This window comes from Sorex fumeus, unplaced genomic scaffold (genome assembly GCF_029834395.1).
Source record: "Sorex fumeus unplaced genomic scaffold, SorFum_2.1 ptg000072l, whole genome shotgun sequence".
In the NCBI taxonomy this organism is placed as follows: Eukaryota; Metazoa; Chordata; class Mammalia; order Eulipotyphla; family Soricidae; genus Sorex; species Sorex fumeus.
The window spans coordinates 5,951,817-6,023,905 of NW_026606129.1; positions in this window are offsets into that span (position 1 = coordinate 5,951,817).

Here is a 72,089-nt window from a genome sequence, read left to right on the forward strand (position 1 = left end):
CAGGAATTACACCTAGTGGTGCAGGAGACCATACGGGGTGTGAGGGATCAAATCTGGGTCAGCTGTGCACAAGGCAAGAGCCTTACCCACTGCTCTTCTCACCCCCATCCCAGTTTCTAGATCTTTTAAGTAACTTTTAAAACATTTTGATTATCAAAACTATTCAAAGTTCTGGAACCTTGTTTTTGTTGTGCTTTCGGCTCTTTGGGCCACAACTGTCAGTGCTTAGGGCTTACTCATGGTTTGTTGCTCAGAAATTGTTTCTGACGTTCTTAGGGGACTATATGTGATGGCAGATATAAAATACAGGCTGGTTATCTACAAGACCACTTGCTATCCCGTCTCACTAGCTCCTCAAGTTTTCTGGAACCTTGAAGGTTCTATAGAATCTTTCTCTTTCTGATACTCACTGTCTTACACAAAATATTGGTTGATTCACTAATTAAGAAGGTTTCCCAAATTATGGTTAGAGAATTGTGGGAAGAGTGTAGCACAGATTGCTCAATCCCAGAAGTTTTAACATATTAATAGATTTCATCAAATAAAACAAGCCTTGTTTTGTCATCTTTATGGAACATATAAGCATATACTTTAAATTCCTAGATAGCATCTGTCTTGTCTTTTACATTTTTTACTCCAATAAAAATATTGCCTTAGGTCCTAATCACCCTAAATATTTCACCAGTACCTCTGGATGGGGGGTAGTCTCTGATTTGCTTTCCAAGGTACTGTCTTTCTGTTGTTTTGTTTGGTTGTATCTGTAGTTCTTAGATATTGACACCAAATTTGCAGTTGGAATGTTTGCTATGAAAATGGAAATGCCGACTAACATTTGTCTGTTCAGTCTGTTCACCTGTAGCTGTTCTATCTTTATATTTATAGTGGAAAATAAAAAATAAAACCCTCCTTAATAGGTGGTCATGATGGCAGATCTGTGCTTGTCTCCTCTGCTTAAATTCAGATAACATTTGTCCAACTGGACTTCAGATGAAGAAGACACACTTCAAGAAAACAATTCCTCTCTGATTTCCTTTGACTTAGTCAATTATACTCTTATCTTTCACAACATTCATATCTATTTATATGTTTGTTTGCTTGTTTACTTGGGGGCCACATCCAGTGGTGCTCAGGGCTTAGTCCTGGCTCTGCCCTTAGGGATCATTCCTTGTGGTGTCAGAGATTGAATCTGGTTCAGCCACACACCAGGCAAGCACCTTAACTGCTCCGATTTCTCCAGCCCCACCAAATTCACATTCGTATTTACTTGACAGGATATTAGTTACTTATATAAACCTACAGATTTTCTCTTGAAAACACTCACCCCAACAGTAGCATTTGTCTACCTTGCAAAGGACCACAAAGTTAAATCTAAGTTCTGGGACGATGAGTATCTGGGTCAATTGGGAATGACATAAGAGTTAAGGAGAGAGAGGCTGAACATCATAGCACCAATGTATCATGCGTGTTCCAATTCTTTTAGAATCCCTTCATTCCTGGGAAGTAGGGTTCTGGTTTCCGTTTGTTGGAATAAGATTAACAAAAGCTGTTCTACATTCTTCTTAAGATAGATATGTTTACTATAGTATCTTAGCTACTTCTAAGTTAATTTTCTAAACCATCTGTTGTCTCTAAAAATAAAGTTCCAAAAATATACATGCAAGGTATTTAATTTTCTTTTCTATTACTTTGTTTCAGAGAAATGGACAATAGCTTTGCGAAATTATTTTGATTGTTTTCTTTTCTTCTCTCTCTCTGTCTCTCTCTCTCCCAGTTTTGTTCTGTTTGGGGGGGCTATACCTGGTGGTCCTTAGAGCTGACTTATGGTAATCAGTCAAATCAGATAATTGTAAACAAGAAACACCCTTCTAAAACTTTCTGGCCCCATTTTTATGATGGTTTTGAAATGATGAATTCATGAGGAAATGATTCTTTAGAGTATTTCACCCAGCTCAGGTTTTATTTTGAAATCTATTTCTTAAAAAAATATATATAAACTCTTCTGCTAACCCCATTGGACTGGTCTGACAATCAAGTGAGAAAGAAAAAAATCCTTGGGGAATATATAAACAAAAGATGTTCTATTTATTTTTCCATCATGGACAGGATGAAAGAAAAAATACCTGGAGATCCGTTTATTGAAGGAACTATTTGTTGGATGAGTAGGAAGCCAGTTGTTAATTGCACCTTGTGGATTTTTCCATGGGCACTTGCTATATTTTCTCATAGAGATTTGCACTGTGTGATAATGTAAGAGTGTGCTTGTGGTTTTCTTTTGACCTGCCTCTGTAATAAACATAATTGAAAGAGGTTAAAAAGGAAGGTATGAGGATAGATTCACATACTCTTTACAGACACAAAAGAAACCTCCAAGTGACCCACCCAACCCCCACCCATCACTCTGGGGTCCACAATATCCTGTGCCTCAAAATATAGACATCTTTCTCCAAAATCCATTTTATCCCAATATTGTGGACATATTTATGTTTTTCCTATACTCTTCTAACAGCTAACCAAAAAGACCAGTAACAATGGGGTGGGATAACATTGCTTTGTCCTTTCTGCCTTATCACAGGGGGCTTAGGTTTATTGGGTTACTCCCATCACAGTGCTCCCATTCCTCTGTGTTTATCTATAAACTTTTTCTTTGTGCTATGTTTCCCCAACCGGTCAATCACCTTTATCTCCTAATCAGACTCTGTTAACTTTTAAACATTGCTCTTCTCTTGTAAAAAACTATGCACGCAGAAGGTTGTGTGTTCGCGGGCTCTCTGGACGGCTCTATCTCACCGCCCGCGTTCGGTGCCCTATAGCTGCTGTGTGTAGCCTGCATCGGGACGGCTGTTGGCCAAGGGCAGATGAAGGAAGAGACGAGGGCCAGGCCGGTTGATCTTAGTGGCAGTTTATTACAAGGAAGTTTATCCCATAGAAGAACTTATGTTGTGGAGGGCCTAGGTTCTCTCAAGCACATGTTCCCCTTGCTAGTCTCTGGGTAGTCCATCTTTCAGCCCTGCTCTCTCCTTCTCCAGCTCCCTTCTAGTCTGGCTGACACTCCACCCAGTCAGGTAGCCAAATCAACATAAGAAAGCCCTTCCTGAATGCTCAAGGGCAAGATACCTCTTAAGGTGTTTTTCTCTTTTCCTCAGTCCAATAAACTATCAACTATTTCTGAGGTTATGCAGGAAGGACAGAACAGTGTTATCCTACATTCTCTTCTCCTTAATTCCTTTGAATAGTTAATTCAGAGCCGGGTCCTTTATGTATGAACACAGGAAGACAGTTAATACTATGCTTTTGTAACTTGGGAGTTAAGTGACTCCGAATGCTATCCACTCCTGGGCATTTGTTCTCTCGACTTAAGCCTCAGTTGCCCTTACTTCCTAGCACTCCAAAAGCAGGATCCCAACAAGGGACTGGATGGACTCAGGGCAAGCTGTGAAATACCCTGTTATTGAAATGAGCCGGGACAAAGTGCCATAATACTTAACTATAAGTTAAGAGCATGGTCATGGACAAGCTCTGTCATGATCCAAAAAGGAACAGATGGATTAGGACCCTGCTAGGAGTAGGAAAGATTAATCTGGCCTGAACACTGCAGTCTGAGATCTATAGCGAGATGCCCCCAGGAGAGCCCCCCTGCAAGCTTAATGTATCTCTTACTGTGTCCATACAAAATAACTAATATTAAGAAGTAGAATTAAGATGTTAATTAAGGTGTTAATTAAGGTATTGGACTAAGGAAAGGAGAAAAAACCCTAGGTGGTACTTCCACCCTTGAGCCTGATGGGTGATCAAGAAGGACTTTTGATATGTTGGTTGTGCTACCCCCAAAGCTGGGGAGTTGGTGAGAGAGGAGAGAGAGAGACCAGGCTTTGAGATGGAGCATGGAGAGATGAGTGGGTGAGACAGAAGGAGACAGGAATGAGGGGCAGTGTGAGACTAGAATGGGGGCTCAGTGAGACTGGAACAGGCACGTAGGGAGAATGAAATAAACGGCAACTAATCACTAACAGCCTGGCCCTCATTTCCTCCTCCATCCACCCATGGTATCAGCAGTTCCGGGTGGACAAGTGACATGAGACCACAGAATGCAGGTGGAGAGAGAGAGAGAGAGAGAGAGAGAAAGAGAGAGAGAGAGAGAGAGAGCTGTGGGGGTCTCCTTAGCTGCCTGGCGATTACACAGGTAGCTTTATTCTAATTTTCCAAAGTTTCTGAGGAAGGAAAAAAAGATTCAGTGTCAGTACTAAACCTCATTAGCATCTTTCCAAGATTTCTTTTTTCTTTCTTTCTTTCTTTCTTTCTTTCTTTCTTTCTTTCTTTCTTTCTTGTTTCTCTTTTTCTTTCTTTCTGTTTTTCTTTCTTTCTCTTTTTCTTTCTGTTAGTAATTGTCAGACCATCTTGTGTAGTCTTTTCAAGGCTACTTAGATAAATGAGGCATAAGTTCCCAAATACAGAAGGTGGTGTTTAGAATTTAGAATTACCACCTAAATACTTGGCATGTGCCATTCTCTCTTTCTGTTCTTTCTTTATTGAGATCTACAAGGCTGTTTACATCAGCCAATGTATTTCTAATGTGCTTTGCCCTTAGATAGCACCAACATGCAGTTTCTGTCCATTAACTAGATATTATAAAGCCTATTGTGCAGTTAAAGAGAAATGGATTCTTTTAATACAAAGCAATAACCAGCACTCAGTGTTTTGAGCTAAAGGATGCTAAAAAGAATGCCGTCAAATATTTGCTTTCAGAATGGTTGTGGTTCATGGAATTTTAAACTGAGGTCTGTAGGTAGACAAAAGGGATTCTGTGAACTCCCTCAAATTGCAAACAAAATTATATGTAAATGTATTTAAGTCTTTCTATGATAAGAAGGAAAGATGACCTCATGTGCAAAATATGAATATTGGAAAAAAATTAAAGGACAGAACTGGGGAAGTAGACTTAAAGTTAAACATGTGAAAGAAGTTAGCAACATGAACCCAAGGCAATTAAAAATATCAAGATATGGTAAAGGTAAAGGCCCTCCCGTTGATCATCGATTTGCTTGAGCGGGCCCAGTAACATCTCCATTGGGGACTTTGTTGTTACTGTGTCTGGCATATCGAATACATCAAGGGGAGCTTGCCAGGCTCTGCTGTGTGGGTGAGATACTCTCGGTAGCTTGCCGGGCTCTTTGAGAGGGGCGGAGGAATCTAACTTGGGTCGGCCATGTTGGCTGTGTGCAAGGCAAATGCCCTACCGCTGTGCTATCGCTCCAGCCCATCAAGATATGATGGAGCGATAATACATAGATAAGAAGCATGAGGTACTCTGGTTGGAACCTTGGCAGCCCATATGGCCCATTGAGCACTACCAGGAGTGATCTCTGAGCACAGAGCCAGGAGTAAATTCTGAGCACTGCTGAATGTGGCCCTCAATCAAAAACTAAACAACTGAAACATATCAAGAGTGTTATTTGGTTGTGGAAAATCAAAAAGGACTCCAGGAGGAGAATGACGAATGTTTTATTCAAAACATCATCTTGGCTAAGACTGACAAATGGGTGGGATTTGGGATGGTTTTAGGCACTAACAGTGGCATTAAGATTTGTGCTGAAGTCAAGAAAAGTCATGGAACAGTGAAGAGCTAGAATCAGTCCCCTAAGAGTCAAATCCTGGCCTCTCTACTTGGAGATGTCTTTAAATAATTTACAGACTTTGCTGCCTCAGTAAAGTATGGAAAACACTTTGCTCAAAGACGTCTGTGGTATCAGTGAGTTATTATAGCTAAAGGTGTCAGTACGTTGTAAGTATACTCAAGATAGTGGGTGTTTATTTTTGTTAAAAAAAAGGACTAATGAGAAAGAATGCTAGCACCGATAATAAAAGGTGAAGGGAGAGTTCACCTCTAGACGGCCAGAAAAAAATACATATATCTATAGAGAAATATAATGAGAGAATAAGGTTTTGTGGCTGCATGGGGTTGAATTTAGTTTCCTATCACTAACTAGTGCTATGCAAGCATTTAGCAGAATCTCAGAGATGATGTAAACACAGGTAGGAAAAAAAGTAAATAAAAATGTAGATTTTCATTACTTACTTATTTTTCTTGATTCAGTTTGGAGATCGAGAGATTTAAGTCCTCTAATGATCACGTGACCATAAAAATAAATAGAAACTTGCTGTTCACAATTCGTCTCGTCTGTATTTTTCAATACATTAAACTTCCCTACTGAGAAAGGAGAGAGTTCATATTACTGTACGTTTCTTCTTACCTCTACTCTCTTATTCACATCATTAGTGTTTTAGTTTTGATTTTTTTATAAATAGTATTTTATTATATTTAAATGTATTTCAACTGAGTTAGAATTAGAATTCGTGTGTGTGTGCGCATGTGTGTGTGTGTGTGTGTGTGTGTGTGTGTGTGTGTGTGTCTGTGTGTTCAAATAATGTTTCTAGAGTCCTTTCCTGGCTATTCTTGGTCAACTGGCCTAGTGATTCAGTTCTTAGACGCTGTGGTGCACATGGACGCCACGGCTGCCCAATCGTGTCCCCAGGGCAATCCAGGGTCATACTTGGCAATCCAGGCCCCAGGGTTGGAGCCAAACTGTGTTGGGAGGATACTCCCTATGTCTTATGCTCTAAGCTCTTATTCACTCTCAGTCTTGTTCTTGAATAGGCTGTTTTAAACATGTTCTCTCAAGTTCCCAACTTGAGAATCCAAGAAATTAGAACTTTTGTCAATTTTTCTCCTGTAATTCTAATGACTAATTCTAATTGCTAATTATAATTCTAATGGCTAATTCTAATCTATTTCTAATCCGCTTTGTTCCAAGTGGATTCTAAAATACAGAAGTAAATTTGCAATGCTAATTATCACCATTTTGTAAAAAAAAATAGAACATCAAGTATGACAGTACCTGTGAAACCAAGTGATGGTACAGTGGAGTGGGCATTTGCCTTGCACAGGACGTACCCATCCCTGGCATCCCATATGGTCCACTAAGCATTGCCAGGAGTAATTCCTTACTGCAGAGAGAGGAGTAACGCTTGAACATTGTGGATCCCCCCAAACAAAGAAAAAAAAACAAACAAGAAAACAACAACAGAAAGAAACTGAAATGCAGCCTGGACCAGATAATCCTAATAAAGGGCTACTTTCATCACTGTATTTTCTAACAGAGGAGTTTAGTTTGTTTTGTGCTGGGACCAAGACTCTACTGGGGTTTCTAATTTCATTTGACTTTTTGTTTTGTGCTTTGCCTTTAACAATGGCCTCCAGTGAGCTCCCCTTAATTTTGCTGGCAAAGAAATAATGACCTAATCAAACATGGCAGCCTCACGAACATCTATCTTTTCCTCCTGTGGTCCCCTTCTGGCCTTCCGTTTTTCTACATTTGAATTTATTTTAGACTCTGGTTTGCTGTTACTGTTTCACACATAACATGCTCCAGCACTGCCATCACACCCTTCACCAGAGTGACCACTTCTCTCCACCACTGTCCCAGTGTTCTCCTGCCCCTAACAACCCTCCTTCACCCTCCTCCTTACAACCATGGGAAGCTTCCTAATGGAAACCAGTTCTCTCTGTTTCTGATTCCTTTGAGCATCTATGATTCTCCTACCATGAGTCTTTATATCTGTATGTCCCATATATGAGAGAAATTATTCTGTCTGTTCCTTTCTTCCTGCTAAGTTCACTCAGCATGGTACTTTCCAGATCCACTCAGGGAGCTGCAAATTGCATGATTTCATCTATTCTTACAGCTGATTAGTATTGCGTTGTATATATGCACCATAGCTTCTTTATGCAGCCATGTGTTAAGAGAAAAGTTCATCACATTTAGGTTTTCTTTTAACATTTGGACTGGTCATTTCTTCAGTTGGCTCTAAAGATAATGACCTGGAAGTATAAATATAGTCTTTGTGAATGGGTATTTTTAATCCCTTGCTCTTCATAGAATTCTTCCCACTATAGACTTAACTATTATTTTTAAAAAGTTAAGCTTTCTAAATATTGAATTTCTGTAGATATATTTATCTTGTCCTCACAATTGATTGCCAATATGCCTGAGAATAAAATTTATGTTTAATAATATTTCTTAATATCATTCAAGCAGGTACCTGCCCCATGCCAGGGCCCCAACCGGGCCTGCACAGCTAAATAGATCCCCTGAGAACTGCCAATTTTCACTCTTGGCCTGCGTGGGACAGGAAATGAGGCACACCATGTGGAAACAAAGCTGAACTGCTCCGGGCACTCTCTCCTCATTGAAACAGGCACCTGCCTAACACCAGGGCCCCTTTCCAGAGTCGCATCCATGTTAGTGGCCACGAGTTATTCTCCCACTGCATATCCCATAGGATCCATAAGTTACCCTAGATGGAACCTTCACTAGTTTAGCTTAACCACCAGAAACACATTAGTCAATAATCCATTAAGCCCATCTCAATTCATTCTGCATCTCAAGCAGAATAGTAAAAGTGAACGTGAAGGTCTAAACTACACTGGTCATGATGGTAAAGCAACGCAAAAGCCCACCAAGCTTTCTTATTGAAGAGGCTAGCCCAGAAGACACCAACAGTATTGGAGTGCTACACAACCTCTCTGACAAGTAATTTAGAAGGGAGCTACTGAGGATGCTTAGGGACCTTAAAGAAACAATGGAAAGTAATGCCAATAAAAGACAAGAGGATTTGAATGTAGAAATGAGGAAAATGCAAACGGAAATGACAGACCTGAAAAACTTGGTAGGCGAATTGAAAAACTCAGTGGAAGGCCTCAGCAGCAGAGTAACAGCTGCTGAGGACAGAATCAGTGAGCTCGAAGATGAAGTCCAGAGACTCTCCAGAAAAGAGAAGAAAATGGAAAAGAGACTCACAATTCGGGAGCAGATGGCAAGAGAAGATCGTGATGAAGCCAAGAGGGGTAACATAAGAATTATTGGAGTCCCAGAGGGACAGGAAAAAAACCCTGATGAAGAAACTGTCAATACATCATGGCGACAAAGTTTCCAGAGCTGAAGAAAACATCTGACCACATTCAGGAGGCCTGAAGGGTACGAGCTAGAAGAAATCTGAATAAAAATACCCCAAAACACATCCTGATCAAAATGACCAAAACTTTAGAGAGAGACAAAATTCTGAAAGCATGAAGATCAAAGAAAGAAATTTCCTATAAAGGAGCATCCTTAAGATTCACAGCTGATTTGTCTGATGATATCCTTATGGCCCGAAAACAGGGGCGGGATATAGTGAAAAAAAACTCAATGAAATAAATGCCTCACCAAAAATACTTTACCCAGCAAGACTCTGATTCATAACAGAAGGAACAACACACAGTTGCACAGACAAACAACAGCTCAGGAACATCATACACTCAAAACCATGGTTACAAGAACAACTAAATGGGCTACTTGAAAACAAAACAGCCCCTCAAATACACCAAATTTCAACAGAAAAATGGAACAAAACCCCATAACAATAATCTCTCTCAACATCAATGGGCTTAATGCACCAATTAAAAGACACAAGATGGCAGGATGGATTAGAAAATTGAACCCAACATTCTGCTGCCTGCAAGAAACGCATCTCAATAATCAAAGCAAACACAGACTCAGAGTCAAAGCCTGGAAAAAATCCTACAGGCAAATAGCTGCCATAAAAAATCTGGGGTAGCCATCCTAGTATCAGACCATATTGATTACAGACTGAAGAAGGTCACAAGAGACAGTGAAGTCCATCTCTTATTGATCAAGGGATCTGTACAACAGGAAGAACTTACAATAATAAATGTATATACACCTAATGAGGGACCAGCAAAGTACTTAAAACAACTACTCATAGACTTGGAGAAAGACATTGATAGCAACGCAATACTAGTAGGAGACTTCATTACCGCTTTATCACCTCTTGATAGATCAACCAGACTCAAGCTTAGCAAGCACATACTTCATCTGAGGGAAACAATGGAAGAAAGGGACTTAGTAGATATATACAGGACACTTTATCCTCAAAAAGGTGAATACACATTCTTCTCAAGCGTGCATGGAACATTCTCCAAGATAGACCACATGCTGAGCCACAAGACATAACTGCATAAAATTAAGAAGACAGTGATTGTATCAACAGTCTTCTCAGACCATAATGCGCTGAAATTAGAAGTAAATCACACACAAAAACAGAAAACTAAATTAGACACCTGGAAATTAAACAGTGCACTAATGGACAACGAGTGGCTTAGAAAGGAAATCAAGAGGAAATCAAAAGATTTCTAGAAATGATGAAAATGTAGACACGAGTTACCAAAACTTATGGTACACAGCAAAAGCTGTGTTAAGAGGAAAGTTTATGGCTTTACAAGCAATCCTCAGGAAGGAGGTGTGAGCCCACATAAGTAACCTAACCTCACAGCTAAAGAGCTTGGAGAAGGGTCAATAAAAGGTTCCTAATCTGAACAGGAGGAAGGAAATAATAAAACTCAGAGCAGAGATTAATGAGATGGAAACCCAAAAAACAATCCGAAAGAACAATGAAACCAAGAGCTGGTTCTTCGAGAAAATAAACAAGAGCAATAAGCCTCTAGCAAAACTCATAAACAAAGGAAGAGAGATAACCCTAGTAAACCAAATCAGAAATGAAAAGGGGATCATTACAACAGAAGCCACAGAAATTCAAAGGATCCTGGGGAGTAATTTGATAAGCTTTATGCCACAGAAAATGAAAACCTCGAGGAAATGGATAAATTCCTAGATTCCTATAGTCTCACAAGGCTTAACAAGAAGACCGGGAATACCTGAACAGACCTATCACCATTAAGGAAATTGAAACGGTAATTAAAAGTCTCCCCAAGAACAAAAGTCCTGGCTCAGATGAATTCACTAGTGAATTCTTCCAAATCTTTAAAGAGGACTTACTGCCAATCCTCTTCAAGCTTTTCCATGAAATTGATATATCAAAAACACTCCTGAACAGTTTCTATGAAGCAAATATCACCCTGATACCAAAAGCAGACAGAGATACCACAAAGAAAGAGAATTACAGGCCGATATCCCTGATGAACACAGATGCAAAGATTCTCAAAAAACTATTAGCAAATAGAATCCAATGACTCATCAAAAAGATCATACACCATAACCAAGTAGGATTCATTCCAGGGATGCAAGGTTGGTTTAACATTTGGAAATTAATCAACATATGAACAAAAGAAAAGATAAAAACCATAGAATCATATCAATAGATGCAGAGAAAGCATTTGACAAGATCCTGCACCCCTTTACGATGAAAACCCTTGCCAAAATGTGTCTATAGGGAACTTTCCACAATATAGTTAAATCCATCTACCACAAGCCTACAGCAAGAATCATCCTCAATGGGGAAAGACAAAGAGCCTTCGCTCTAAGATCAGGGATGAGACAAGAATGCCTGCCGCGTCCGGCGCTGCAGAGCCGAGCCAGGGGAGGGCCGTCAGGGTGAAATCAGCACTCGAGTCACACAGGGTTCCGTCATTCAGGAGATGGCATGAATGCGCGTGTTTATTCAGAGCACAGGTACAGACTTAAGTATGTTTCCACAACCCACCCGAAAGAAAGGAAAGGGGATGGGACGTGGGAAAGTGGATGGGACGATGAATAGAGCCATGCACCGTTGGTCAGTCACAGTGGGCAGAGCCATGCACCGTTGGTCAGCCACCTGGTGACCCTTTCGACCTAACGCTACCGGTCGGAGCGGCCTGCTTTGTTACAGTTTTGACATATTCATAGAGACTGTGCTGTTCCTCGTACATCATTTACAAATCATTTACGAGGGTGCATTTTTCCCAAACTGAAACCTCCTGTACTGGGAAGTTGCCCAGCTTTGAGCAGGACAAAGGGGGAATGAAAAATCAAGCATTCTTTTACTTGGTCAGTAGGCAACATCTCACCCCTTTTTCCAATTATGGCACGCCAGGACCCCTGTCTTAGGTCGTCCGTCGCCCCGCCGTGGTACCCGTCATTGGGGAGAATGCTTTAGCCCCTGTCTTAGGTGTGCGCGGCGGTGACAGAAGTTGCCCGTCATTGGGTATCCTGGGCAAGGGCATACTTCCTTAACCGTGAGGAGGCACAGGGGAGGATTGATGACATTTCTACCAGACCAGGCAGGACCCAGTGTGGCTTGACCAGAATGGAGCGTGGCTCAGAAAAGAGGGGCAGGGGTAGGGTAGAGGGGTGATGGGGATCTCTTCGTTCAGTGATGGGGGGGGGGGTTCTGTACAGGTCCGGTCCGCACTCCTTCTCCTCCTGCGTTTTCCGGTACCGGCCACGGGATCAGGTCACTGCAACAGATAAAGGAAGAGGCTTCCCAGGCCCATTAGAAATACCTTTCTGAATAGGGCTGCTCTTTGCTAGTTTCTCTCAGCTGCATAAAGTGAATTTGGGTGATTTGCCGATCAACCCTGCCAATCTGGTCTCTGACAAATGAGACAAGTCGACTCAGGATGCAGGGCCCGAATGTAAGCATCAGTAATAGTATGATCAGAGGGCCTGCTATAGTAGATATCAGGGTGGTGAACCAGGGGGATTGATTAAACCAAGACTCGAACCACCCTTCCTGAGCCTCTCTCTCCTTTTTACGCCGTTCCAGGCCTTCTCTCAGCTTAGCCATGGAATCTCGGACTACTCCCGTGTGGTCGGCGTAAAAGCAGCACTCTTCTCCCAGCGCTGCACACAGCCCTCCGTTTTTAAGGAAGAGCAAGTCGAGCCCCCTCCTATTTTGCAAGACTACTTCCGACAGGGAGGTCAAGGACTTTTCAAGATGGCTAATAGATTTTTCTATTCTGTCCAGGTCCTCATCAATAGCTGCTCTTAGAGAAGATAGGCCAGAATACTGGGTTACCAGAGCAGCGATGCCAGTGCCGGCACCTGCCAAGCCTATGCCAAACAGAGTGGCGATGGTTAGTGTGGATATGGGTTCCCTGCGGTTCCTATGCAGGACATCAGGGGAATTGGACCAATAGTCAAGGAGTACCTCAGCAGGGTGGTATATAATTTTTGGGACAATAATAACCATAAGACAAAATTCTTGGGAGGCATTAAATACTGAGCCTGCCAAGTGGGGAGTTAATCCTGAACGTGAACAGACCCACCAAGCTCCCATTGTTGGTGAGATCCAGGCGGAGTTACTCCACCCTGGGGACTCCACATTCTGTGCACACAACTCTTTCTTGTTTTGAGGGACTGTACCTACACATGTCCCTTGACCGCTAATTTGGGTCATGGTCAATCCCTGGGGGCGGGCCTTCCACTCTCCAGGAGCTCTGTAATTAACATTGTAGGAGGCGTTAATACTCATAGCCTCATAAAACGGTGGTGTGGGGCTATAGCACAGCCAACAGGCTTCAGTCAGGTTTGGGGCAGTAGCATTCAGAGTCTGATATGTGGCATCGATAAGACTCCTGAGGGGGTTAATGATTGGGCCAAAACTGGGTTTTGGGATGGATAGGTCGGCTGTAACAGGAGGTGGTGTCGCCTTAGGGCCAGCCATGGTAGTGATGGTGGGCTTAAGAGGGGGTTTTGGAGCCTCAAGTGCCTGGTTAGGGCCTAGCGGAACCTGCTGCTTACAGAGGCTCTGACCCCAGGCCTTTCAAGACAGTCCTGAAAAGGGGTAGGCGTCTTCCAGGGAAAAATATAAGTCAGGGAAGCACTGATTAAGGGGTGCTGCGTTGCAGCTTGTGGTACCCCAAACCTCATAGTCCTCTCCACTCCTTATGACCCAGGTCTGCTTGAATGGTTGGTGTCGATTGGCATGAGTTTCGGTTGGGTCCTTCATTAATAATATAGCGAGGGTCCAGGTGACAAGCGTCGTTGTGGTCATTTTGTTCCTGTGGAAAAAAGAGAAGTTTGTCTCAGGGCTAAGTACCCTGGAGGTGAGTTTCATTATTTTTCCCAGCTGTGGGGGACAAATGATTGGGGGGCTCATGTATTGGCCTGACCAGGCGTTCCGGTACCCAAATGGGTTTTTCTGCATTAGTTGGATATACACAGACTGCGCCTCTGACTCTGGCAAGTATCGCTGCCGGTGGTTGCCAGGTTCCTGAGGACAGATCCTTCCATTTCACCATTGCTTTAAGGGGAGCCGGAGTAGCAAAGTGACGTTGGGCTGCACTGCGGCCTGAATCATCGAGGAGCAAAAAATTTAAAATGAATAAGGTTGTGGATAGGAGCGCTTGTGGCCCTTGACAGCCTTGGTAGATCTCACCCTCTTTTGTTTTAGAAATGTAAGTTTTGAGATGTCGGTGCGCTCGCTCTATGATAGCCTGTCCTTGGGGGTTATAGGGAATGCCTGTTGTATGTGCAATATCCCAGGTTTCACAAAAGGAATGAAAGGCACGGCTTGTATAGGCCGGTCCATTGTCAGTTTTAATTTGCCTGGGATTTCCCATATATGAGAAAGCGGCAGTAAGGTGATCTATAACATGTTTCGTTTTTTCCCCGGCATGTAGTGAGGCAAAAATCATGCCCGAGTGTGTGTCTATCGAGACATGGAGATAATGCCGGTTACCCAATGAGTTAGTGTGGGTCACATCCATTTGCCAAATATCATTTGCTCTCAATCCTCTAGGATTGACTCCTAGGGACGGGGAATGTATATAAGGAGCGCAAGCGGGACAGACAGTGGTTATGGAGAGAGCCTCAGCTTTGGAACAACCCGTATGAAAACGAAGAGACTGGGCATTAAGGTGGAATTTTTTATGTAGCTGCATGGCCTTATCATATTCTAGGGATGTCATTATTAAGCGGGTTGCTTTATCTGCTCGTTCATTGCCTTCTGCAAGGGGTCCCGGGAGGCCAGAGTGTCCTCTAATATGACCCACAAAGAGGGGGTCCTTTCTGGCCCAAATCAACAGTTGCAATGTTTGTAATTGAGATAAAATTTTCGAGCCCTCACCTATGTGGGGTGCTGTTTCTAATTGGGGGAAGATATTGGCAACATACACACTATCAGTGTAAATATTGAGGGGCTCATTAGGGAATGTCTGCAAGGCCAATAATACAGCCGATACTTCTGCAAATTGCGCCGAGGTTTCTGCAAGCTGTATGGCGTGAACAACCTGCCCATCAACCACTACGGCTCGACCGCTTTTAGAGCCATCAGTAAAGAGGGTCCGTGCGCCCGGAAGGGGGGTGGTCTTAACAATTCGAGGGAAGATAATAGGGCAAATCCTGAAGCTTTGCAGGAGTTTATGTTTGGGATATACCTGTGTAATTTGGCCTTTAAAGGAGCAGACAAAAAGGCACCAGGAATCATCATATTGCATCAGATTATTAATCATGTCTTTGGAATAGGGAACAACCAATATGTCCATATCCTTAGCAAAGAGTGCACACCCTATGGTTCTGGCCTTCCAGAGTAATTGAGAAACTAAGGTGGGATAGGGAATCACCGTTCGGGTGGGGGAAGCAGAGAGGTGGACCCAATATAATGGACCAATCTGCCAGAAAACTCCAGTTGGGGCAAACTCTGAAGCAAGCACTATAAATTGTAGTGGTAGATTATAATCAATATGGTGTATTTGCATTTCTTCTAAGGCATCCTCTGCTTTTCTAAGAGCCAATTGTGCCTCAGGGGTCAAATGATGAGGTAAGGAGGGGTCAGAATCCCCTTTCAATAGTTCGAAAAGAGGTTTGAGCTCTCCCGTGGGCAGGGAGAAGGATGGTCGGAGCCATTGGAGTTCTCCCAAAAACTGTTGCCACTGGTGTAGAGTCTTTAAATGAGAGGTGGCAAACTGTATTTTTTGAGGCGCTATTCCCACCTTGTTTATGGTGTATCCTAAATATCTGTATGGGTGAGAGAGCTGTACCTTGTCTGGGGAGATTACAAGGCCTGCTGATTCCAGGGCGACCCGGACATGATCATAGAGTTGAAGTAACAGGTCTTTGGTGGGGCAGGCGGCTAAGATGTCATCCATATAATGAATCAAAAGTGCATTGGGGAAACGAGCCCGGACTGGTGCTAAAACCGCTGCAACATATATCTGACACATAGTGGGACTATTAGTCATGCCCTGGGGAAGGACTACCCATTGGTAGCGCTGATAGGGCTCCTGAAAATTGGGGGAAGGTAGAGAGAAGGCAAATCTTTGACAATCTTTAAGATCTATCACTAACAATTGCCAGGACTTTGGTATAGCGGAGGGATGGGGGAGCCCTGGCTGCAGGGCCCCCATTGGATGCATGGTGGCATTGACTGCTCTGAGATCTTGCAATAATCTCCACCCGCCTGTCCTTTTCCTTATAACAAAGATTGGGGTATTCCAGGGAGATGTGGATGGGGTAATGTGCCCCTTTTCTAATTGCTCAGATACTAGGACATGTGCGGCCTGTAATTTTTCTTTAGGGAGGGGCCACTGCTCCACCCAGACTGGAACATCTGATTTCCAGATAATGGGGTGGGGGGAGGCCGCTCAACAGTGGCCCCGATTAAAAAGGGCTTATGTTCCGGCCCAGGGGTTGCGGCCCCTTCCAGTTCTTCCACGGGCATCAGAGTTATGGGGTCCCCTTGTCCCAGGGCTGGGTAATCACTAGTAATATGGGCTATAGTCCGGAAAGAAACCGGGAGGGGGAGGGGGGTCTGGAGGTGGCCAGGCGGTGTGACTAGAACTGCGCCCATGGCTGAGAATATATCTCGCCCCCAAAGATTGGTGGGGAGGTCTGGGACCAGAGAGGAGCTGCTTTTCTTCTGTGTCTAGATCAGGGGCAAGAGGAGTCTGGCTTCCACATTCAGAAATCACAGGGGCTTCAGCAGATTCATGTCCTGCTATATCATTGCCAGCGTCCCCCTGCAGAGAGCGCCCCGTTACTTCCTCCTGGATTTCCCCGAAGGTTTTTTGGAGGTCACACAGCTGTTCCTGCACCCGGACACCGGTGGTTGACAGCGCATCTTTAACCAATCTCCAGAGGGAGAATGTAGCGACGGGAACCCTATCCGACCCCTTATCTCTGAGTGCTCTCTGTAGATCTATCTTAACCTGTTCCCAGTCACAGATTTTGAATTCTCCCCCTGTCAGGAACCAAGGGCTAACTTCCCCTATTACTGTAATGAACTCGAGCGCGGTCCTAAACTTAATAGCAGTTCCCTGCTGTTTCAGTAACTCAGTCAACTCGGTGGCCAGCCGAGTTTTTGAGTCAGAATTTCCCATGGTACCATGCACTGTTTCCCCCGCTTATATGCGGTATCTCCCCCTGCTATGCGCAGGCTCTCCCCCTGCTATGCGCAGGCTCTCCCCCTGCTATGCGCAGGTGAGCCCTGTCCGGTTCTCCCTCGTACCTGATCTCGGTGGGACCTCCACTTGCCGCGTCCGGCGCTGCAGAGCCGAGCCAGGGGAGGGCCGTCAGGGTGAAATCAGCACTCAGTCACACAGGGTTCCGTCATTCAGGAGATGGCATGAATGCGCGTGTTTATTCAGAGCACAGGTACAGACTTAAGTATGTTTCCACAACCCACCCGAAAGAAAGGAAAGGGGATGGGACGTGGGAAAGTGGATGGGACGATGAATAGAGCCATGCACCGTTGGTCAGTCACAGTGGGCAGAGCCATGCACCGTTGGTCAGCCACCTGGTGACCCTTTCGACCTAACGCTACCGGTCGGAGCGGCCTGCTTTGTTACAGTTTTGACATATCCATAGAGACTGTGCTGTTCCTCGTACATCATTTACAAATCATTTACGAGGGTGCATTTTTCCCAAACTGAAACCTCCTGTACTGGGAAGTTGCCCAGCTTTGAGCAGGACAAAGGGGGAATGAAAAATCAAGCATTCTTTTACTTGGTCAGTAGGCAACAAATGCCCACTCCTCTCCACTGCCATTCAATATAGTACTGGAAGTACTTGCAATAGCAGTCAGGAAAGAAAAAGATATTAAGGGCATTCAGGTAGGAACGGAAGAAATCAAGCTATCACTATTCACAGATGATATGATACTATACTTAAAGAACCCTATAACCTCTACCAAAAAATTCCTAGAAACAATAGACTTGTATAGTAAAGTTACAGGCTATAAAGTCAATACCCAAAAGTACATGGCTTTTCTATATGCAAACAGTGAGAGAGAAGAAAGTGACATGAAAAAAACAATCCTGTACACAATTGTGCCCCAGAAAATTAAGTACCTAGGAATCAGCTTAACTAAGGGAGTAAAGGACCTGTACAAAGAAAACTACAAAACGCTACTTCAGGAAATAAAAGAGGACACGAGAAAATGGTAAGAAATGCCCTGCTCCTATATCGGGAGAATTAACATTGTCAAAATGGCAATACTTCCCAAAGCATTGTACAAATTTAATGCGATCCCCTTAAGGATACCCATGACATTCTTCAAAGAAATGGAGCAAACACTCCTGAAATCCATATGAAACAATAAGCCCCCACGAATAGCTAAAGAAATTCTCAGGGAAAAGAAAATGGGAGGAATCAACCTCCCTAACTTCAAACTCTACTACAAAGTAGTAATAATTAAAACAGCATGGTACTGGAACAAAGGCAGAGCTGCAGACCAATGGAACAGGATTGAATATAATGACATCTCCCCTCAAACATATGATCATCTAATCTTTGATAAAGGAGCAAGAAATGTGGATTGGAGTAAGGAAAGTCTCTTTAACAAATTGTGCTGGAAAACTTATGGGCTACATGCAAAAATATGGGCTCAGATCTCTTCCTAACACCATAATCTTACAAAAGTAAAATCAAAATGGATTAAAGACTTCAATATCAGACCGGAATCCATAAGGTACATTGAAGACAAAGTTGGCAAAACCCTACATAACATTGAAGCTAATGGTATCTTCAAAGATGGCATGCCACTGGAAAAGCAAGTGAAAACAGAGCTAGACAAATGGGACTATCTTAAACTAAGAAGCTTCTGCACCTCAAAAGAAACAGTGACCAAAATACAAAGACAGTCTACAGAATGGGAAAGGATATTTGCCCAATACACATCCGACAAGGGGTTGATATCACTTAATCACTTAATCACTTAACTTCCCGTTAGTCGTCGATTTGCTCGAGCGGGCGCCAGTAACGTCTCCATTTGTCCTTGTCGCGTGCTAGTGTAGCCCAATGGTATCTGTTCGCTCCGGGAACATGAAGGGCCTCAAACCGATCGTTCATCATCTTGACGAAGAAGTCTGACCATCTGGTAGGTGGGCCGCCACGCGGTCTCTTGACATCCCGTGGAATCCAATCAGTAACAGCTCTAGTCCAACGGTCGTCTTTAAATCTCATTACGTGGCCAGCTCATCTGATTTTTGACACCTTGGCAAATGAGACAGCGTCCCTGATCCTTGATCGTCGACGGATTTCAGAACTCCGGATTCGTTCTCTCATTTGAGTGAAACGTGATATTCCAAGCATAGCTCTTTCTATTCTTCTTTGGGAGACCTGAAAAGCGTTCCCATCATGTTTGCGTAGGGCCCAGGTCTCTGAAGCATATGTTAATGCAGGAAGAACAGTGGAATCAAAGAGATGTGCCCGGAGCCAGAGGTTCTTCGTCCTCTTAGCTATTTCTTCGACATTCTTGAAGGCGTTCCAAGGCGCTCTCTTCCTCCTGCGCAGTTCAGGTACCAGGTCATTTCTCATGTTGACCTCTCGACCTAGATACACATAGCTGTTGCATTCGGAGATGGTCGTTCCATTGGGAGCGAATGGGGAATCAGGAACAAGGCTGTTTCTCATAAAAATTGTCTTCGTAAGATTCAGCTGTAGTCCTACCTTTCCACACTCACGGTCAAAGTCGGCCAGCATTTGTGCCGCTTGGCTGATGTTTGGTGTTATTAAAACAATGTCATCAGCAAAGCGGAGGTGGTGGAGTTGCCGACCATCTATCTTCACTCCCATTCCTTCCCATTCCAGTCGTCGCATGATGTTCTCGAGGGTGGAACTGAAGAGTTTCGGTGAAATAATATCACCCTGCCGCACCCCTCTCTTGACATCAACGATCACTTCTTTGTAGAATGGTGAGATCCTGGTAGTGAATCTGCAATACAGCTCACGGAGGATCCTGATGTATTGGGCTTGAATGCCCTGATTGGCTAGGGCTTCAATGACCGCTTCCGTCTCAACAGAATCAAAGGCCTTCTTTAAATCAATGAACGTTAAGCAGAGCGGCATCTTGAACTCCCGAGAAACCTCAATGAGCTTGGTTATCGTGTGGATATGGTCGATGGTGCTGAATCCTTTGCGGAACCCGGCTTGCTCGCATGGTTGTCCTTCATCTAGTGTTCTGCCAATCCTATTCAGGATGACTCGAGTGAACAACTTGTAGATGACAGACAATAGGCAGATCGGGCAATAGTTGCCAATGTCATGGATGTCTCCCTTCTTGAACAGTAGTACGGTCCTGCTGGTTTTCCATTGGGACGGAACCTTGCATTCAGACAGGTAGCGAGTGAAGAGCCGAGCCAGTGTATTGATGAGTACTGACGGCAGGTTCTTCAGGTGTTCAGGTCTGACCTTGTCTGGGCCGGGTGCTGTTTGTTTCTTTACCGACGAAATGGCGTGTCGAATTTCGGAAGGGAGAACGTTGGGAACGACATACCCATCCTGTGGAATTTGGTATGTCGGCAAGTGGACATGGCTATTGAAGAGATTTGAGTAGAAGTCATGGATAATCTTCTCCATTGCCGTTCTGGAGGATGTGATGGAACCATCAGGACGTCGGAGGGCAGTCATCTTGGTCTTATAGTTGGCGAAGGACAGGCGGGTGTTACGAATACTTTTCCCAGCTTCTGCCGCATCTACCAGTACTTCTGCTCTTCTCTCTTTGAGGTCTTCCTTGATCGCATCTCTGCACTGCTTTGCAAGCTCGGACGTTAGTTTGCGGTTGCCTGAGGCATGCGCCAAACCACGCTGGCGAATTAGCTCAAGAGTTTTCGAAGATAGGTGACTTTTTGTGGCTATCTCTCTCTTGGCGTTCCTCGCACATTCATGGAGGTGCTGAACCAGTCGATCATATTCCTCGTCAATGTTGTCAACAATGGCATCTTTCCATGTTGCCGCAATAGTACCAAAGAGTTCCCAGTTGGTGGTCATTCTGGGAGTTCTCTTTTTGAACTTTGCAGCCCTTTCTCCCCGCTCTGTGAAGTAGAATTTTGCACGAAGGAGACGGTGGTCCGATCCCATTCGAAGTTTTGGGACAACGGCGACATCAGTCAGGCAAAACCGTCAATTGAATATGATGTGGTCTATTTCATTGTGGAATCGTCCACCGGGAGACTCCCATGTCCATCGTTTAGATTCTGCCTTCTGGAACTGTGAGTTACCATGAATGGTCTTGGTCGACATGATGAACTCAGACAGTCTCTCACCTTGTTCGTTCCATTCTAGGCCATGGGTCCCGATGTGAAGTTCTTCAGCTGATCTTCTTGGTCCTATCTTGGCATTAAAATCACCCACAATGATCTTGTAGAAGGTGTGGTCTTCTTTATAGAACTTCTCTAGCTCCATGTAGAACTTCTCGAATTCTCTTTCATCATAATGAGATGTTGGTGCGTAGACAACGAAGATAGAAACTGCAGGCAGTGAGCCACATCTATTCCAATGTAAACGTCCGATTCGGGTTGTTAGGCATTCGAATGAATCAATGCTCTTGGCCAAGTTTGTGTTGACAAGGACACTGACGTCTCCAACACCTCTTTTATCCCATGTTCCGAGGAACAATTCTTCTCCAGTGTCGAAAACGGCATGGTGAGATTCGTGCCTTCTTGTCTCGGCCAGACCAATGATGTCGTACTTGATCATTCGCGCTTGTACCATCAGGTCCTCGATGGATGCATCTGATGCTAGCGTACGTGCATTGAAAGTACAGATGATCATTTTTGTCTTCCTTCGTTGTGGCAGCCTACGTCAGCCTTGAGATTTTGTCGGCCTCTCCTTTCTCATCCTTCTCAATGCTGCCATGTAGGTGAAGCCTTCAGGGTCAGGTGAATGAGACCAGTTGTAGTTACTGGTTTTGGCATATCGAATACACAGCGGATAGCTTGCCAGGCTCTTCCGTGCGGGCGGAATACTCTCGGTAGCTTGCCAGTCTTTCCGAGAGGGATAGAGGCTTTTGGGGTGACCTCTAATCACCCTTGTAGGTGTTACCATATTTGAACCCTATCAAATATGGTACGACAATTCCAGAAGATGGGTATTTAGTGTCTTATGATGTGTCGTGCGGCCGCTTGCGGCCGCGCGGGTCCAGAAAGCGTCCTGGAGTGTGGCGACGGCTGGGTAGTGGAAGTAGTGTAGGGTTGATATCAAGGATATATAAAGTATTGGTTGAACTCCACCAGAAGAAAACATCCAACCCCATAAAAAATGGAGCAACAAAATGAATAAAAACTTTCTCAAAAAAGAAATCCAAATAGCAAAAAGGCACATGAGAAAATGCTCTACATCATTAATCATCAGGGAGATGCAGATCAAAACCACAATGAAATATTATCTCACACCACAGAGACTGACCCACATCCAAAAAACAAAAGCAACCTGTGGTGGCACGGATCTGGCGAGAAAGGGGCCCTCCTGCACTGCTGGTGGGAATGCCGACTGGTTCAGTCCTTTTGAAAAACAATATGGACGATTCTCAAAAAATTAGAAATTGAGCTCCCATTTGACCCAGCAATACCACTCCTGGGAATATATCCCAGATATGCAAAAAAAGCATAATCGAAGTGACATCTGCACTTGTTTGTTCATTGCTGCACTGTTTACAATAGCCAGAATCTGGAAAAAAAACTGAGTTACCGAGAATAGATGGCTGTTTAAAGAATCTTTGGTACATTTACACAATGGAGTACTATGTAGCTGTTAGAAAAGATGGAGTCATGAAATTTACATACAAGTGTTACTACATGAAAAGCATCATGCTAAGCGAAATGAGTCAGAAAGAGAGGGATAGACATAGAAAGATTGCATTCATCTGGGGAACATAAAGTAACAAAATAGGAGACTAACACCCAAGAATAGCTGAGGTTTACTCCATGGTACCAGGAGGTTTACTCCATGGCTTGGATGCCAGACACACATGCTAGGGGAAAAGGCAGCTGAGATAGAGAAGGGAGCACCAAATAAAGGCTGTTGGGAGGATCCTCCCAGGATGGGAGAAGCATGCTGAAAGTAGACTATAGAGCGAACATGATTGCCACTCAATGCCTCTTTTGCAAACCACAACACCCAAAAGGAGAGAGAGAACTAAAGGGAATTCCCTGCCACAGAGGCAGGGTGGGAATGGAGGGATGGGGGTTGGGAGGGATACTGGGATTCATGGTGGTGGAAAATGGGCACTGGTGGAGGGATGGGTATTTGATCATTGTATAATTGAAATGCAAGCAAAAAAATTTGCATGTCTACAACTGCACCTAATGGTGTTTCACTAATTAAAAGAAAGAATATTTCTTAATATCCTTACAGGCATTCAGTGCTAAAGCTACATACTTATTATTGTGTAGGTAGCCTGATTTTCACTCTTCCCACTATTTTTGGAGTGGGCTTTGAAAAATTAACTCATCCTCATTTAAATTCATTCAACTCCCCCCACCCCGTGAACATTTTAGAATTATTATCAAATTTTAAATTTTTTACTTGTGTTTGTTTTATATTCCCTTGCCCATGTTACTCTTTGGAGGGTTGGGGAACCAGAACCAGCAGTGTTCAGGGTTTACACCCGGCTCTTTACTCAAGTATCACTCCCAGCAGGCTCTGGACAACCTACAGGGTACCAGAGTTTGAAGCTGGGTTGAACTCATGCTAGGTAAACAGTCTACCTGCCATACTGTCACTCCAGCTCTCATAGCACAGCGGGTAGGGTGTTCGCCTTACAAGCAGCCAACATGGCCAACCCGAGTTCGATTCCTCCACCCCTCTCGGAGAGCCCGGCAAGCTACTGAGAGTATTGGATATGCCAGACACAGTAACAACAAAGTCTCCAATGGAGACGTTACTGGGCCCGCTCGAGCAAATCGACGATTAACGGGAGGGCCTTTTACCTTTTTAACTAATTTATTTTGTATTTTGATTTTTTTAGGGTCACACCTGGCACAGGGGTTACTCCTGTCTCTGCACTCAGGACTGACTCCTGGTGGTTATGGGTGGGGGGGGGGCGTATGGGATGCTGGGGATTGAACCCGGTCAGCTGCATGCAAGTCAAGGCAAACGCCCTACCCGCTGTACTATCACTCCAACCTCCCCATTTTACTTTTTAAATGTTAACGAAATTGTTACTTTTTAAATTAACAAAATGTAGTAGAAGATGTCCTTTTTCTTTTGTTTCCTTTACTACTTTGGTGATTTTATTTTTTTAATTTTGTGTTTTTATTACGATGTTACTGGGCCCGCTTGAGCAAATCGATGAACAATGGGAGGACCGTGACGTGACCGTGTGTTTTTATTGAGATTGTGTGGTTTAGTTGCTATTAATAATGGTTTCTCATGAACGTGATTTTAGCACCATACCCTCACCAGTGTCCCTAACCCTCCTCCCCCTCAACTCCTCTCCCCAGCTCGGCTGTGCATCCGTTCTCCCGTTATGTTGCCTTTGGACCTTTGTTGCTGTTTTGCTGTGTATCTTTAAGTCTCACAAATGAGAGAGATCATTTCTGTATCTATTCCTTTTATCTTGACTGACTTCACTCAGCATAATATCCTCTGGTTCCATTCATGTTACTGCAAATTGCATAATTTTTTTCTTAGAGCTGCATAATATTCTGCTATCTATCAATATACATATATATGCAAAAATATATGTACTTATGTATATACCAGATTACACACGCATATATGCACACACTGGGTTTTGATTCATTCATCTGTAGCTGGGCATTTGGATTGTACCAAATATTGGCTAATGTACTAAGTGTGATGATGAACATACATCTATCCTTTTGAATTAACTTTTTGTGGTGTTTAGGGAGTAGCAACAGTGTTGATGGGTTGTGGTGAGAAAGAATTCTTATCCACTGGTGGTGGGAATGTCTTTCACCTTTATAAAAGGCAGTGGTCAATCCACCCCAGAATAGGATCAAGCTATGATACAAGCCAGCAACATCACTTGTTGGCTGTTTTTACTTTTAATTCTTTGACACAAATACTCATTTAAAGTAATTTGGTCGAATTTAACTTTAAATGCTCTGATGACTTTTATCTGTGTGAGAGTAGGATGTACAGGAAACGGATCTGAATTTACAGTTTAGTTATTTAAAAGCTACCATCTCACAGAGGGGGCAATTTGGACTGTTTCCAAGAATTTTCTTTTCTTTTTCTTTCAAGTTTAAAATATTCATTTAAGACATTTGAAAATAATTAGTTAATCATACCTGTTAACTTTTCAAAGTATCATAGAATATTTTACTTATTTTTATAGTAATTCTTGAAGCAAAGAATAACACAAAATCACAACACAAATCATCCTGTTATTCGTCGATTGCCTCGAGCAGGCCCCAGTAACGTCTCCTTCATCCTAGCCCTGAGATTATATTCAAGGCTCTTTAGGAGAATGAGACCCATCATTGTTACTGGTATTTGGCATATTGGGTACGCCACGGGGAGTTTGCCAGACTCTGCCGTGTGGGCAGGCTACATTCGGTAAACTGCCAGTTTGTCCAAAGTAGGAATGAGAAAATAAGATGTCATAATAAGATGTCGAGTGGCCGCAAATGCGGCCGCGCGGTTTCGGGAGCTGGTTTTTATAAAAAGAAGCAAAGAATAAGTGTAGAATATTGTAGAAAATGTTTGATTCAATGAGTGTTACTTATTTATTTACTGATTTATGGCTTTGTGGCTGGCTGGAACTCAATTCTTATGCATAAAATGCCTAGAATTTACCTTTGAACCACCAATCCGGCCTTCTAGAAAGTTTTAAATCAAGTGAGCACAGCTTTGAAGACTAGGAAAGAGGATATTATTAGCACTACAAGATGCCTTGGGCATCTCTCAAGTGCTATTTGCTTTATATTCCTAAGGATGTCAAACTCTTTATTAAGTACACTTTTGTGTATAATTTATATTTGCATGTGACATATTTTTTCTTGGTAATTCTTGCTAGAACACCATAAACTTTGCTATTAATTTTCATGAAAACAAGTTGGTTTATATTAAATGCACTTCAGTGCACTACTGTTTTATACCTATCTCTTATCGTTGTTATGCCTTTCTTTACTCAGTATATGGACTCATTTGCTGTTCTTTTTATAAGACCTTATGGTGAAAGTTGCTATAATTGATGTCCAGGTTTTTCTCCATTAGTGTATACATTCAAAAATAAAATTGCACCTCTTAAAAAATTGCATTTATCCCTTATGCCTTAAATGATATATTTCAACATAGGTTAAATGCATAATTTTGTCCCCGTTTGTTTTTCTTTTTTTAACAACTGTGATATACAAATTTATTGATAGTTGAGTTTTAGGCATATAATATTTCAACACCAATCCCACCACCTGTGTAGTTCCCGACCCCCAGTGTCTCCATATTCCCCCCCCCCCAACTCAAAACCCCTCCCCAATCACCGCCTGTTAACTGAACTGGCACATTACAAAATCCCAGTGGTTGCAACTTAGATCTCATGTTTTCAGTATTGTTGAGTTTGTGTTTTGGATACATGGCCATCCCACTCACCCATTTCACTAGTATAACTGAAGCCCTGATGCCTGTTCACCCATCATATGCCATTCTCTTCTTCCACTCTTGATTTCTTTGCTTCTCTGTATTTTTTCTCTCACCATATCTTATTCTCTTTTAAGGTGATCCAGGCATCCCCCTTTATTACAGTACATTCCCTCATTCAGCATTCTTTCTGATAGAATACTGATGTCAGTATTCTATAGAATATCTATAGATATCTATCAGTTCCAACCACACTGAAGTAAATTGCATGATTTCATCATTCCTTACAGGTGAATACTATTCCATTGTGCATATATACCACATCTTCATAATCCATTCATATGACATTTGATGGGTAGGTTGAATAAATATCTTAGCTATTCTACTGAATGTGGCAAAGAATAATGATCACACATGTCCTTTGGAAAGAGTGTTTTTTATGTCCTGGGTGTAGATGTCCAAAAGTGGATTTGCTGTGTCATATAGAAGTTCAATTCTAAGTTTACTAAAAACTCTTCATACTGTTTTCTAAAGGGCTTATACCAGACAACATCTCTACCAGCAGTGGATAAGAGTTCCTTTTCACTACAACTTTGCCAACACAGATTGTTCCTACTAGTTTTGACATGTGCCATTCTCACTGGTATGAGATGATACCTCACTGTCATCTTGATTTGGATTTCTGTGATTATAATTGATGCTGAGCATATTTTCTTCTGGAAAATGGGCAGAAGGGCTTCTGCCCATTTACCTGTCTTCTCTGATAGTATCTTTTCATTTCTTCTACCCATTTTTGATATGGTTTATAAATCTTTTATTGATCATTGTATTTATATATTCTGGATATCAAATATTTATCACTGGAGCGATAGCACAGCGGGTAGGGCGTTCGCCTTACAAGCGGCCAACATGGCCAACCCGAGTTCGATTCCTCCGCCCCTCTCGGAGAGCCCGGCAAGCTACTGAGAGTATTTGATATGCCAAACACAGTAACAACAAAGTCTCCAATGGAGACGTTACTGGGCCCGCTTGAGCAAATCGACGATCAATGGGAGGATCTTTACCTTTACCTTTATCTGATGTGTTATATGCAAATACTTTTCCATTCACCCTACTTTTAGTTTTAGCCTACATTTATTTTTCCAGGAAACAAGCTCTTTGATTTTATGTAGTCCCATTGTTTATTTTATATTATTGCAGGTGGGGATGCTCAGGGATAAGTCCTGGCTCCTCACACAGGAATCAGGGGACCATATGGGATGCCTTGAATTGAACCCTAGTCAGTTGCATGCAAGGCAAGTGCCTTACCTGCTATACTATTACTCTGACCCTAATTTTTAATTTTATTGCCTTTGCCAGTGGTATCAGATCATTGAAGTTATTTTTGAGGTTAAAATCCTGAAGTTCTCTGCCTATATTTTGCCTAATGTATTTATTGTTTGTGTTCAGATATCAAGGTCTTTGATCACTTTAAATTGTCTTTAGTGTAAGGTTTAAGATAGGGATCCAACTTTAATTTCTTACATGCAGTTTTAGTTATCCAGTTTTTCCATTTGTTGATTTGAAGGCTAAGAATAGATTATGAGGCTAATGAGAGCTTCATTGTAAAGAGACTATCTTTACTTCATTTTATGTTCTCAGCTCCCTTATAAAAATTAACTGTCCAAACATTGAGCCCATAACTCAATGATTCATCATTTTATCATTGAGTATTCATTTCTGATCCATTGATCAGAGGGCCTATCTTTATTCTAGTACCACACAGTTTTGATTGGTATAGCTGTATAATGCAGTTCCAAAATAGGTAATGAAATATCTACCAATTTCTTATTTTTCAGTATGCCTCCATAGGCATATTTGTGGTCTTTTCTGATTCCATGAAACTTTATACTTGACTCTTATATGACTGAATTTGAATGAGGATTTCTTCACATACATATGATAAGTTAGGTAGAATAGTAATTTTAATAATATTGATTCTTCCAATCTATGAGCATGGGATATTTTTCTATTTCCTAAAATTTTCTATTTCTTTATTCATTGCTCTCCCCCCATTATTGAATCACCATAAGATACACAGTTATAAAGTTATTCATGATTTGGTTTAAGTCATACAATGTTCCAATACCTGTCCCTTCACCAGTGTACCTTTCCCAAAGTCCCCAGTTTACTGTCTTCACCCAAGCCCACACACAGCCTGCCTCTACGGCAGAAATGTTTCTTCTCTGTTTCTGTCTCTCTGCCTCTGTCTCTTTCTTTTTCTTTCTAGGCATTGTGGTTTACAATGCACATACTGAAAGGTTATGATGTATATCACTTTACCTCCTTTCAGCACTCAGTTCTCTTTCTTTTTTTTTCATAATCTTTTTAAAATTTATTTATTTTTTAATAGTGAGGCACCATGAGGTACAGTTGTAGACTTACACATTTTTGTGCTTGGGTTTCAATTATACAATGATCAAACACACATCCCTCCACCAGTGCGCATTTCCCACCACCACGGATCCCAGCATCCCCTCCCCCCCCCAGCCCCCATCCCACCCTGCCTCTGTGGCAGGGCATTTCCCTCTCTCTCCTTTTGAGTGCCATGGTCTGCAAAAGAGGCATTGAGTGGCAATCATGCTCGGTCGACAGTCTACCCTCAGCATGCTCTCCCATCGTGGGCAGATCCTCCCAACACCCTTTATTTGGTGTTCCCTTCTCTTTCTGAGCTCCCCCTTCCCCTAACATGTGTGGTTGTCCTCCGGGTCATTGAGTAAAATTCCTGGTACTAATCTCTGCTATACTTGGGTGTTAGTTTCCTATTTTGTTACTTTATGTTCCCCAGATGAATGCAATCTTTCTATGTCTATCCCTTTCTTTCTGAGTCATTTCGCTTAACATGATACTTTCCATATAGTACCACTTGTATGTAAACTTCATGATCTTTCATGACTCTTTCAGTTCTCTTTCTTAAGTGATTATGGTATAGATTTCCCACGTCTTTTGTTAGGCTGATTCCTAGATCCTTGATGTTTTTAGATTCTCTTTTAAATGGGCCTTGATTGCTTTCTCTTTGGATTCATTTATTGTACATAAAAATGTAACCACTTTTTGTGTATTAACTTTGTACCCAACCACTTTGTTGTATTGGTTTAATGTTTCTGAGAGCTTTTGTGTGGACTCTTTAGGGTCTTCTATGTGGATTATCATGTAATCTACAAATAATGACATTTTGATGTTTTGGTTTTTTGCCCAATTTGAATCACTCAGATTTGTCTTTCTTGCCTGATTGCTGTAGCCAGGATTTCTAATACTATGTTGAATAAAAGTGGAGAGACTGGACATGCTTACCTTGCACCTGTATCAGAGGGAATTCTTTCAGTTTTTCACAGCTGTTATTATGTTGAGGAAGTTTTCTTCCACCCTTCTTTTTTTGGGGGGTTTTCTGAAGAATGGACATTGCATCTTGCCAAAGGATTTCTCTGAATCAATTAATATGATCATATGATTTTATCATTTCTTTTACTAATATGGTATATTATGTTAATTGATTTATATCTGTTGAAACATTTTTGCATATCTTGGATGAATCCCATTTGATCAGTGTGCATAATGTTTTGATATGTTGTTGGATTTTAAGCTAAGATATTTTTAAGAAATTTTGCATTGATGAGGGAGATTGGTTTGATTTTTCTTTTCTGAAAGTGTCTCTCTCTGCTTTGGGTGTTAATGTAATCTTAGCTGAATAGAAGGTGTTAAGAAGGATTCCCATGTCTTAAATATTTTGGAAGAGCTTAAGGAGTAAATGCAGTAAATGTTCTTTGAAGGTTTGATAGAATTTACCACTAAACCAAATTTGACTGGGACTTTTGTTCTTGGGGAGACTGTTAGTTACTGTTTTAGTGCCCTTACTTGTGATTGGCCTATTTAGGCTTTCTCCATTCTCCTTGTTCAGCTGACGAAAATTACATGACTCTTAGAAACTGTCCATTTCTTTATGGTCCTCCAGCTTAAAGAGCGTAAGGTTGTTCTGAAACACTCATTGTAATTTCCTCCTTTTTCATCCCTGATCTGATTTGAACATTTTCTCTTTTTTACCTGGTGAATCTTGCTAAAGTTTGATCTATCTTGTTTATTTATTTATTGAAGAACCAGTTCTTGGTTTCTTTAATTCTTTGAATTGATTTCTTGGTATCTATGTTGTTGATTTCTGCTCTGGTTTTATCATTTCCCTCCTCCTACTACTTTTTGGATTCATTTGTTGTTACTTCTCCAGATTTTACAGATGTGTTTAGGTTGTAGATTTGGGCTTTTTTCTCTTAACATAGGCCTGCATTTCTATAGATTTCCCCCTTCATACAGCTTTTTCTATATACCATAGAATATGCTAGCTGTGTCTTCATTCTCATTAGTTTCAATGAATCTTTTTATTTATTCCTTCATTTTATCTTTGATCCAATTGTTTTGTTCAGCATTCAAGTGTTTGACACTTTTCCCATCTTCTTTCTGTGGTTAACTTCTATTTTCATAGCATTGTGGTCTGAGGAGGTAGTTGTACAATTCCTATATTTGTGAATTTATATATGTTTGAGTTGAAACTTAATAGTGATCTATCCTGGAGAATGTTTCATTTGCTTTAGAGAAAATTGTGTATTCTTGTTTGGGGGAGATGTAGAGCCCTGTGTGTGTGTATATATATATATATATATATATATATATATATATATATATACATATATATATATATATATATCCATTCCCAGTTCTTTCAGCTTCTTGTTTAGGGCTCTTACCTTTTTACTGATGTTCTGTCTAGTTCATCTGTCTACTGAGGTAAAAGGTATGTAAAAGTCTCCTATTACTATTGTGTTTCTGTCAATGTGTTTCTTTAGGTATTTTTTAGGAGAAGCTTTACGAACTTTGCACTTTGCTGAGCCTTCATTTAGTGCGTATATGCTGATGACAGTATTTCTTGTTCCATTGTCCCTTGCCCAATAAGCAGTATCCATTGTTGTATCTAATTGTTTTTCTATATACTGAATGGAATTTTGTCTAAGCTTTGCCAGCTTTTTTTTTCTGTCTTCCATTGGGGCTTGTATGATACTTTTTCCATCCTTTCACTTTAATTTATTTATCCTGTGAGTTTAGGTGTGTTTCCTATAAGCAGTAAATGGAAGCAAATAGATGTATTTTCTTTCCTGGTCCATCCAGCTACTCTCTGCCTTTTTATAGGGTAATTTAATCCATTGACATTCAGAAAGATTATTGACATAAAGGGCTGTATTGCCATTTGTGTCTGTGCTATGTGTGTGTGTCTGTGTATTTGTGTGTGTGTGATTCAGGTATTTTTGCAATGTTTTAGTAAGCTTACTTTCAGTAATTTTTGCAAAATTGGTTTAGCTGTGCAGATGCTGTCAGTTCTTATTTGTCTGAAAAGATTATTATCCCTCCTTCATGTCTAAATAATAATTTTGCAAGTTAGTGGACTCTAGGCTGGAACTTTTCCAGTCAGCACTTTGAATATACCATTTCACACTTTTCTGGCTTGTAAGATGTCATATGAAAGGTCTGTTGCAATTCTGTGTTTTTTCCCTTATATCTGTGGGTTTTCTTCTCTCTTGCTGCTTTAAGGAGTCAGTCTTTGTCTTTTGATTTTACCAGTTTTATTACTATGTGTCTTGGGGTTCTTTTGTTTGGGTCTATTTTTTTATGTGTATGTGGTACTCTTTGGGACTGGGCCTTCTCCACCCAGATCCCCTATCTTCCAGTAGGTACGTGTCACACCCACCAGCTGCCGCCAGTGCCAGGTTGATCCCATCAATGGCCAAGACGAACAGACTATAAAACCCAGCTCCCAGAAGCGCGTGACTGCATTTGCAGCCGCTCGACATCTTATCTCGTTTTTCCTTTGGAGAACCCAGCAGGCTACCAAAAGTATCCTGCCCACACAGCAGAGTCTGGAAAACTTCCTGTGTCATACTCAATATGCCAAATACCAGTAACAATGATGTCTCTCATTCTCCTAACCCTGAAAGAGCATTGAATATGGCTCTTTTAAAATCTCAGGGCTGGGAAAAAGGAGACGTTACTGATGCCTGTTTAAGGTAATCAACGAACCACAGGATGATCGTGATTGTGATCGTGATCGTGGTACTCTTTTAGCCTCTTGAGTCTGTTCAGGGGCCTCTCTAAAGGTTATTAGGAAAGTTCTCAGTTATTATTTCTCCCACTAGCCATTCTTGCCCTTCATCTTTTTTCCTCTCCTTTTGTTATGCCTATGATTTGAAGGTTATTCTTCTGGCTATTATCTATAATGAATCTTACATTCTCTTCTATTAATTTACTTTCCTTTTTTTCACTTTGTTATTGGTGATGGCTAATATTTTGTCTTCAATATCATTGACATGGTCTTCTTCATGTTGAATTCTGTTGCTGTGACTTGCCATTGTATTTTTTTTAGCTCCTTCAATTCTACTTGTAAGGACTCTTTGATACAAGTGATCAGTTTATCAGTTTATCAGTTTAAAGATAAACTGAATCAGTTTATCTTTAAGTTGGCTGAAGTTTTCTTCCAGTGATTGCTTTTGTTTCATGGCCATTGTTTCGAGTCTCTCATCATCATCTGAGGCTTGAAGGTTTATTTGAGCTCTGTGATTTGTAAGATTTCTGCCCCTGTCTGCCACAGCAGGTGAAATCCATTGTTTCACCGTTGTTCCTAAAAAATTTGTGAGTTATATCACTTGAGTTTCAGATTGGCAGATATCTGAGAACTGATTTTTTTAATCAAGCATTGCTATTAATAATCTATTAATCTAACTATGTCTTGTCCTTAGAATGTTACTTCACTGGTCATGCATTCAGTGTGTTATATTTTTGTCTGTATATCACTTAATCACTTAATCACTTAATCCCCGTTATTCATCGATTTATTCGAGCGGGTGCCAGTAACGTCTCCATTCCTCACGGTTGCGTGCTAGCGTAGCCCAATGGTATCTGTTCGTTTTAGGAACATGTAGAGCCTCAAACCGATCATTTAGGGTCTTGACGAAGAAGTCTGACCATCTTATAGGTGGGCGTCCACGTGATCTTTTGATGTCTCGTGGAATCCAATCAGTAATGGCTCTAGTCCAGCGGTTGTCTGTAAACCTCATTACATGTCCAGCCCATCTGATTTTTGATGTCTTGGCAAATGAGACAGCGTCTCTGATTCTTGAGCGTTGACGAAGATCAGAACTCCGGATTCTATCTCTCATTTGAGTGAATCGTGATATTCCAAGCATAGTTCTTTCGATTCCTCTTTGAGAGACCCGAATAGTGTTCTCATCCTGTTTTCGTAGGGTCCAGGTCTCTGAGGCATATGTTAATGCAGGAAGAATAGTGGAATCAAAGAGATGTGCTCGTAGTTGGAGGTTCTTTGTCCTTTTAGTTATTTCTTCAATGCTCTTGAAGGCATTCCAAGCCGCTCTCTTCCTCCTGCGTAACTCAGGTGCCAGGTCATTCATCATGTTGATTTCTCGACCTAAGTATATATAACTGTTGCATTCGGAGATGGTGGTTCCGTTGAGAGCGAATGGAGCGTCAGGAACAAGGCTGTTTCTCATAAACATTGTCTTCGTAAGATTCAGCTGTAGTCCAACCTTTCCACACTCACGGTCAAAGTCCGCAAGCATTTGTGCTGCTTGGCTGATGTTTGGTGTTATTAGAACTATGTCATCAGCAAAGCGGAGGTGGTGTAGTTGCCGACCATCTATCTTCACTCCCATGTTTTCCCATTCTAGTTGTCGCATGATGTTCTCGAGGGTGGCACTGAAGAGTTTTGGTAAAATGGTATCACCCTGCCGAACCCCTCTCTTGATATGGATGATTACTTCTTTGTAGAATGGTGAGATCTTGGTAGTGAATCCGCAATAGAGTTCACGAAGGATCCTGATGTATTGAGTTTGTATGCCCTGATTGGCTAGGGCTTCCATGACCGCTTCCGTCTCAACAGAATCAAAGGCCTTCTTTAAATCAATGAACGTTAGACAGAGCGGCATCTTGAACTCCCGAGATACCTCAATGAGCTTGGTTATTGTGTGGATATGGTCGATGGTACTGAATCCTTTTCGGAATCCAGCTTGTTCACATGGTTGTCCTTCATCTAGTGTTCTGCTAATCCTATTCAGGATGACTCGAGTGAATAGTTTGTAGATGACAGACAATAGGCAGATTGGGCGATAGTTGCCAATGTCGTGGATGTCTCCTTTCTTGTATAGTAGTACAGTCTTGCTGGTTTTCCATTGGGATGGAACCTTGCATTCAGACAGGTAGCGTGTGAAGAGTCGAGCTAATGTATTGATGAGTACTGATGGTAAGTTCTTCAGGTGTTCAGGTCTGATCTTGTCTGGGCCAGGTGCTTTTTGTTTCTTTACCGACGAGATGGCATATTGGATTTCGGAAGGGAGAACATTGGGAATGACATATCCATCATGTGGTATGTGGTATGTGGGCAAGTGGATGTGGCTATTAAAGAGATCTGAGTAGAATTCATGAATAATCTTCTCCATTGCCCTTCTGGAAGATGTGATAGATCCATCATGATGTCGGAGGGCAGTCATCTTGGTTTTGTAGTTGGTGAAGGACAGGCAGGCATTACGAATGTTTTTCCCAGCTTCTGCTGCATCTACCAGTACTGCTGCTCTCCTGTTTTTGAGGTCATCCTTGATGGCTTTTCTGCACTGTTTTGCCAGTTCAGACGTTTGCTTGTGGTTGCCTGAGGCACGTGCCACGCCACGTTGGCGAATAAGTTCAAGAGTGTTCGAAGAAAGACGGTTTTTTGTGGTTATCTCTCTCTTGGCATTCCTTGCACAATCATGGAGGTGCTGAATCATTCGATCGTATTCCTCATCAATGTTGTCAATGACGGCATCTTCCCATGTTGCTGCAACAGAGCCAAAGAGTTCCCAGTTGGTGGTTGTTCTGGGAATCTTCTTCTTAAACCTTGCATTCTTTTCTCCTCGTTCTGTGAGGTAGAATTTTGCACGAAGAAGACGGTGGTCTGATCCCGTTTGGAATTTTGGGACAACAGCAACATCGGTTAGGCAAAACCGCCGATTGAATATGATGTGGTCTATTTCATTGTGGAACCGTCCATCGGGAGACTCCCATGTCCAACGTTTAGATTCAGCCTTTTGGAATTGTGAGTTACCATGGAAGGTTTTGGTTGACATGATGAACTCAGACAGTCTGTCACCTTGTTCGTTCCATTCCAGGCCATGGGTTCCGATGTGGAGTTCATCGACTGATCTTCTTGGTCCTATCTTGGCATTAAAATCACCAACAATGATCTTGTAGAAGGTGTGATCTTCTTTATAGAATTTCTCCAGCTCCATGTAGAATTTCTCAGTTTCTTTTTCACCATAACTGGATGTTGGTGCGTAGACAACAAAGATAGAAACTGCCGGTAGTGAGCCACATTTATTCAAGTGTAATCGTCCGATTCGGGTTGTTAGGCATTCAAATGAATCAATGCTTGTGACTAAGTTTGTGTTGACAAGGATACCGACACCACCGACGCCTCTTTTATCACATGTTCCAAGGAACAGTTCTTCTCCAGTGTCGAAAACAGCATGATGGGATTGATGTCTTCTCGTTTCGGTCAGACCAATGATGTCGTACTTGATCTTTCGTGCTTGTACCATAAGGTCTTCAATGGATGCAGCAGATGCCAGCGTACGAGCATTAAAAGTACAGACAATCATTTTTGTTTTTCTGCGTTTTGGCAGCCCATGTCTGCCTTGGTGTTTTATCAGCTTCTCCTTCCATATCCTTCTCGACTCTGCATAATCAGGGCTAGGGGAATGAGATCCATTTATTACTGGATTTGGCATATCAATTTGGTCTATTTGGCATAGATCACGGATAGCTTGCCAGGCTCTGCCGTGTGGGTTGGATATTTAAGGATATTTAAGGTATCCGGAAAATTATTAAATAAATAGTCGCGCGGCCGCGAATGCGGCCGCGCGCTCCCAGGAGCTTGTTGTGATAATCTTTGGATCCTGGCCTTTGTTGGGGTTACACGGCAGTTGGAGGGTGTAACAATTTTTGTCTGTATAAAAGGACTAAAATAGACGTATTTGAGGAGATATATAAGACCCAAGTCCCTTGGAATTGGTGGTAATGAAGGGCCACTTTAGTGTCTGTGAAGTTTTGTGTGTAATAAGGGTATATGAAGGGCTTCCTAGGTCTGGGGGGCCCAGGAATAGGTCACAGAGAGTGCAGAAGTCCTAAATGAATATTTTTCTTACTGCCATTTTTTATTTCTTCTGGGATACATTTGTTATTCCGAAATACATTATTGTGAAGAATTTTGAAGTCTTTGTCTATCCTCTCTCCTTTTCTTCATATGATGATTATGATGATGGTGATGGTTATGATAATGAAGCTTCTAACTTATGCAAATATCACTACACAGAGAACACATTCCTTTTTATAGTTTTGTACTTGTTGAGGACTATATTACAATTTTGAAAAAATTTAATTTTAAAGTTGATATCTATTATTATTATTATTATTATCATCATCATCATCATGGTTAGCCATAATTAGAGGTACTCAAGACTTAATCCTGACTCTACACTCAGGGATCACTCTTGGAAGGACTTAGGAGACCCTAAGGGATGTCTGAGATCAAAGTTGGGTTGACCATATACAAGCCCTACTCACTAGACTATTGCCTCAGCCTCTAATTCATTTTTCAAATGTTATATTTAGCATTGTGTGTCTTAGAATATGTTTCTTAATTTTGTTGATCATATGGCCTCTGTTTTAATTTTTTAAAAACTTTCTCACAAGTCATGAGCAAAATAGCAGTAAGTTCTGTTTCAGTGTATCCATTACAGGTGAAATTTCTTTAATATCCTTTTTCTGTTAATTTCTCTTACTAGGATCCAGCTATTTAATTTGAGTACTAGTAATGAGAGTAGATATGTTTGATTATTTCTGATCTTTAACTAAATTCTTTGTCTTTCATCATGGAGTATGCGGTGGTGATGGATTGTTGCTTGTAGACTTTATTATTTCTAGGTACATTACTTTTGTAGTGATTGTACAAAAAGTTTTTAATCATAATAAGGTATTAAATCTCATCAAAAGATTTCTGCTTCTACTGAAATAATCATATCATCTCTATCTTCATATAGTGTATGTGGTGTCTCATATGTAATGATTTGTATATACTAAACATTTTTGCACCCTAGAATAAGTTCTACTGGCTACGGTATATGATTCTTTTAATGTATTGTTACTGGTTTCCCAGGATTTTGCTGAGGATTTTAGGCACATGAAAAATATGCTCTTCACATCTTATTAGGAAAATGCAAATCAAAACAACAACAAAAGGCTGCCTCTCATCTGTGACAACGGCTATTATCCAAATACAGGAAACAAGTGTTGAGAAGAATTCAGAGAGAAGAAAACCTTTATATGCTGCTGGTGGGGATGTGAATGGGAATACCCATTATGGAAAGCAGTATGGTGATACCTCAAAACAATTAAAACCAGAAATTCCATACATTCTAGTTATCCTTCTTTGGAATCTTTACCTAAAAACATGCAAAACAAGTGATCTGAAGAGATACAGAAATTGCCATGTTTATGTAGCATTATTTGTCATAACCAAGAACAGAAACAAACCAAGGGGCTCATCGTCAGAGCCTGTGGCATCAGCCACTCCCTTCAGGTCCCAAAAATAACATGAGAAAGAAGAATGGCAAATCTCCTCTATGTCTGAGTGGGTGAAATCCTCAAACCTTATCCTTGAAAATTCCCATCCTGATTGGGGTGTGCCATCAATACCCACAAGCCCTCTGGTTTCCACCTCTCTAGGCTCAATGAACAACACCTCCAGCTTTGTGAGGGCTCTTTCTTGCAATGGGTAAGTATTGGGGCTTGTCAGTCTCCAAACTTAAGTGAACTCATATTCATAATGAAGATTTTTATGGATTTTTCTACGTGCACTATTGATTCTGTTTCTCAGAAGACCCTAACTTCCTACATCTTTTTGAAAGAAACTACCCATCAATCTAGAAACTCTAACTCAGTGAAATTACAGTGCCAGACTAACAAAAACAAAGATAATTTTTCTTCATTTGTCTCACTGATGACATAAAGCTGTAATCCAGCCAATATCTTAATAGCAGCCTGGCGGGACCATAATGACCAGGGCCAGCTAAGCCAATCCTAAACTAACCCATGTGAGATTAACTAATAAGTATCGTCCTCAATGGTTCTATTTATGTCAATCGCTGCAAAAGTTTATTAAAGAAATGCATAGTCTATTATTGTTCCTTTATCCCTAGTGATACTCTTTTGTCAGCAATATCAGTGTCAGGTGGTTTAATGCTAGTGCTGTCAGCTTTATTACTCTAGGTGTTTGTTTGCACCTTAGAACATCTCACAATTTGTTCCACTTCGAATCTCTTGTGCCCTCATACTCAAAGCATATATTTCTAGGAAATACACTGTAGTTGCTTATTAGTGTACTATCAGGAAGAGAAATTTTATTTTTCTTAGGGGTCGTTTATTCTATTGGCATACTTCTGCTATTCAATTTCACTCTGTTCATCTTCTCCTAAGTTCATTTTTCTCTTTTATTCACCTTCTCTGCATAAAGTGTTAGTGTTTTTCTCATTTATTTGTGCATTCTTTTTACTCTTCTATCATTGGATTGATGGATGTTAAATATTTATTCTTGAATTAGAAGTTTAATATAAATAATTATTCATGTCCAAGACAGTCCCATTTATCATTCATTATTTCTACCATTGTCATGCATTTCATTATATATAATATTTCAAGCCCTGTGGAAATTAATAGTTTTTTTAGAGTCAATTTTCATTACCCAAGCAACGTTATCTTTTCCGTCACTGTTTTTCTCTCCTCCATATATGGCTCTTGTGCTTTATGTGCACACCCCCACCTTGATGAAAACTGATGATAAGTTTTCATTGCCTGCTTGGAAATGTTACTTCAGTACTTCAGTGAATATGAGCTTAGGGTTGACAGCTATTTTATTTCAACTGAAGATGCTATTTTGTTGTCTTCTGGCTTCCGTTTTTATGTTAAAAAGTCAATTCTCCGTTTCAGCATGACTTTTTTTAAAAAGTCTTTGGTGCTTTTTTGTTTGTTTGTTTTGTTTTGTTTTGTTTTTTCCCCAAGTCACAGTAGCTAGACACAGGGCTTATTCCTGGCTCCTGCTCAGCCGGGACATGTGTGGCACCAGGGGACTGACCTGGCAAGACGAGTCCCTTAATCCCTGTACTATCTCTCCAGCGCTTAGGACGACTTTTTTGAAGATACTAAGTACCGTTTACTTCCTCAATCTAAAGAATGCTTTTCATAACTTTTAATTTTAAGCAGTGTTAGGATGTTAAGTATGACATAATCTGTTGCTTTTACTTTAGATACACTGTTTTGACTTCTAGCATTATTTTCAGACTTTTTGTTAGTTGCTGATGTATTTCATCTATTTGAAAATCACCGTCACCATCCTTTCTACTCTTTTTCCCCTGACTTTCAGTGAAAAGTCCCCGGGATGCCAAAAGAATTATACCACAGGGCCAGTGTTTAAGAAAGCAGTTAGGATGGAGAAGGGATCACTACGACAATGATAGTTGGAAATGACCACTCAGGACAAAAACTGAGTGCTGGAAGGTAAAGCGATATGCATGAGACCCTTTTAGTAATAGTATTGCAAACTGAAGTCGATGCTGCCCCCTCCCACCTCACCCCACACAGGTGCCTTTTGCAAGGTGGGGAGGAGGAGACAGTCACTTTCTCTAGGTCCACCTCTGGCAAGCTGGGAGGAGCTGGGAAGGCTAGAACTGATGAAATCTGCCGAGAATCTCTTCATGGCGTAGATCTTGAGTTCTGCCAGCCCCTCAAGGTGGCTGTCAAGGCACTCCTGATGTCTGCTTGGTCTTCTCAGCACAGGAGTTGATCCCACCACCCAATCTCTGGGGGAGCCACGGACTCAGGCTAGAGAGAGGAATTGCTCTTTGCAAGAAAGGAAAGTGAGTCTGAGGCCCTACCCAGGGTTTCCTGGTCCTTATCTTTTCTCACAGAAAGGGATTTCAGAAGTAGATAGACAGTGAAGTAAAATAGATTTTATTTGGTGGGTTTTAGGAAGGGGAAGGAGGGAGAAAAAGGAGAGAGAGAGAGAGAGAGAGAGAGAGAGAGAGAGAGAGAGAGAGAGAGAGAGAGAAGAGCGTGTTTAAGAGAGAACATGTGTTTTTCCAAAGGTGGAGAGAGCACTAGTACACAATTCAAGAGGAGAGATGCAGAAGACACATGCGTTCAGCCATGCATGCACTCAGCTATGTGGGCACAAGCAGCACATGGGTTCAGGCATCGTATGTTCTCCCTTCCTTTTTTAAAGGTAGTTTTTTTTTTTATAAAACATTTTTTAATAGTGAGTCGTCATGAGGTACAGGGTTTCTCTAACTTGCCCCCATGTGGGGCTTCTACTTAGGTAAAAGTATCTACCTGCCTGCATACAAAAAAAAAAAAATGACAGGGCCTAAAAGGAAAATGAGAGAGAAAGGGGGAGGGGGGGAAACAGAGGAAGAGAGAAAGATAGAGAAACACACAGAGAAACACACAGAGAGAGAAAGGGAGGTAGAGAGAGAGAGAGAGAGAGAGAGAGAGAGAGAGAACCTGCTATAGAGTCAGGCTGTTGGGGAAGGACTGAGGAAAACTGGGAACATTGGTGGCACGAAATGTTCTGGTGACGAGATGGGTGTTGGAACACTGTATGACTGAAACTCAGTCATCAACAATTTTGTAACTACATTTCTCTTGGGGATTCAATTACAAAACTAGATTTTAAAAGAAAAATATAAAAGAAAGCAGGCTTAACTCTGCCAGCTGAAAGGTAAGTACTCGAGGGGCAGGATAACCTTACTCAGTGATCAGCAACCAACCATGGTGGCTCCACAGAGAGCCCCTGGGGAGGCCTTAAAGCCTGACTCTGGGACCTGCTTCAGGATGACGCGGTGCCTTTTCCTAAGAGAAGCCTGGGAGGAAGTGGTTAGAAACTGCAAGGGTTTCATTCAGCTTTCCCGCCCTGTGCCCTACCAGGCTGGTGGAATTCAGTGCTGAGGCAACAGAAAGCAGTTCCCTTGCTGACTCCTCCAGAGGGGAAGGGCATTTAAACCACAGAAGCAGAGAAATTTCCATGAGCAAATGCCCTGAGGCTAGAGAACTGAAGTTGTTATTAGGGCTTGCAGGTCTCCCAAGGGTCATCAGGTATGACCCTGAGGACTCCAAACATCAAAACATTGTTGGGGCATGGAATTGGCTCCTTGGTGCTGCCTAAATGGCCCCGAGACCCCACACTGCTTGACCTCTCGTTGACCTCCCAAGTGTCTATCAGGACAAGGCTAACCAAGTACACCGGGAGCCCATGTTGGGGCAAAACATTGCCAAAAACCTAAACCAGCCAGGAGACAGGAGGTCTTTGACACAAAAGACCAATCTCAGGAGTCCAGAACACCTTTGAGATGCAGAATTCCAGGCCTGGAGCAAGGAGCTTCCTGAGAGAGGGCAGTTGACCTCCTGAGAGGAGAAGCTCCACCCTGGAACAAAGGCCTGGTGGAGACTATCAAGAGATCTAAGGCTGCTCTGAGCTCTCCCCCTTGGCACCCTAGCCACATACTGGGCAGGGGAGTTTGGGAAGACTAAATTAACTGGCTGAGGAAGAGGCATGCATTTTCCACCGCATCTCCCCTCTTGAGATGAGGACTTTCATTCATTCACAGTTTAGGGAGCACATGCCCCTTCCCCAACCCCCACTGGCATCTCCTCTCCTGAAATGTGGACTTGTTACACCTGTGACTCAGTTTCCCCAAAACCACCAAGAATCTGAACCTGATGTAAACAACAGGAGGGTCTTTATTGCAAGCTTGGTTCCCAGGCAACACCCACACAGCAGGTCGAAGCTGAGAGCCCTGAGCCCTTAGGGAACAAGGTTTATATGGGGCTTACAGCTACAGCAGAAAACGGGAAATTCAAACGGCATTGTTACAGGTTTGGTTGATCTTTATTTACCATTGGAAGAGCTCCAAGCTACAAGATAGGCTTACATTCAACCTTAACTCATTACTAGCTCATTCTTATAATCTAGCAGGTCCATCTGTGCTGCACGCCCCTGTCAAAGCGCTTCTGGTTGGCTATGGCCTGGGAGATTCAGGTTTTAGTCACCCTGGGGTGTTTCTAGAGAGGGACCCCTTGTTCTTGGAATGGGCCGCTAAAGTTCCAGTGAATGGAATCTCTGGCCTATACTGCCCTTCCACTGTGGAAGCCTGTTGTGGCATAGCTTTGGTTCCTCAGACTTCCATGCCGTAGGGCTCATTTCCCTATTCCATGTGTACTGTGCTTTTCCATTCTGGAGACTCCCATGCTCTCTCCTCAGCATGGATTTTTATTTACCTCTCTGAAAGTCACTCCCTGAAAGTCCTTTCTATGGGGAAAAGGTGATGGACCAGATAAAGTGGGTTAGATTTAGGACTGACTTTCTTTTTCTGCAAAGAGCAATTCCTAGAGATCACTCCCCCACCCTACCCCCCATGGAGGAGATTTAGTCTATAATCTAGCAAACCGCAAAGGGGTAGAGATAAGATGATTCCAGTTAAGAGCTGGAGAGTTTCCAAGCCTTATGGGAATGTTCCTAAATATAATTTGTATTCAGATGTATGATCTTCTCGGGGGTCCAAGTGGGAGCAGGGGATACTTGGATTTCTAGGATTCTCCTCCTGGATGAAGACAAAATTTCACCTAGAATTTATTAGAACTTTCATGATTTTTATTCACTTTCGGAATGACTACTTAACATCTTTCTCTGACTCATGCACTTTGAAAATCAACAGATGCCTCCATGTGGAAATGTGCTCCATGCATCTGGCTGTCCACTCTGCATTCCATTCTGTGAGAGAAGGCCCTCGTGGCCAGAATACCTCTGAACTCCAAATCCCATCTCCTCAGCCTGCAGGAGCTGGCACTGGCATTGGTTTCTTGCTTCTCAGATACCATCTATTTTCCTGTTTCTCAGCCAGGTCCGAAAATAGGTCAGTGCCCAGAGGGCAGAGAAAGTGGAGATGAGCTGAGTGAACTTTCCTGGTGACCAGGGCCTGACCCTCTTGAGTCCTGGCTGCTTTAGCAGCTCTTCCATGCTGGCAAAAAGATTGATTCTATCTCACTTTTCTGCTATTATCCATTGGACGGACGCAAATGACAAAAGCTTTACTGTCAGAATCCACAGGAGATTTCACCTATAAAAATAGTTCTGCTTCTTGGAATTCTTTATTTTATGGTATATGTTAGTTTAGGGTTTTTGCTTTTTGCTTTTCAGGTAGGCAAGATGATGCCAAAAAGATTAGTAACTTTTTGTCTGTTTGTTGCCTTACATGTGCTTTTTCTTCTCTTATTCACTATTCTCAGTATTCATGATTATATTTTGTTTCCTACCTCAAATATTCTTAAATGTTTTAGTTCTCTATTGTTTTTGGCTTCAATGGCAGAAATTTGTTTCAACGGTGGTATAAGTCTATCTACTTCTCAGATGAATGGAACATTTTCTGTTGTGTCTGTGAAAATTCTGATGCCTTGGCAGGATTTGTTTTTGGTGGTAGGTCTGGAGTACAAAATTTGTGTTGAACTCCAATAAGTGCCCAAGTCGTAAGTATTTTCTGACTGAAGTGCTTTTGTGTATTTTGCTTCTCTTTTTTTTTTTATCATCTTTGGATCTCTGTTTTGTAAATTTGAAGTTATTTGGGCTTACTTTCCTCTCAGAGCTCTATAATCTGTACAGTGGATCCATCTCAGGAAAGTAATTTATTGGACTTGCAGGAAGTTGTTTAGGTTACTGGCTGGGTACAATTTCTGCAAATAAATGAAAAAAATCGTCTGCCTATTTATGTAGTGTGTAAATTCAAAAAGGGACTGCAGCGGCGGTCTATCTCTCATGGCACCATTGTTTGCTAGTCTCACACCTTTTCCCCTACACTGGGGAGGTTGATGGTGGTGGGCAGGCGAAGGAAGTTAAATGAGGGCCAGGCTGGTTGGTCTTAGTTGCAGTTTATTCCATTCCCAACTTCATTCTCTTCTGATTCTCCTCCTGCTTCTTCCTCCCCCATGCTACTTCATTCTTCTCCTCCATCCCCCTTAATTCTCCTTCTCGCTCTGGAATCTGGATCCCCTTTCTCCTTCTCCTTCTGGAGTCTGGCTCCTGATCCCCCTTTCTCCTCCTTCTGAAGTCTGAATCCTGATCCCGATTCCTCTTGCTCTGGAGTCTGGATTTCCCGGCCCACTCTTCCAGTCTAGTTAAATCCCAAAACCATGAGGGGTTGGGCTTAAACATAGGTGTGGTCACAATCAAAAGGGATAAAGTTCTTTCCCTCGAGGAAAGCCACTTCTAGGACAGATACTCTCTCAGCAGAACGACCCACCTCTAGAATGAAATCCCCTAGGTGTGTTTCTCCTCTCCTTGTCCAACAAACATAATATAAATCATTTTGTATGGATACAGTAAGAAATACTTAAGCTTATAGAATTGCTCTCCTAGGGCCATCTCAATCTCAGATTACAGTGCTCAGGCCAGATAATCTTTCCTATCCCTAGCAGGGTCCTAGTCTCTTTGTTACTTTTGGATCATGACAGCATTTGTCTATGATCAAACTCTTATAGTTAAGAATCGTGGCACTTTGGCCTGGCCCATTTCGATGCCAGGGTAGCTTGCCCTGGTTCCATTGAGTCCCTCATTGGGACCCTGCTTTTGGGGTGTTAAGAACCAAGGGCAACTAGGCTTAAGTCTAGAAAGCAGATGCCCAGGAGTGAATAATATTCAGAACCAATTAAATCCTAAATTACAAAGCATAATTTTAACGGTCTTCTTGTATCTATACAAAAAGGACATTGCTTTAAAGTAAACTATTCAAAAGACCTAAGGAGAGGAGAAAGACAAAATTAACTTACAATACAAGTTCCTTGTCCTAGAAGGATCTGACTTTACAAATTAACAGAGTCTGATTAGGGGGAAAAGCTGATTAACTGGTTGGAGAAGAAAGCATAGAGAAGTGGTTACAGATAGACAAAGGAATGGGAGCACTGTGATGGGTGTAACCTGATAAACCTAAACTCCTTGTGGCAAGGGAGAAAGGACAAAGCAATGGCATCCTACAATGTAGGATTGTTTATGGTCTATAGTACAACCAGGAGCTAATTCTCAGGGAATTATTCTGAGAACTTCATAGATGCTTATTGTTATCTGGATGCTTCTTGGTATTTTTGGTACCCACCTGGAATAACCATCTCTTCGGTAGAGTTTCTCCCAATTCTATTTACATCCATTGGAAGCCAGTTTTCATTCTTCCAGAGTATGTGAAAGGGTTCACTTCAATTTCATCTGATATCTTTTACCTAATGTTTAAGAATAATTCCTAATATTAAGAATTTACCATTTGGGGTACATCTAGATTTAAATTTGGGAAAATAATATAATGTAGTTTTAATTTTTTACCCTTAAGCAATATTTATAATAAGTAGTTTAATTTGTGAAAACATGAATTTTATATAGTTACATAGAAATGCATATGCTTTTTGCCTATTGCTATTAAAATAATATTTAATATGGCCATAAATATGTTACAGATATAGATCACTTGATCACTTGACATCCTGTTACTCATCGATTTGCTCGAGCGGGCGCCAGTAATGTCTCCATTTGTCCTGGTCACATGCTAGTGTAGTCCAATCGCATCTATTCATTCTAGGAACACAAAGAGCCTGAAGCAGATCATTCAGGATCTTGATGAAGAAGTCTAACCACCTCATAGGTGGCCAGCCACATGATCTTTTGACATCCCGTGGAATCCAGTCAGTAATGGCTCTAGTCCAGTGGTCGTCTCCAAATCTCATTACATGTCCAGCCCATCTGAGTTTCAACGTCTTGGCAAACGAGACAGCGTCCCTGATTCTTGATTGTCGATGCAGGTCGGAACTCCAGATTCTTTCTTGCATTTGAGTGAAGCATGGCACTCCAAGCATAGCTTTTTCAGTTCCTCTTTGGGAGACCGAATAGCATTCTTATCCTGTTTTTGTAGGGCCCAGGTCTCAGAGGCGTATGTTAATGCAGGAAGAACAGTGCAATCAAAGAAATGTGCCCAGAGCTGGAGGTTCTTCATTCTTTTAGCTACTTCTTTGATGCTCTTGAAGGCGTTCCAAGCCACTCTCTTCCTCCTGCACAACTCAGGTGCCAGGTCATTTGTCATGTTGACTTTTCGACCTAGGTACACATAAATGTTGCATTCAGAGATGTTCATCCCATTGAGAGTGAATGGAACGTCAGGATTGAGATCGTTTCTCATAAACATTGTCTTCATGAGATTCAGCTGGAGTTCAACCTTTCCACACTCATGGTCGAAGTCAGCCAGCATTTGTGCCACTTGGCTGATGTTTGGTGTTATTAGAACAATGTCATCAGTGAAGCAGACGTGGTGTAGTTGCCGACTGTCTACCTTCACTCCCATTCCATCCCATTCCAGTTGTTGCATGACGTTCTTGAGGGTGGCACTGAAGAATTTCAGTGAAATGGTATCACCCTGCCGAACCCCTCTCTTGACATCAATGATCACCTCTCTGTAGAATGGTGAGATCCAGTAGTGAATCCGTAATATAGCTCATGGAGGATCCTGATGTATTGAGTTTGAACGCCCTGTATGGCTAGGGCTTCGATGACCATTTCCATCTCAAAAGAATCAAAGGCCTTCTTAAATCAATGACAGAGCAGCATCTTGAACTCTCGAGATACCTCAATGAGCTTGGTTATGGTGTGGATATGGTCAATTGTGCTGAATCCTTTTCGGAAACCAGCTTGCTCGCATGGTTGTCCTTCATCTACAGATCTAGAATTATAATATTTTTATAGTGTAGACTTCAGCAATTGTATGGCATGGTATATACATACATACATACATGTGTATATTTTCTGTAATATATGATTTCCCAATTTTTCTTAAGGCACCAGTGAAATTTGCAGTTGTTTGGCTTTTTTTTGTGCTTTCCTTCTTATCTATGTAAAGTTTATTATATTTACTTTGTATAAAATATAGACTTAAATCCTCTTTTATTGCACATTTATTTTTTTCTGCTGTTTATCACTCCATTTTCATTGCCAAGTTAATTAAGTGAGTTACACATAATTGTCTTTGGTTTTCAATGGGAATTAGGAAACATTTAAGAAGAAAGTTTCTAAGATATACAGTCATTTTTAATGGATTTTAATGGCTCAGAATTTGGAGGTGGCCCAGAATGTTGCTCCCAGAAGTGGAAGGCAGGGAACCTATTGGCCTTTCCTTGATTTTTGCAGGGAAAGAAACTGAGAAAACTCACCCCTTTTCTCACTTGGTGGTCCTGTCCCCAGGGGACCTGGGAGGTTCCTCTGAATCCCTCTACTCCTACTCTCCACCCCCCACTTTATGCCCTCCTCCTTGTTCAGTGTGCCTGTGGCTCTAGGCTGTGCTCTTGCCCAGAACCCCCCGACTCAGTCACACATACTGTGGATCAACTTAGAAATGGGGCAGGGTGAGGTTGGGGTAAGAGGTGAGGTGATGTATCAGTCCTAGCTGGATCCCTACGACTCGCTGCTGCTTTTCCTTTTAGAATCTCCACTGCATGATCAATAAGACAAAGTGCAATGCCCCCCTTCACAGGTTGAGGACAAAGTTGGAATTTGCTCTAGAATTGTGGATATAATGAAGATAAGCCGAAGGACTTACCTTGGCCCAAAAGTTGCTTCATCGGTGATGCTGGCTATGTTTTCAGCAGAGGGTCATGCCTCTTGCCCTATTCAATTGAGCTGCCCCAAGACCTTCCACTCTCTACCTCAGACTCTGTCCTAACCCTGAGAACTACCGATCATATGGGAAAAAGAATATATTTCTCTTTACTTTGTAAGTCACCTTTGTCTACCCTTATTTGCCATTTTATTTTAGAAACAGCCAATTGTTGCCTCTTATCATAAATATCTTTGCAAGTTCTGCCATGGGTATAAATGGTTTTTCTGGTGAGGATTGACTCCATGGCTGCCTTCTGCAGAAGAGAATGTTTATAGAAGAAAGAAATCCATGAAGTGAGATCACCCTGATGGGAGCAGCCTGGAGAGATTTCTTGAACTGTTTTGGGGCCTAGGGTGTGGGTTCAGGAGCATCATTGAGGTATCAAAGGATGGGAAGGAGCATAGGTGAGGGTGTGGGTAAGTGTGTTCAGCCACAGCATAGAAGGGAGACTTCTGCCAACAATTCTGCTTCTTAGCAGTGTTTTTAATTTCTCTCTCTCTCTTTCTTTTTTTACAGTGCTGCAGGTATTTTATTTTAGGACAAGCCTCTTCCCCAACCCCAGAGGAGAAGACATTTTCTGAAAAGCAAATGCGGTGCCTTTTCTTTGCCTTTCATGCCCTACCTGATAATCCCAAGAGCTTTGCCTTCCCCTAATTAGCAAGATGCTCTCATTGAAATTGCGGGAAGAGTCAGGTCTAAGCAAGGCATGGAATGTCTCTGGGCCTGTGTTCCCCGTCTGGAGGAGGCTGAGCCTGTTTAAGGGGAATGCAGTGGGGTTTTGAGGGGGACCTCCACACAGAGCCTGGAGTACAGGGGTCCTGTCCATCATTCATTTGGATCCATCTGCAAAGAACTCTGGGAAGCTGGTTGCTGTCATCCACTGAATTCACATAGTTCCAGCCTGCTGGAAGCCATCACATGAGGGGCTGAAGGGTTGGGGTGGGGGTTGCAAGATGAAGGCTCCTGCCTTTGGGCCGGATTGATAGGACATCCAGCAGTTTGGGGAATTGTCTTGAATTCAGCTGACCCAGGTTTGATCCCCAGCATCCCAAATGGTTCCCTGAGCACTGCCGGGAATGATTCTTGATCCCTGAGCACAAAGCCTGGAGGCATCCTTGAGCACTGCCAGGTGTGTTCGAAAGATCACAACACAACCATCCTGTTATTCATCGATTGCCTCGAGCAGGCCCCAGTAACGTCTCCTGCAGGGAAAGCCTCTTTAATAAACTGTGCTGGCAAAATTGGACGGCTACATGCAAAAAAGTGGGCTCAGATCTCTGCCTAACACCATGCACAAAAGTAAGATCAAAATGGATTTATGACCTCAACATCAGACCAGAATCCATAATGTTTATTGAAGACAAAGTCGGCAAAACTCTCCATGATATTGAAGCTAATGGTATCTTCAAAGATGTCACGCCACTGGCCGAGCAAGTGAAAACAGAGCTAGACAAATGGGACTATCTTAAACTAAGAAGCTTCTGCACCTCAAAAGAAACAGTGACCAAAATACAAACACAGCCTACAGAATGGGAAAGGATATTCACCAAATACACATCCGACAAGGGGTTGATATCAAGGATATACAAGGTACTGGTTAAACTCCACAAGAAGAAGTCACCCAACCCCATTGAAAAATGGGGTGAGGAAATGAACAGAAACTTTCGCAAAGAAGAAATTCGACTGGCAAAAAGGCACACGAGAAAATGCTCTACATCACTAATCATCAGAGAGATGCAGATCAAAACCACAATGAGATATCATTTCACACCACAGAGACTGGCCCACATCCACAAGAACAAAAGTAACCAATGCTGGCGCGGATGTGGCGAGAAAGGGACCCTCCTTCACTGCTGGTGGGAATGCCGGCTGGTCCAACCCTTTTGGAAAACAGTATGGACGACTCTCAAAAAATTAGAATTTGATCTGCCATTTGACCCAGCTATAGCACTCCTGGGAATATATCCCAGAGAGGCAAAAAGGTATAGTCGAAGTGACATCTGCAATTGTTTGTTCATTGCAGCACTCTTTATAATTTCTCTCTTACCCTGGACAGATCACAGTATCCTCTTTTGTTTTTGGGGTTTTTTTTTTTTTTGGCTTTTTCAGATCACACCTGGTGATACACAGGGATTACTACTGGCTTTGCACTCAGGAATTACTACTGGTGATGCACCTGAGGGACCATATGGGATCCTGGGAATCAAACGCAGATCGGTCATATGCAAGGCAAATGCCGTACCTGCTGTGCTATCGCTCCAGCCCCACAGTATCCTTTAATACTCAGAGTTTTTCATTTCAGTTAATTAAGGCCCTTGATTCTCTAGTCCTTCAAATTATCCACTTGCTCATATCTATTGACTTCAAAGCCAACATTTGCGAACGTTTCTGTCTGTCCATTTGTTCCCATTCCTGCTTCAACTGTGGGTCTGGTACTCTGGTCCTAGTTGATCTACTGAGAGAGTTTTGTTTCATTTTTGTTTGGTGGGAGGGGGTATATATTGGGCCACACCTAGCTGGGTCCAGTACTAACTCCTGGCTCTGTGCTCAGGGAAGCTTTAGATAGTGCTGGGGATCAAATTAAGATTAGCTACATGCAGGGCAAGGGACTTATTTCCTGATTTTGCTGTTGTTGTTGCTGGTGGTGGTAATGGTGCCTGATTGAAGCCAGGGGTACATATACACAAAACCTGTGCTCTTCTACCAAGCTACTACTCCCCTGGCCCTGAATAAGGTTTCTAGAAATGAACTGACGTCATCACATATCTCTCTCTCTCTCTCTCTCTCTCTCTCTCTCTCTCTCTCTCTTGGATTCCATTCTCCTCTTCCCTAAGCACATAGAAATTTCCCAAAGCTCTGTTTTAATTATCATTTCTACGCATCCTATATGTCTTTATATTGTCTGTATCCTCTAATCTTTTGGTGTTAATTATTCTTTGGCCTGAATATTCACAAGACTGACACTTGAGTTCCTATGATTCTTGTGTGGTGTTACACTTCAGTTCGAAGAGTCTGCTGGTGGATACCCTTTGATGTTATTCAGGCATTGCCAACTAAATGCTCCAAACAGTAGATCATTATCTCTTCAAGAATATAAGTTCTCATTAAAAAACTTTAATGTGATTTCATCACGTAAAATATATATTTGTCTGACAGACTTTTATGCTCCCTCTACTCTTTCACTCCCTGTCCCCAAATTATCAGTTTTCCTTGCTCTGCCTAAACAAATGCATGATAATAATGGTCACAGAAACAAAACAAATCCTTTCTTGGTCCCATGTCTCCTAAATCTACCCTATTTTTCTATCTTAAAATCCAACTTCTAGAAACTAACCTGTCTATAAAAATGTCTCTTGTTTTTCTCTTTCATGTATCTTTAAACTTATTCAAGTCTAATATTTACCTAAACTTCATTAAAGTTATAGTGTGTATGTGTATGTGTGCGTGTGTGTGCGTGTGTGTGTTGGCAAGGTCTGAACCCCTGGTGTTACGTACACAAAGTGGCTGTTCTGCTGTTGAACTGCATCCCCAGCACTGGTTGAAACTGCTTTTGTCAAACCCAGTGACCATTATGTGGCTACTTCATCCCTCCCCAGGTCTTGGGGATTTCTCAGAAGCACACACCTCTCTTTTTCTTCTTTTACTTCTGGATCACTTCTCTCATTTCTTGGTTTATCTTTCTCTCTCTCTTTTTTTGGGTATAGTTTACTTTTTTATAGCACATAGAAGCTACGCACTCACCCATGAAAGAGGAGGAGAAAATATTTTCCTTAAAGATTAAAGAAAAATTTCTGAGTCTGGGATCTATGTTCCAGCATGTTAAAGGCTGAATAAAAGTTTTTTTCTGCCTTGATATGCAGCCAAGCTTGATATAAAGTTCAAATAGGAGCATCTGAGAATTCATCAACTTTGCACAGAATACAAGAGTCATTTGACGCAGGAGTAGTGCAGGGGAAAGTCCCTGATAGTTTAAAAATAGAAGTAAAGGGATGAACCAAGAAGAAATTCTTAAAGTTCTTCATAACTGGGATTTAATAGTTAATATACTGTTGTATCTAATTTTTATTAATGAAATTTCCCACCCTTTATTCAACTCGTGCATTAAAGACATTCCTTATATCCTTATAAAATAGAAGCATCCAATAAAAATAGCCAAATTTTATTAGACATAAAGTTGATGGATCATCTTCCATTTCCCTCTTAATCTTTCCAGTTTAGTTGTATCGGGAGCGAGTTCTTTTGATTTGCTAGAAGTATTCTAGAGCCTTACTCTTTTCTGGTATGTTCAATTTAAAGACACAAGTGTGTTTTTACGTGTCGATTTGGTTTTCAATTGGACTGTATAAAATGAGGAAACCAAGAATAGAAATTGCAGAAGTATTGCTGAAGTTTTCAATTTCCCAAAGAACTTTTTAATTTCTATAAATCTTTCTTTTCCTCTTTCTCTTAGCCCATTAAAATTATTTATTACTTCTGGACAGAGGAGAAATTATTTCTTCTCTCATACTTTTAAACTAAAGCCAAAACAGAGAAACAGGTTTAAGGTTTTATTCTAGATAAACTTATTTCCATGACCTATGGCTGACTCACATCAGCAAAGCTACGTCAGTAACCCAACTCACTTTGGGAGAGATACATTGCTACATCCTAGTCACATTAGGAGAGTTACATCAGTGATGCCCTAGTCACATCAGGAAAGCTACACCCTAGTCACATCAGGAGAGCTATGTCAGTGATGCCCTAGTCACATGAGGAGAGCTACATCAGCTACACCCTAGTCACATTGGGAGACTTACGTCAGTGATGCCACAGTCACATCAGGAGAGCTATGTCAGTGATACCCTTCTGGTGTTTTGCATTCCTCATATGGTCCATCTTTCTATTTGTGAATTGCAGCAAGAAATTTTAAAGAGAACGTCCAAGTATTCGATGATTATACAATCTTCTGGTTGATATCTGATTCATTTAAATGGACTCTATTTTAGTGTCTTCCCCATCATCACCATTAAACGAGGACAAAGTTCAAATTTCTTTTTATTGATATTCAAGGCATTCTAAAATTTTATATCAGTAATGAATATTTATTTGTTCTCCTGCCAGGCATCCTTCTTTTTTCCCCTAGAAATAGTAAAGAAATTTCTTTGACAAACTAATTTTCTTCAAATTGTTCATCATCACCCAGGGAAATGTAAGTCAAACCAACATTGAGATATCAGCCCAGTGAGAATGGCAGATATTAAAAAGTACAGAAATAGTATATGCTACTTGTATTGTGGTAAGAAAGTAACCTGTTAGTGGGAGTGTCATCTTGTTCAGCCTCTATAAAAAGAAATGTGGAGAACTTTCGAAAAATAAGAATAGAACCCCCATACAACCCATTGATACCACTTCTTGGCATCTATTCTGAAAACACAAAAGCATTAATTTTTTTAATTTTAATGTTTTTTATTGGATCACTATCAGATAGACCATTACAAAGCTGGGTTTCAGTCATACAGTGTTCCAACACCCATCCTTCCACCATTGTACATTTCCCAGCATCAATGTCCCAATTTCCCTCTATCCCACACCAGCTTTCCCCCACCCCCCACAGCTTGCCTCTCTCTCTCCTCAACCCTTCCCCAACTCTTGGGAATTGTGGTTATTATAGATACCAAAAGGTTATCATGTATATCCCTTTGCCTACTTTCAACACTTAGTTCTTGTTTAGCGTGATCATTCCCAACTATTGTTGTCATAGTGGTCCCTTATCTATCTAATCTACCCTCTCCCACTCCCAAGACACTTGTAGTCCGACCATTGACCAGTCCTCCTGGCCCCTGTTTTCCCTGGCCTTGGATATTAGTATCATACTATTTTTATATGCCACAAATGAATGCAGTCATTCTATATCTGTACCTCTCCTTCTGATTCATTTCACTCAGCATGATACTCTCCATGTCCATCCATTTATAGGAAAGTTTCATGACTTTCTAAACATCTGCATAGTATTCCATTATGTAGATGTACTATAGTTTCTTTATCCAGTCATCTGTTCTCAAACACTCTGGTCGTATCCAGATTCTAGCTATTGAGAATAGTGCTGCAATGAACATAGAAGTGCAGATGGTGTTTCTGCTGGGTGTTTTTGGTCCCCCAGGTTATTCCCAGTAGTGGTATTGCTGGGTTAAATGAGAGCTCAATTTCTAGTTTTTTGAGTAAGTCCATATTAACAAAATCATTAATTTGAAATGATATATGAACACCTATGCTCATTGCAGCACCTAGTACAATAGCCATGATATGGAAACAATACAAATGCCCAACTACACATGAATGCATCAAATAGGTGTAGTACATATACACAATGAAATACTCTGCAGCTCCAGAAAAGAACAAAATCATGCAATGTGCCATGATATGGATGGAACCAGAGGACTTCCTATTGAGTAAAGTCAGTCAGAAGAAAAAGGAGAGATGCAAAATAATCTCTCCCAAATGTGGGACTTAAAGACACATGGCAAGGTAGCAACAAAAGGCCCAAGGAAACATAACAGGAGCATTGGTCCACAAAATTGAGTTTGTGTGTGTAAAATATATGCACACACGCTTGTGTGGCTGGGGGGCATTGAAAAGAAGGTCACTGGAATTCTTAGGGAAAGGGGGGTGGGTACACTGGTGATTTATGTTCAGGGTATATAAAAAAGACATAAATTCACATACTGCAAATCATAAATTTATTATTAAAACACAAATAAATTCAAACACTGGTGTTGGAATTTTGTATAACAGAAGCAATCATTAACAATATTATAAACCATAGTGCCTCAATAAAATTTTTTCAAGTTAAATAAGTAAAGAATGAAAAAACTGATTTTCTTCAACTTTCAATTCATGTCATTTAGAAGGGGGCTGGAGCGATAGCACAGCGGTAGGGCATTTGCCTTGCACGCAGCCAACATGGCCGACCCGAGTTCGATTCCTCCGCCCCTCCCGGAGAGCCCGGCAAGCTACCGAGAGTATCTCGCCCGCACGGCAGAGCCTGGCAAGCTCCCCGTGATGTATTCGATATGCCAGACACAGTAACAACAAAGTCTCCAATGGAGACGTTACTGGGCCCGCTCGAGCAAATCATTGATCAATGGGAGGGCCTTTTTACTTTACTTAACTCACCATTATACATTCAGGAGAGGAGAAGGTGTATCAGAGGATGAAACATCCAGTAAAACTGAGATTCATAGAAATGGGGTTTGGTTTTACTCTAATTTAAGATTATTGATTAGTTTCTTAATCAAGACACGCCTGAGGGTGGAGGTCTTTGATTTTTAAAATTTTTCTAGAGGATGAGTTAACTCCCCCCTTCTGTTATGTCAATTTGTACTGAATTTCCCAGTGCTTGCTAGGCAATATATTTATCATGTATGTCCATATCTGAATACTCCACTCAATGAAATTCCAGTATTAATTACTTATGTTTCATTAAGCAGTTAGATTTCCTTAATCTTAGTGATTCACCATTAGAAGCTATTTCTTTACACTTTGGAAATTTCTTTTTTTTTTTTTTCTGAAGTGCTACTATCTTAATTAAATCCAAATAGATTTGGAAATATTGTGTATACTGTATAAACTTCTGAAAATGTATGATTCTTTTTAAATTTTATTTATCTGTGGTGAAATGTTTTTAGGGTCACATCATCAGGGCTCTGGACCTAGAGACTCTCCAAGAATGCTCAGTTGTCAAGTGAGGATCAAACACAGGCCTCACACAAGCAGCAAATGTCATCGTCTGCTTGAGCCATAATCCTTGCCCCTACCCTATATTTCTCTTCCTTTGTTGTTGTGTTACACCCAACAGTGCAGAGATACTCTTAGAGTAGTACTTGGGATTTTCCTCCTGTTAGTGCTCAGGGGACCTACAGTGGCAGGCATCAAACCCAGGCCAGCTTGCAGTGTGAGCTCAGTCCTTTGAGCTATCTTTTCGGATGCCATAGAGAGTCTTGAGGAACCCTTCCAAGACAGTAGCTGAGTACTGTTTATACATCGTGCTATTGGCCAGCATTTCTAGTGTGTAGTACTTACCCCCTGGTAATTGGTACTAAGTGATTGTATCCTGTCTTTCATTCCATCACCTGACTTTTCTTGGAGTATGCCTGGCCTATAATGACTCAGTGAACATTTCTCCTGGAGGTCTTCGGCTGCCAGAGCCCTGGTCAGGACCAGCCACCACCATGCTGAGACCACTCTCTGCACACACGAAGGTACTGGCAGAGGGACAAAGCCACGCGGGTTCCGGGGCCGAGACCTCCAAGCCTACTCAGATTGGAGTCGAGCATCTTCCACCCAGATCCTCCAAATTCCAGTAGGCGGGGGTCACACCTGGCCCCCTGGCGCCGTGTAATCCCATCAGCGGCCAAGACTCAGAGACTATAAAATCCAGATCCCGGAACCGCATGGCCGCGAATGCAGAGTCTGGCAAACTCCCCATCGCGTACCCAATATGCCAAATACCAGTAACAATGATGGGTCTCATTCTCCTAAAGAGCCTTGAATATAATCTCAGGGCTAGGATGAAAGAGACGTTACTGGGGCCTGCTCGAGGCAATCGACGAATAACAGGATGATGAAATGAAAAATGAAATGAACATTTCTCAGTGTTACAAGACAGGCATAAAAAGTTCTTTTGTGGTTGACTCTAAATCAGAAATTCCCATCTTAAATAACTAATAGGGTAAGTAATGTAAGAGAGCAAATCTAATGTAAAATCCTACGTGCCAATCACTTGACCACTTGACTTCCCCTTAATCATCAATTTGCTAGAGCAGGCGCCAGTAACTTCTCCATTCGTCCCTGTCACGTGTTAGGGTAGCCCAATGGCGTCTGTTTGTTCTAGGAAAACAAAGAGCCTCAAACCAATCATTCAGGGTCTTGATGAAGAAGTCTGACCATCTTGTAGGTGGACGGCCACGCAGTCTTTTGACGTCCCATGGAATCCAGTTGGTAACGACTCTAGTCCAGCGGGCATCTTCAAATCTCATTATGTGTCCAGCCCATCTGACTTTCGACACCTTGGCAAACGAGACAGCGTCCCTGATTCTTGACCATCGACGGAGGTCGGAACTCCGAATTCCAGTAATTACATGCCAATATCTGTTTTTTTATGCCCTTTTTCAACCAGCCACTGCATCACACAGTCCTTCCTAGCCCCGTGTGCTTTTGAAGGCTCATTCTGTGTGCTACTCCACCCTGGTGGCTGTATAAGATCTCCGAAGGTGGCCAGGGAGAGGCCCCGATGGCTCTTCCTCTAGCCATCCGCATTCCGGTGGGCCTCGGGCTCTTCCCCAGGCGGGGAAGCCCAGGCCTTGGGGCCGAGAGGAGGAGGAAACGAGGGCCAAGTTGGTTGGTTGATCAGTTGCCATTTATTCCATTCTCCCCACGTGACTGTTCCAGTCTCTCTGAGCCCCCCAGTCTAGTCTCACAGGGCCCCTCATTCCTGTCTTCTCCTGTCTCTCCCATTCATCTCTCCCATTCATGTCTCCACACTTCATCTTGCAGCCTGGGCTCTCTCTCTCCAAGTGCCTGCTCCTGAATTCTTCTTCTATATTCTTCTCTCTCTGTCCCCCTTGCTAGTCTCTCGAAGGTCCACCTTGCTGCCCTGCTCTCTCTCTCTCATCTACAACTCTCTTGTCTCTCCAATTCCCCAGCACTCTGGGCTAACACTGAACCCAGTTTCCTAGCAAAATCAACATAAGAAAGCCCTTCCTGACTGCCAGGCTCAAGGGCAAAAACACCACTTAGGGACATTCCAAAGCCCTTCCTGACTGCCCAAGGACAAAATACCTCTTAAGGTGTTTTTCTCCTTTCCTCAGTCCAATAACTCTTATCAACATCTTAATACTAATTATTTCTGTATGGAAACAGTAAGAGATACACTGAGGCTTGTAGGGCAGCTCTTCTGGGAACATCTTGCCACAGATTCAGACTACAGAGCTCAGGCCAGATTAATCATTACTAACCCTAGCAGGGTCCAAATCTAATTATTACTTTTTGGATTATGACAGCATTTGTCCATGACCAAGCTCTTAACTTACAGTTAAGCATTAGGCATTTTGCCAGGTCCATTTCGATGCCAGGGTAGTACATAGCTTACCGCTTGCCCTGGTTCCATCCAGTCCCTTGTTGGGACCCTGCTTTTGGGGGTGCTAGGAAGTTAGGGCAGCTGAGGCTGAGGTGGAGAGAACAGATGCTCAGGAGGAAAATATCACAGAAAGTCACATAACAAAAGCATACTGTTTTCTTGTGTCCATAAGAAAAGGACATTGCTCTGAATAAACTATGCAAAGGACTTAAGGAGAAAAAAAAACAATATTTACAAGTTAACAGAGCACAAAGAAAGAAGTTACAAATAAACACTGAGGAATGGGAGCACTGTGATGGGAGCAAACCAATAAATCTAAACTACCTGAGGCTATGCAGGAAGGACAAACCAATATTATCCCACAGGTGGCCATCACAAGACAGTGCCCATGCCAGCTAGACCCGGGGAGTGGCCCTCATCTTCACTGAAGGTACCCCTTCTTCTCCAGGTTTCAACAACTAATGAGAAATATCAAATATTAAGTTTTGTACATCCCACTGCTCCATCCCCAACTCCTCACTGATATTAAATCATGAGCATGCATCTTGATGCAGGAATAAATTATATTGAAGTATCCATCATAATTTTAAATGTTTGTATTTGAGAATTGTCATATCCTCTCCGTTAAAATGAAGTTTTTATATTAAAATAAGCATGGGTAAATTGTAAAGTAGAATATAAATCTTACATGAAGTACATTTGAGTGTCTTGGTTTTTGGGTCCTACCTGGCAATGCTCAGGGCTTAATCCTGGCTCTGTGCTCAGGGATTCTTTTTGGCTACATGCTCAGGGATTACTCCTAGTGGCTCAGGGGACTAAATGGGGTGCTGGGGATCCAACCTGGGCTGGCTGTCTGCAAAGCAAACTTCCTAGCCACTGTACTATCTGTACTATCACTCTGGCCCATAAACTCATATTTTAATCCAATTAAAAACATATTCTCTGCATCTCCTCTACCTCTAAATAAAACAAAGCATGCAACCAAAAAAAAAAAAAAACAATTGACTAAGTAAACCCAAGTTCTAATTGTCTCTAACTGCACGGCTTCCATATGATCCCGGATCACACTTCCACCCACAGGCACGGGGTTCAGAAGCACCCTGGATTGCTTCACTAGCCTTCCGCACTGATGCTGTCTGAACTGTGTGTTAATTTTTATTTAGGCAACACTGCAGGGCACAGCCAGCCTTTTCTCCATTCTGCCTTATGCACAGTTCTTCTTCCAAGCACGTATGCACCTGCCTTGTCATGGAAAATTTAATCTTCTATCTCAATGGCCTTCACATCCCAATTAGTCAGGATCATTTCAAAACGATACATATAAAAGGATCCTAAAGCGATGCCTTGCTTTTCTGAGACATTTCAGGAGTACCTGCAAATTCATTGAACTACAAGATCGAATTTATCAGTATGTCCAGTCAATCCAGCTGAGCATTGTCTGTCTCCTCAGTGACAGGAAGTTTGTTAAAATTGAAGAGATTGTAACAGAGACAGGGTCCGGGGTTCTTTCTCCCTATAATCTGGGGTTGTGGGGCAAAGCGTGGGAGAGCTGCTCTTGCCCTCATCCCTAAGCTTGTGGATTTGTGGGTGCGCTTAGGAAGGCCTGGAGTCCTCCAGCGCCTTGCTGAGGCTGCAGATTGGATTCTATGCTTAACTTCGTCATAGCTGACCTCTCATTGTTTATAGTCTGCTCCTGCCATAATTTATTGTATTTTGTGAGTTAAATGAGGTGCTTTGGGGCATTGTGGAATGCAATGATTTTCAAAGGTCTGAGATATACCTATCACAAATGTCAGAGGTTTTCTCCAGAGATTTGATGAGTACTTTGAGTACTTTAAAGTCTCTGACTTTAAGGAATTTATAGAGTGTTATAAAGTGTGAATGCTCCTCTCCACATGAAAAATGAGAGAAATAACAGGCCCATCTATCTTCTGTATTATATTTTGTCTAAATCTCAAAGTTCTCCCAATATTCAAGAGACTTTTTACATTTGTGGAAAGGGGTTCTAGAATCTTCCTTGTATATGAGGCTTGAGGAATTACCTAGTCTGGGCCTCTTTTTATATTTATTTACAGCAGGGGCTGGATTGAGTCTACATGGTTTACGTGGTTGTATGCAGGTATATGAATATTTGATTTCATGAACCCATAAAGTGAATCTTCCTCAGGAAGGAAAGCTCATCCCTGTAACTATTCTAGTGAAAGAGGTGGCACATATTTCCAAGAATTATGAGACATTCCTGCTAAGTTTGCAGTTAAGTTTGAAGTTAAGCTGGAGGTTTATTAACTGAAGCTTGACTTATGCTGTGTGCAGAGAAAGAGACACACATACAGAAGGCTCAGTTCCCCTCCCCCCACAACACATGTGCATAATAACACACACCATTTTGTTGTCTTTATTGAAGAATTGCTCTCATTGCTCTCAGTACCTACAGGATACTTGAGGAACAGGGGTCTTGAGTCAAAACCTCAACTCTGTTGCTCTTTCACTGGTATTTAATCTCTGGGGCACTGTTTTCTTGCTGTAAAATGGTGATCATGAGTAGAACACCAATACTTTTAAGAATAAAATTTATAATAGATGAAATAATCAAACTAAAAAGATAGTTACCTGACATTTAATAGATAAAATGCATCAACACTTTTTCTCTTGAGAGTCTTAATAAGGTAAAGGTAAAAGGTAAAGGCCCTCCCGTTGATCGTCGATTTGCTCGAGCGGGCCCAGTAACGTCTCCATTGGAGACTTTGTTGTTACTGTGTCTGACATATCGAATACTCTCGGTAGCTTGCCGGGCTCTCCGAGAGGGGCAGAGGAATCGAACTCGGGTCGGCCATGTTGGCTGCTTGTAAGGTGAACACCCTACCCGCTGTGCTATCCTCCAGCCCTAAGAGAGTCTTAATAAACCACAAAATAAACTTTTAAGTGTATGGATACCAGATACTTTTTTTTTGGATGGAGTGAAATATTTTCCTACTACTCTCATATTATGTTTATCACTTTAATAGCCTTCCCCACTGATGCTTTCTGTATGTATATGTACATATATATGGTAGTAGGTGGTGGTATCACATATATGGCATATATATATATGTATATATATATATATATCACTGTCTCTGTCTTCCCATTGTTCATCAATTTGCTCGAGCAGGCCCAGTAACGTCTCCATTGTGACACTTGTTACTGTGTTTGGCATATCAAATATGTCACAGGCAGCTTGCCATGCTTTGCCGTGTGGGCTCAATTCTCTTGGTAGCTTGCCAGGCTCTCAGAGAGGAACAGAGGAATAGAACCTGGGTTGGCCAACCCGGCCACGAGCAAGGCAAATGCCCTACTTGCTGTGCTATCGCTCCAGCAGGTAGGGCATTTGCCTTGCATGCAGCTGACCTGGCCAACCTGAGTTCAATTCCTTCGACCCTCTCAGAGAGCCCAGCAAGCTACCGAGAGTATTGAGCTCACATGCAAACCATTTGACAGATAATTTTTAACCTGATAGCAAATTCATTTAAATTATTCCTTGTACTTTAAAGAAGGCCTTTGAGTCTGTTGAGACTGAAGTGGTCAACAAAGCCCTAGCCAAACAGTGCCTTCAAACTCAATACATCAGGATCCTCTGTGAGCTGTATTACGAATTCACTACCAGGATCTCACCATTCTACAAGGAAGTGACCATTCATGTCAAGAGAAAGGTTCAGCATGGTACCATTTCACCAAAACTCTTCAGTGCCACCTTCAAGAACATCATGCGACGACTGGAATGGGAAGGAATGGGAGTGAAGATAAATGGTTGGCAACTACCTCACCTCCACTTCACTGATGACATCGTTCTAATAACACCAAAAATTACCCATGGCAGCACAAATGCTGGCTGACTTCAACCGTGAGTGTGGAAAGGTCAAACTACAACTGAATTTCATGAAGGCAATGTGTATGAGAAATGGTTTCATACATGATGTTCCATTCGCTCTCAACGGAACAAACATCTCCGAACAGTTATGTGTACCTAGGTCTAGAAGTCAACATGGTGAATGACCTGGCACCTAAGTAGCACAGGAGGAAGAGAGTGGCTTGGAATGCCTTCAAGAGCATCAAAGAAATAGCTGAAAGGACGAAGAATTTCCGGCTCTGGGTACATCTCTTCAATTCCACTGTTCTTCCTGCATTAACATATGCCTCTGAGACCTGGGCCCTACAAAAACAAGATGAGAATGCTATTTGGGTCTCCCAAAGAGGAATTGAAAGAGCTATGCTTGGTGTATCATGCTTCACTCAAATGCGAGAAAGAATCTGGAGTTCCAACCTCCGTTGAGATCAAGAATCAGGACGCTGTCTTGTTTGCCAAGGCATTGAAAATCAGATGGGCTAGACACATAATGAGATTTGGAGATGACCGCTGGATCAACTGTATTCCACTGGACGTCAAAAGATCGCGTGACCGCCCACTATGAGATAGTCAGACTTCTTCTTCAAGATCCTGAATGATTGGTTTGAGGCTCTTCGTGTTCCTTGAGCGAGCTGATGCCATTGGGCTACACTAGCACGTGACAGGGATGAATGGAGACGTTACTGGTGCCTGCTTGAGCAAATCGATGATTAACAGGATGTCAAGTGATCAAGTGATGAAACTCAATATTGTGACTCATTTTTAATTTGTGTAGTACAGACATATTTAGAAATAATTCTCAAGAAAATTAGAAACCTATAGTCAGAGATGAAGGTTAGTAAAAGCAAATAAAAATAGTTAATTAATCTAATGCTATGAGTTCATGAGTCATGTTATCATAGTTGTTTCAAACAAAAATTGGTCATTTAAAAGGAATAGAACAGGAGGAGAAGAGACAGAGCCAGAGCTTGGCAAATAGAAAATTCATGCTCATACACACACTTTGAGCCCTGACTTTAGGGCTGGAACTTGTTTAAAATAGATTGAAGTCCTTGAACCAATTGTATAATGAATCCATTATCACCCCAAATATTTTTATTTCACATGATATATTAGAAATTATTAAATATTTCAAGGAATAAGATTTTTTTCAAAATGGATATTAAACTCTTCTGCAAATTGACAGTTAAAATGAAACAGCGTCCATATGATTCAGACAAAAGTTTCAATTAAAGACAAGGTTAGGTTTGGTTTAATTATCTACTATGGCTAACTCAATCAATCAGATTCACTAATTATTTAACCCCTTGGTTCAGAACGTGGACCAGGGCCTTCAGTGAAAGCTTAGAAGCATTCTGATTAATAAAAAGTACTAACATATGTGAAAGTGCCCTGTGAAACTGTAAAATACTATGCAGAGAAAATTGGTATCACTTTCTTTCAAAAAAAAATTATTCTTGCAACTAGGTGACAGTACAGTGGTTGGATAGTACAATGCGTGGATTGCTTTACATACAGACAACCCTGGTCCTACTCCAGCATTCCATATGGCTCCCCAAGCCCACCAAGAGTGATCCCTGAGCATAGAGCCAGGAATAATCACCGAGCATCACCAAGTGTGACCCTAAAACAAACAAACAAACAAAAAAACCCCAAACGATAGCAAAACTAATTTACCCTCTCAAAGATCATCTTACCTGGGCCAGAGCCAGGTTTGATCCCAGCATCCCATATGGTTCCAATGCACCACCAGGGAGTAATTCCTGAGTGCAGAGCCAGGAGTAACCACAAGAACTGTCAGGAATGGCAAAAAAAAAGCAGAAAAATAAATAAATAAAAATCAGATAACCATTCAAAACCTGACTTCCTATGATTTGGATCTAACTTTAATATTTTTAATTGTGTTGCTGGAAAAGAGTATTTCATGACTTTCTTCAAAGCACACAACCTGTACCTACAAAATGATGGTCTCGACTGTAATGTGTTATTTCGTGGGTCAGTTTGGGCCACAAGGTGCCCCACTTGCTATGTGGCAAGCATTATTACGGGCATTTCAGTGAGGTGTTCTTAGCTGAGGTGAGCATCAAAGCTGGTCATCGGTGAGTCAAGCAGACTGTCCTATGTAAGAGCCAAAGCCTCATCCGATGAGGTGAAGGCCTGAGTGGAACTAAAAGACCCACTTGTCCCAAATTTGAGAGGATTATCCAGAAGAGTGATTCCGGACTCCAACTGCACCATGGTCTCCCTGGTCCCTAATTACCTTTTCATGCAAAGACTCCTCCCCCACCCAGGGCTACAACCTATTGTGTCTGATTTACTGCCTAGTCAAGTAAGAATAAACTACAATGGTGAAACAATTTCATTTAGCACAACAAACATGATCTTAGATGTAAGGGAAAGAGTTTATTTTGGAGTTGGTGCTTACAGAGGTGAAGACATGAAGACAGAAAGAAAGTTGAAGCAGGTTTTGTGATGTGATCAGATGACACTGACAGACTGAAAAGTTTCATTTGTTTTCTTGGAACTTTACTGTTACAAGGCTATGAACAAAATCAGTTCCATCCTACTTACACATGAAATTCCTTAGTTTCATCTGCAATGACCAGATGTTCATGTCTTTTTCCAAATAACCCTTAGATCAATCAATCACCCCTCTTTCACCCCTCTTTATTGTACTAGTACTCAACCTCTAACCTCTGTGCCATCTTAATAATAATGTTACTGCATTATCCACCACATCTAATAAGTCAAATTTCTCTAATAGCTATAGTTCTTGGTTTTATATCTGCACTTTACATAAGGAAGCCTCATCTAAAATTTCAGTGTTCTTTCTCTCTACCACACACTTCAAATACCAAAGTTTCACCAGGTCAGTTTCATTGTGCCATAAAATTACACATTTTAAATCTTACTGTTGTCATTGTTTAAAATTCCCTAAAGCAATTTTTACTGACAGGTTTTAAATATTTAAAAATCATAGAAGTTACACAATTGCATACTAATATATAGTAATGAATGCACATACAATTAAAGGTTTTTTAATACAAGGATCAATTATTAAAGAGTTGTTGTCACTAGTATGTTTGAGATAAAATTATTCCAGAAATCACTTCAAATCACTGCCTCAATTTCTCCTAAAAGGCATCTCCTTTCAGAAATCTCCTTCCGAAGTCAGAATTCAATAAAATTTAAATCAATTTAGAATTATTCAAGAAACTTCTCTCATTTCTTCAGCTTCCTAACCAGTAAAGCTAGCTTTCGTTAGAGATGGATCACCTCAAAGGATGAATATGAAAATAAACTTCTCGGAGTTTTGTCTCCCTTTATTTCTTCAAGCTCCATTAAGATGTAACAAAAATATATTTTCATTTTTCTGCTCATTATAGATAAATGAGTGTGACAGAAAATAAAATTTTACTCATTTGAATTGAGCACAAGGCTGACCTTTTTCCTTCACTCTGATATGTTACTTGTTTCTAAACAAATACAAATTTTATTTTGAGGATATATCTTAATCATCCCTCAGCTTGTAAACACTATATCTCCCATAAGTGAACTGCAGAAGTGCCCCCTTTGACAGGAGTTATAGTTTTTACATAAAGAAACAATATAATTAATTTTAAATAAAAAAAAACCAGGTAAGTGTTCACAAACATTAAACTGTGTAAGACACTTGATCACTTCATCACTTGACATCCCGTTACTCATTGATTTGCTCAAGGGGGCCCCAGTAACATCTCCATTCATCCAAGTCACATGCTAGTGTAGCCCAATGGCATCTGCTCGCTCCAGGAACACAAAGATCCTCAAACTGATCATTCAGAGTCTTGACAAAGAAGTCTGACCATCTTGTAGTTGGGTGGCTACACAATCTTTTGACATCCCATGGAATCCAGTTGGTAACGGCTCTAGTCCAGTGGTCGTTTCCAAATCACATAACATGTCCAGCCCATCTGATTTTCGACGCCTTGGCAAACAAGATACCGTTCCTGATTTTTTTTTTAATTTTTATTTTTATTAGTGAGACACCATGAGGTACAGTTGTAGACTTACAAATTTTTGTGCTTGGGTTTCAATTATACAATGATCAAATACCCATCCCGTGACCAGTGCCCATTTCCCACCACCACGGATCCCAGTATCCCTCCCACCCCCCATCCCTCCCCATCCCACCCTGCCTCTGTGGCAGGGCTTTCCCTTCTGTTCTCTCTCTCCTTTAGGGTGTTGTGGTTTGCAAAAGAGGCATTGAGTAGCAATCATGTTTGGTCTATAGTCTACTTTCAGCATGCTTCTCCCAACCTGGGAGGATCCTCCCAACACCCTTTATTTGGTGCTTCCTTCCTGATTCTTGATTGTCGACAGAGATCGGAACTCAGGATTCCTTCTCTCATGTGAGGGAAGCGTTATACTCCAAGCACAGCTCTTTCGATTCTTCTTTGGGTGACTTAATAGCCTTCTTGTCCTGTTTTCGTAGGGCCCAGGTCTCTGAGGCGTATGTTAGTGCAGGGAGAATGGTGGAGTCAAAAAGATGTGCCTGGAGCTGGAGGTTCTTTGTCTTCTTAGCTATTTCTTCGATGCTCTTGAAGGTATTCCACGCTGCTCTCTTCCTCCTGTACAGCTCAAATGCCAGGTCGTTTGTCATGTTGAGTTCTTGACCTAGGTACACATAACTGTTGCATTCGGAGATATTCATTCCATTGAGAGCAAAAGGAATGTCAGAAACTAGTCTATTTTTCATAAGCATTGTCTTCATGAGATTCAGTTGCAGTCTGATCTTTCCACACTCATGGTCGAAATCAGCCAGCATTTGTGCCACTTGAGTAATATTTGGTGTTATTAGAGTGATGTTATCAGTGAATCAGAGGTGGTGTAGATGCCAACCATCTATCTTCACACCCATTCCTTCCCATTCCAAGCATCGTATGACATTCTCGAGGGTGGCACTGAAGAGTTTCGGGAGTTTAAAGAAAGACTCAAGAGTCTTTAAAGAAAGTTTAAAGAAAGACAGAGAGTTTAAAGAAACTCGAGAGTTTAAAGAAAGACACATTCTGGATAAATTGTGTCTTAACTCTAGGAAAGCCCAGGATTTACTCTTTCCCTTCCAAAATGTTTTAGTTTGCAAAATATTTTCATGTTCACTCTAAAGCATATATTGCATGAGAAATTAATTCAAGAATAAAATAATTTTACCAAATTTTATTTTGGTTAATCTGAGCAGCTGCATTAACAGTCAAAATGCTTTCAGAACATTATAGAAGGTCACAAACACAAAAATCAAGAGACAGAGATTCAAAACATAAAACAAACTATTTTTACATAGCAAAAGCTTTATGCAAGATAGTAAACAATAAAGGACTAGGAATAAGATTCATTGGTGGGAGTCTGATGAAATATTTTTTTATAATTATTTATAATTACAATATAGAGGATAAGGTGTTTGCCTTGCATGCAGGTTACCAGGTTCATTCCCTGGCATCCTATATGGTGCCCTGAGCACCACCAGGAGTGACACCTGAGCACAGAGCTGGGAGTGATCCCTGAGCACTGCTGGGTGTGGCCCAAATGCCCTCCCCACACCATATAGAATTTAACCTCTATTCTAAATATAAGCTTAAGTTCTCAGGAAAAAGAATTCAAATGAGTCAAGTACTGTAACAGTTGCCAAAACACAAGCAGCTGTTTCATTACCTTAAATTTAAAACTGCTTTTAAATATGGTAAGAAATAATAGCAACTCCAAAGATATCAAGGTAAACCTGTTAGACACCAACTAATATACTTACTACCTTACTTTTTATGTTCTTTTCTTCGCAATTCAAAGAGAATTGATTATGGAGGGGCCAAAGCAATAGCACAGGTCAGCGGGCAGGACACTTGCCTTGCTTGCAGCTAACCCAGGCTCAAAACCCAGCCACATAGGGACTATTAAGCTCTAATGCCCTCCGGGAAGGATCCTGAGTGAGGTCAGGGGTCAGCTCTGAGCACCACTGGGTGTAGCCAAAAAAAACAAAGAATAAACAATAAGTAAAAGATAACTAAATCAAAAGAAAAAGAATTTACCCCAATTTCTAAGTTATTGTTTTTCATTAACCATGACTTTCAACTTCTGCCTAATCCTTATGATTATTATAATAGCAACTAAATCTGAAAGGTAACAAAGTAATCAAAATTTCAGTACCAATTACGTGTCAAGTAACTTTCTTAGCAGTGACAAAATTTTGAGACAATAAAAAGGCAAAGGCAAAGAATTAACAAAGCAAACCAATGTAACAGATATTGTCTGTCCTCAATGACCTAAATCTTAGATGATGAGTCTATCTGACCTGATGTTATTAATCTTAAGTGTTAACTAATGTTTATAAATACACGGTTTCCATAGTGTAGCGGTTATCACGTTCGCCTCACACTTATATATAAATGGTGGAAATTAAAAAAATACGACCATGGAGTTCATGTAGTTCAGGAACTGAGCAAATCAACTAATCATTCCTGGGGAAGTGATACCAAAAGGAAGAAGTTAAAAGTTGTAATTATATGAGAGGAGAGGAATTCTTGATATAAGGAAAGCATCATGGAACCCAAGAAGAAGTTAAGGTGAAGACAAGACACCCCAGAAAAGAAGCCTGAGTCGCATCTTCCAGTGACCAATAGTCCAAGTGGGACCTCCACCCTGCTCCCAGCCCCAGGAAGGAGCTAGGTCCCTAGAGACGCCAAGAGCAAACACTGCAAGTTCTTCCAAGACCTCGTCATTATCGACTCTCTCTTAATTACCTGAGACTCCCTTTTTGTTCTTTTCCTATGTTTTACTTTTTGGGGGGGTGAGGAGGAGAGACAGGGGGGACAGGGTTACAGCCAGCTCTCCAGCTGTGCCCAGGGCTTCCCACTGGCTCTGAATTCAGGCATCAGTCCTAAGGGACCTGGAGAACCATGGGGTGTTGGGGATGAAACCAGGATCAGCCAACGCAAGGCAACTGCCCACCTGCAGTACCATCCTACCAGCCCCCTGTTCTAGTTTCTTAAGCTGTGATGTGAGGTTATTTTTCCTTTTCTTGTTTCCTGATATACTTTGGTTGTGCTATTAGCTTCCCTATTGCCACAGCTTTTGCCCTCTTCCATAAATTATTCTGGTAGCTAATGTTTTCATTCTCATTCGTATCCAGGAATCTTTTTTTCTTTCACTTCCACTTTGAGATAGTATTGCTCAAAACTGTGTTATTCGACTGCCAAGTGCTTTTGTTTTCTCCACAGCTTTCTGTTTGTGGTTTATTTCAATTTTCACTTATTTGGGGGGCTGGAGGTGGGGGAAAGGCAGGGCACACCAAGCAGTGCTTGGGGCTGACTCCTGCTTATGTGCACAGGGATCAATCCTGGCTGGGCTCAAGGGACCATATGTGTTGCTGGAGATCAAACATTGGTTGACCAGGTGCAAGACAAATGCCCTAACCCCAGTTACTATTTCTCTGGCCCTGATTTCCATTTTCAAAGCATTATGATCTGATCATCTATACTTGATATGATGTCAATTTTCTTTTTTGTTGTTTTTGTTTTCAGTTTTGGGGCCACGTTAAGCTGAGATCAGGACTTATTCCTGACTCTGCTTTCAGGGATCATTTCTTGCAGGCTTCTGGAACCATCTATGGTGCTGGATATGGAAACTGTGCAAAGCGAGCAACCAACCAGGTGTACTATCTTTCAGCCTAAATTTTCTTGATTTCACGGATTTATGTTTTGTGTCCCCACAAGTGTGTATTCTATCCTAAAGAATGATTCACAAACACTGAAAAATATATATATATTTTCTGTTCTCCCATTGTTTGATTTGCTTGAACAGGCACCAGTAACATCTCCATTGTGAGACTTGTTGTTACTGTTTTTGGAATATCAAATGTGTCACGGGGAACTTACCAGACTCTGCTGTGCGGGTGAGATACTCTCAGTAGTTTGCCGGACTCTCCGAGAGGGATGGAAGAATCGAACCCAGGTCAGCTGCATGCAAATCAAATGCTCTACCTGCTGTGCTATTGTTTACCTGATAAACGATATTTACAATTAATTGATCACAGCCAGTTATATACACACACATATTCTCTTATGAGAATAGAGAATCTTAAAACTATTAAGTTCATTTCTTGTATTTCTTCCTTTCAGGTTGTTATTTACTGACTCTCTGTCTGGTCAACCTATCCATTGTTAAGAGAACAGTATTAATTCTACTACTACTACTACTATGTTACTGTCAATATTTTCCTTCAGGTTTGCTAATAGTCTTCTGTATGCTAATAGACTTTCATTTGGTGCACACATGATAATGAGATTTAGGTCTTCTTAGTGTATAAATCTTGAAAATATAGCTGTTAATTTTTTTTTAGACATAAGTCTATTTTATATGGGATATGTATGGAAACCCAGCATTTAGGGTGTCATTTGCTGTACACATTCTCCATTGTTCATTGATTATTTTCTAGGATATGCTGGACACAATAAAGTCTCCATAAAAAAACAAGATAATATACATATTATCAAGTAGACTATCAAATTATACACCTTTGAAAATGGAAATAAAACAGAAACAGAAATCTGGGAAAAACAAACATCTGGAAGTTGAATAATACAATACTCTGAAACCATTGGCTTAAAGGGAAAGTAAAAAAAAGTAAACAGAAAGATTCCTGGATACAGATGAGAATGAAATCACAAGCTACAAGAACTTATGGAGCAGAGCAAAAGCTGAGCAAGACAGAAGATCACAGCAAAACAGGAGTTCTTCAGGAAGCAAGTACAGCTGAAAATAGTCTAATATCCAGTATTAAGAAACTAGAAGAACAACAAAGAGAGCATCACATGTGTAGAATTAGATAAATTATAATAATCCAAGCAGAAATCTATGATATGAAAATCAAAGGCACCATCAAGATTTCTTTTTTTTTTTCAAGGAAGTAAAAAGATCAATAAACTCATGGCTAGATTCACAAAGAAAAAATACATAAGACTTTTATAAATCAGATTAGAAATGAAAAGAGAGAAATTAAGATGGTCACATCAAAAATACAAAAGATCATATAAGATTATCATGAACAACTTTCTGACTCTAAATTTGAGACTCCAGAAAAAAAATGGATGAATTTCTAGAGTCTTACAACCACTAAAACTGAGGCAGGAGGTTGTATAAAATTTTAATATATTTAGTATTATTAAGGATGTTGAGAAAATAACAAGAAAATCTTCCCCGAAGTGAACATTCAGGGCCAGATGGGTACATTAGTGAGTTCAACCAAATATTCAAAGAGGATATACTCCTCCCTTTCAAACTCTTACAGAAGGTGGCAGAAGCAAATCTTGATGAAGAGTTTCCACGATACCACACCAACATTATCTTGATACCATAAGCTGACACATTACTAAAAAAAAAGATATATTCAAAGCAACATCCCTAATGAACATAGTTGAAAAGATCCTCAATAAAATCCTAGAGAACTAATTGAATACATAATACTGAAGATACCAAATGCCACATTAAATGGGATTTATCCCAGTGATATAAGTATGAGCCAACATATGCAGATCAACTAACATGATACCCCATATTAATAAAATAAAAGGCAAAAATCACATGACCATCTCCAGAGATGCAGAAAATATTCAAGATTCGAC